Genomic DNA, 70398 nt, shown 5'->3' with positions numbered 1-70398 from the left:
TTAGATCCGGAGACGAGCAGAAAAATCTCTGAAATGTCTCCTCATCCAGTGCCAAAACTGGGCTCTCTGGGCCAAATTCACACCCGGCGTAAGTGGATGCAACTCCCGTGACATTCACAGGCTTAAGCAGGGCTGAATTTGGCCCTCTGAGAGGTGGAGGAGGCTCTTAGCGATGGCTCGGGGGTGAGTGAAAGCTTCTGTGAGACTGCGGGTGATCTAGCCCGAGCAGACCTGCCTCCCCACTCCAGTGGCAGCTCCACCTCAGACTTCAGGGGCAACACGAGTTGCGGCTTCAACACAAAGCAGGCCCAGAGTGTGTCCGCCCGAGATAGGATCCGTGCGTATCTCCCACCCTTACTGGGATGAGCTCACCCCAGCGGGCAGGTTCCCTGCAGAGCTGACACTGGAGAATCAATTGACCAGTCACAAGCTGATCTAAGTAGCAAGATGCAGTGACTCTTTGGTCTGGCATCCCAGTGCCCATGCTCTCACCGCCTGGGGTCTGAGAGCTCAGCATCTGTGATCTAACCTCAGGGTCCTCTCTCAATGGAAGGAAGGAAATCCTAACACAGGGGAAAGGCAGCTGGAGATTTACAGGTTTCCTCCAGAAGTGGGCTGAGAAGGAGAGAGGCCCACAAGGTTTTGTCTCTCCCTCTCTCTCTCACACACACACACTCTCTCTCTCTCTCCAGCTCCCACAGCACCCATGGCTTTATCCCCCAGCAAATCAAAGCGACAGTAATCAGAGAGATAACACACCACACTGCCCCAGGAAAAGATTAAAAGTACAGCCAGAGATTGGATTCAGAACTGATTTGTGGCAATATGATTTATTCTCCCTCACGTATCCCTGAACTGAGAAAGAAAAGCCCCTCTCCGTAAATCTTGTTGTTATTTCTACAGGCTAGAGATTCCCTCCTCTTCCCTTACAGCCCCAAGAGGACTGAGCAGGTAGCTTGCTCTGTACTGCAACCCAGGACATGGAAAAGACAATTTGTTAGGTCCTGTCTAGTCTGCCTTGTTTCCCATGAGTCAGAGCTGATCCTGGTTTGTTCATTAGAGGAGCCATAAAAGTCCCAGTTTTGTCCCTTGGAGAGACTGTTCCACAGCCTAAAAGATCCCATTGTCAGGATGTTTATCTGCCTTACATTTTCTCTTCTCCATTCCCTTCCACCTAGCTTGCAGCATATGCCCCCATCACAACCTCTGGGGTCATCAGCAGTCATTCTGAAAACACACCAGGCAGGGGTCAAATTTTAGTGACACCCCATTGGAGGACACTCGGCAATTCCCTTTCCTCCTGGATAGTCACGCTCTTGCAAAGCAGCTCCCAGCAAATGATCTCAAAGCATTTGTACTTGCTTTAAATTAACCCCCACAGCCCTCTATGCAGTAATGGCACAAGCCCCCTTTTCACAGGGCACTTGAGGCTCAGAGTGATTTTGAGGATGCATCCTCCAAGGTCACACAATGGATCTGGCAGAGTTGGGAATAGGCCCCACGTATCCTGGTTCCCAGGCCTGTGCCTTTTACCACGAGTTCATTTCCCCTCTTCTATTAGACTGACACACTCTTGTATTTATTACCAGGGACTACTGAGTTCATTTCCCAGACCTGAGGAAGAGCTCTGTGTAAGCTCAAAAGCTTGTCTCTCTCTCACCAACAGAAGATATTCCCGCACCCCCTTTGTCTCTGTACTATCCTGGGACCAACTCAGCTACAGCAACACCGCATAAACTCTCACCCCCATCTTCTATAGAGATGGGTAACAGACATTTCTGCCCTTCCTGTTGGAATGATGCGTATCCGGGTGTGAAATCCAGGGATGGCGTTCTGATCCTTACCCCAGGGGTCAGCAGGAAGTTCCTCGTGTGGGAATCTAACCAGGCTTCCCCGGCCGGCTCAGCCCCAAATGACTAATGACTCTGTGGGTTTAGAAACTGACAGTGCAGGCCGCATTATCTGTCTGAGGCGCAGGGGCTGTCTCCAGGGATTACCGACAGAAGCCAAGATTTAGCTCATCTTCAGGTGTCACAAGATGAATGTGCCAACAGGAGTGACCCCAGGATGTTTCAATCACTTCAGTGGAAAGAAGCTTCTTGTGACAGGCTAGCAGCTATTTGCACTCAGTCACAGGGCTGATCATCCAATCCTTGTTCAAATAAACTGGCCTGAGGAACTGAGCTTTCCTGTTTCGTCAGGGATTCTGGAAGGAGCTGCCATGGACAACCAGCATCTGACCTCTCCCAGCTGATAATACCTGTGAATTCACTGCCCTTGCGGGAAGCTGAGCTATCACTGATGGGGCACCGTGGTAGGGAAGCTCACAGCCCTGGAGATGTGAGTGCTGAAATTGACAAGACACCCAGCTGTAAGAGGGGTCATCAGGTATAGCTAGTAAGGAAACTCGCAGCTTTAGCTGGCTCTGGCAGGGCACTGCTGTGAGGAAGCTCACGCTGCCGGTATCCTAGCTAGGGGTGTGAAGAGCGCATGCCAATGAGTCCTGGCTGGCACCGGCAGAGGATGGGGTGCTGGTGTGAAGAAACTCAACGCTGGGATCCCTGCTTGTGTTAAAGGGCAGTTCAGCTGGGAGCTGGGCCCTACTGGGGCAATACTGCCAGCATGTAGCATGATCCTTCCTTTTACCCTTCAGCAAGTAGGTGCCCATCCCTCCCCTCCTCCTCCTCCAGAGCAAGTGAGACAAAAAGAGGAAAAGAACATGAGTGGAAAAGCCACCATCTTGGGAGCATTTGATGGCATGATGCAATTCTGGACGGAGAGGATTTTAAACACACATACACACTCTCCCTCCACCCTGCAGAGGGTGGAGTCTGAGGACAGTGCAAAGTCCCTGGAGCCAGGCTCCTGACACAATGCAGGGTGTGTTACGTGCAGGGAGGGGGGAAGAGCCTGGGCTTTATCCTCAAGGCTGAGTTGCCTGTTCAGGGATCCCTTGGCAGGAAATGTGTCACCACAGGCTCGGTGACTGAACTGAGGCACGATTAGCCAATTCAGAGCTTGTGATACAACCTTTCAGGGTTCCCTGCCCTTCCCTTTGCAGAAGGTGCTTAATATTAACAGTACGGCCCAGAGGGGAAGATAAGATAACAGGCCAAGTCCTGCCCTTGAGCCCCAGCGTGCGGCTCCTGTGCACTCCAGTGCCACGTGGATCTGACAGCGGGGCCCCATTTGTTTTACCCTCCCTTGACTATTATGGTGAGTGGGTTATGGGAGGCAGTATGGATTAGCAGTAAGCGCTGCGATGTCGGGCTTCTCTTTTCCTGGTTCCGCCACAGACTCATTGGATGATCTTGGGCATGTCATTTAACTGCATAGGGAAGAAATGCTCCGCCACTGGTTTATCAAGTGCTCTGAGCTGCGGAGGTGGAGGCTGCCATATCAGGCCTGGCCTGCGCTTAAGACTTTTGCTGGTGTCACAGTGTTGGCTACAGGGGTGAGATTTTACATCTTTATACTGGGAAAAGCTCTTGTATGGCTGAAGTGATATTGGCACCAAAGTCCTTATTTTCACCCTGTGGCTTTTGTGTTCAGGGCACCGGTTTAAGCGAGAGCAGCGTATGCTGGCATGAACTGCGTCTCCAAGACCTCTCTACCGGCAAAGCCTTTCTAGCGCAGGTTGGACATAAGTGCAAGCATTGTTACTGACCACCGAGCTCTGTCCACGAACACCGCTCTCCTCAGGCCTCGGGTCCGCTTACTCTGGACTGCCTCCCGGGGCCTTCTGGTTGTCAGAGGTAGGGCTGGTTCGGGGTGGAGGCTAGAGGCAGGGAATCCACTGAAACGTGCCTGAGGGGGGATCAAGTGAACGACACCAGGTTGGAGCCAGGTGTCTGATTTATCCCATGAGGGAGATGCCTATGGCTGCCTAATTAGAGAGAGAGAGAGAGCTGCTGTTCTCCAAAGATGTGAGCTGTGCTGGGAAAGGAGCAGGCTAGGGTATCACGAGCTCATCTCTCTGCTTTGTGACTCACATCCATAGTTACCTAAGGGCTGCGGGACCATGGGACTATCGCCCGTGGAACGATGCTGGCATGTAGACTTAGAGGGAGCTTGGTTTTGGCCCATGGATGCATCACCTGGTCCAATGTGGGTCAGGTCAGGTGGAGCTGGCTTCATTCTCCCTCCTCCTGGATGCTTTGACACTGGCCTTGTGGTTCACATCAGAGTGGATAGCTCCTGAGAACGAGCCAAAGGGGACCCGGAGAGGGGACCTGGCTACCCAGAGGAGACACTTCCACAGGCAAGGCTTTGCATTTTCAGTGGCAATTTGACCCTAGAGTCTATGGCCAGGTCCCAGGAGCTGGCAGCGCACAGGGAATCTGCCACAGCTGCAGGTGAATTTTGAAATCCGAGTTTGTTTACTGACTCAGGATAGGACCGACCAAGGCACCACGTCCAGCAGCCCCTATGCTGTTTAGCTGGGTGTTAAGTTTCATGTATTTTACACTGCCCCTGCCCCACCAGTTCACACCGTGCTGTAGATTGGAGTGCGGACGAGGCTTGATTGCACCACAGAAGCTGTCCTGGGGGAGGCTGGAGGTTTTGGTAGAGGGCAGTTGAGTCCCCTGGGGAGGAGCAGGAGGTGACTCGGGATAGTGGGCTTAGCACATTAGCTGGGTGTTTCTGCTACAATGACCAGCAATAAACCCCACTGAGGATAAAACAAGTCTGGTGTGGGGCCAGCTCCTGGTTCAGTTCAGCCCTGTCATTAGGAACACAGGTCCCATGGAAACCCATGGGATCACTTGTTCTGTTCATGCCCTCTGAAGCACCTGGCCTTGGCCACTGTCAGAAGAGAAGAGACTGGGCTAGATGGACCTTTGGTCTAACCCCGTCTGGCCGTTCTTAAGTTCTAAGATTCCACTGGCAGGTCTGGCAGATTCCTGGACTCCCTGGCCAATGGCTAGCTGCAGCCCTTCCTCCACCAGGGGCAGCCCCAAAAGGGGCTGATATGTTTGGGGAGGGTATTTGATCCCCTTTTTGCTTGAAGCTTGTGTCCTGGTGGATGGGCCTGGAGTGAGCACTGAGACCTGGGTGCCTCCTGCTGCCAAATGGCCTCATCTGCCCCGAGCCGGCCGCCGCCTCCATCTGCCCATGTCCCGACTCATTGAAACAAAAGAAAATTAACCGGGAGCGACAGTGACTGCTGGGATCAAGGGCTTTCCCGGGTCAGGGGATGGTAATAGCAGGGCCTGTTGAAGGGGGGCGCAGGTGTGTGTGTGGATGTGAATGTCTTGGGGGAGGCGCATGGTGATGGGAACCATGTAGGTCGGCTGGGGAGAAAAGACAGAGCAGGAATTAGTGGCTTAGCCCCCGTTTGCTTAGCTGAGACAGTTTATTGAGAGATAATGCGGAGCTGAGCTGGAGTGGAAGCCCCTGGGCTGCGCTTCACACCAGAGTGGACGTCAAAACATTCAGATTAGCCAGCACGCTCGCCGGGCAGGGCCTGCGGAAAGGCCAGTGGCAGGGGGCTGTTGTTGGCCAGGCAATCTGTCTTCTCCAGTGGAGCCGGCACAAAGCTCTGTCTGCCAAAGAACCTCGCAGCAGCTGGTTCAGGGGCTGCTTTACACTGTCTAGGGGTCGGGGGGATGGGTGACTAGAGTCTATCTGATTTCCACCTCCCTGGCAGTTTCCATTCCCTGGCGATAAATAGACTCAGGGAGGATTGTGCAAGGATGGGCAGGACTGGCCAGGGTGCAGGGTCAGCCACCATACCAGGGAAGGTGCCATCCTGGCACAGTTGCTCATTCTGGTTGCAGGTAGAAGCCCTGGGAAGGGGGAGGGAGGGACACTGAGGAGCTGGGGCTACGGGGCAGGAGGCCCGCTCTCTAGATTGGGCCACGGGGAAGGGAGAAGGCATTCAGCTCTTCAGGTTTCCAGCACTTCTGCATCGGGATGGATACCTGGATGGACAGAGCATCAAGCCTTTACTGAGAGATGCTGGGGCCTGGCGTTCCTCTTCTCCCAGGGCAGTCCGCGGGCTCGTCAGTCAACTCCGCTCATCGATCTGAGCCATGAGATTGTGCCATTAAAACTTGTCTGCCCTGCGGGACTGAAGCCTGGCTCCCACCCCGGTGGTTTGAACCTTGGAAGGGCTGAGAGAACTGTCGGTGCTCTGCAGTTTAGGGGGACCGTGGTACAGGGTTCAAGTTAGCCCCTTGCTCAGCCTGGCTCTACTGAGGAAACTGACGGGCTCCTTGAATTCAGGAACCTGTGCTGAGGGGCCACAGCCTTGCTGCCGCAGTCCTTGCTAGGTGCCACTTTCCGGCCTCCAAGAGCCAGGGCGGCTTCAGAATGACCCATGCCACACCCCTAAGGTCGAGTGCCTTCCATCCGAGGATCTCAAAGCACTTCACCACAGTGCGTCAATACCATTCTCTGAGGAACCCACGCCGACTGGATTTCCTCCTCTGGGGGCTCAGCTCCCTAGTGTGAGACTGACGGGAGCCTGGCTCTTCAAGCCCCCCACCAGCGCTTCAGTGCCCCCCTCTAGACCACTCCGCTGCCGGCGCTTTCTGCCAGGGGCCAGCAGTGGAACGGTGTCATAGCCACCCCCAGGTGGACTTCGGATCGGACGCTGTTTCTGCATCCTTGGAGTTCCCCTCTTCCCCTGGGGCGGCTCCTTGCAGCACCACTTCTCTTGATACTTTTAGCAATGGGGCCGATGTCACCTTTGGCTTGTGGACACCTCTGCAAGTGAGGGGGTGCCGGCTGCCGCGGTTCATGTGGATCAGTGACATTGGTGCGACGTGGGGCACGGGGTCACCAGCTCCCTCCATGAAGTGCGCACCGAACCCAGGTTCTGTGGATGGAGTCGTGGGGGGCCTGACCTAGGCTGGCGGGAGATCTGTGTCCTACTGAAAGGAGGTTTTCAGCATCCTCCTTTAGCAACCATTGCCTTATGATGGAAGCGTCTGAGCTGATGCTCTAACTGGTGCTAACAGGAGGGAATCTGTTTCTTGCTGCGTTCTTGCCTCCTTCCTCCTGGTACAAACCTGTTTTTGTCCTCACCTGGAGGACACCTGTTGGCACCTGTTATGGATGGTGGATCTGGGAAGTCCCTGCGATTCCCCTGCATCGTGCACAAAACTGTCTCATACGGTTCCGGTTCCTTTCCTTGGAGGACCTGTGGGTTTGTGGAGATTCCTCTGCCATTTCCCAAGCTACACGGAGCAGGAATCCAGCCAATAGGATGGGATAATTGCTCTACCAGCTCATGGGGCTGGAATCCCCCTCACCCACCCACCTCCCCTCAGAGTGGGGTGACGGGGGAACATTTCAAGCTCGGCGGCTTTCTTGGTGACCTTGTCCTGACTGTCGGTATTCTGGGGGTGTCTATGACCCTTGGAGTTTGAGGGGCTCTTTGGAGCACTGCTCAGGGCCGTGATGAGGTGGTGTGGAGGTATAGACGCTGGGGGCTGGGCTGTCCCTGGAAATCCTGGAGAGTTGGCAGGGTCCTTGCCTGTCTCATGCTAGCGGGTCCCAACCGGAGAGTAGGAACCCAGTCACTACGGGGTCTTCAGAGAAGCAGGACTCCAGGGGAGCAATTATCCCCGGGGGAAGCCAAAGCACAGACTGGTTGGGAGGCAGGGTCACCCTGAGATGAAGGGCCACCGTGAATCAGGGACCGTTGGTCAGAGACCCCAGCCCTTCTCCCCAGGCCTGTCCCTAGAGTGTGTGGTCCAATACGTTCATGGCACCTCCCCACAGAGGCCTGTGGCCGGCACACCATGCACACAGGGTGGTGTTTTTGCCCCGCACGCCTGGCCCGTTAGTTATTTCCTAGTGCTGGTGCTGACCTCTCCAAGCCGGGCAGCCTCCCCTCTGCTGTCCTGGTGCCATGCCTGGGGATTCTCCCTCCCATCTTCCAGGAGCCCTAGTGGGTCGCATCTCCCCCAGCCCATCCCTAAGGGGCAGAATGCTGAACAGTGAAGCCCCCAACTTCCCATTACAGCCCCAGATCTTTTTTCTCTCCTTTAAAGAGGGAATCATTTCATTCTCCAGGCATCGCCCCCTCCAATCTGTGTGAAATGGGAGGGGGGGGGTGAAGACAGCTGTTCCCATGGGTACGTTCCAGCCTCTCCTGTGTTTCCATGGTAGCCATTCAGGAGGTTGGAAAGTTTCCTCATCCCCCCCAATCGGGTGTCAATAGCTTGGAAATGGGGATTGAGCAGGGACAACGCCACGTCTGGGCCATTGTTCCTCACTCCACTGGGCTGAAGAAGCGGAGCAAAATTCTGGCAGAGGAATTCCATGTGGATGGAGCGGGATGAGGAGCAGGGAGGCCAGTCAAGGCCTGTGAGCTGGGTGCAGTTAACCCTAGGGTGGACCACCCCAGCTAACGCCTTATTAAGTGCTAGGTGCCCCGTCCTGTTTAGAACTGTGCTTGTTAAAGCACGTTTGCTAAATCGACTTTAAACACAACCTGTTCACGTGTCACATTCTGTTCCGAAGCGAGCCCTTTACAGCAGTGTATGGAGAGAGCGTACAGAGGGCACCGCTGTGAGGAAGCTCACAGGACTGGGGGTCCCTGCCCGCAGTGTCAGGGTGCTGCTGTGAGGATGCCTGCAGCTCGGGGAGTCCCTGGGCACCGCTGTGGGGATGGAAGATGTGGCTGGCACTGTTTTTGAGGAAGCTCACGGCAACAGCCACAGGATTTGCTTCTATGTACCCCCCTCCCTGGATATGTGATCCTACATCTCCCGCTCCTTTCGGGCAGCAACCTTCTGAGTGTCTGAATTCCAGCAGCCTGGCACCATGGCCCACCGCCTTGCCCCTGCTAAGCAGCCAGAAAGACCTAATAAACCTGAAGGAGCAGCCCATTGCAGATGTGCAGCAAACCCAGTTCTGGACAGCGCACACAGGGACGGCCTCTCCCTTGCTGCGTCATAAACCCCGGCCTGGTCGATCACTTGGAAACAGAAGGAAAAGAGAAAGCAAAGTCTGGAGGGACATTGGGCCTAGCTGACTGATCAGCTCCCTCTAACCATCGCTGGCTCCTGAGGGGAGCTGATAGGGCTGGACCCAGAGAACCACCCCCTCCAATACACAGGCTGCAGAGAGATGCCCTCAGGGCTCATCTGCCAGCCTGGCATACAATCGTAAAATGGGCCTGATCCCTTCCCCACACCTCCCACCCCTTTTCTGCCTCTGGGCCAGAGCCTGCCGTTGACTTTGTGGCCATGGATTTTCACTTGCCAGGCAGCTAAAGAGCAAAATTAACATTGGACCCCCATGCTCGGCTAATTGCAGGTCTTTTGATGCAGAGCTAGCTGCCTGGCTCAGTGCAGGGGCAAGCCGGACAGGGCTGGGGGAGGGGGCGTCTGTGTTACTCCGACACTTCTCCTGCTTCCTGAGATCAGGCTCCAGAGCATCCTTGGCTGCAGTTCAGGGGCCAGCGTTGTGTCTACCAAGGAAACGGGGGTGGGGGGAAGGAATCGCTTATTGGAGGTTGTGTCGCTGGGCTAATGTATTTGCATGTATTTGCAATGTGCAATTTGAAGCCCAGTGATGGGGAAATTCCACTCTCACTGTGTGTGTGTGTGTGTCCCCCTCCCTGTCCTTAATGGTTGACATTACAGCCCACTCATGGGGGAATTCCACTCCTCTCTGTCTGTGTGTGCCTATGCGTGTGTGTACTAGATCACACACACACAAGGGGAGCTGGAGGGGAGCAGAAGAACAGGCCTGCTTTCTCAGTTGACAGGAGACAGCCCCCTTTCGCTGGCGTGGTGCCAGGAATTCTGGTCAAACTTTAATTATAAATCCAGAGACGGGTGTCTGGGAAAGGCGGCCGAGCGCCAGAGGTGAAAGCCCTGGAAGAACTCGGCAGCGTCTTTGATCACCTGTGGTTTTCCCCCTTGTCAGGAGGGTGTCAGAGCAAGGGCTCGTGCACTGCCAAGGATGGGTGAGACTGTATAACCACCATGATCAAAAGACCATTCCAGCCGGCTGTGGCAAAGCACAGCCTGTCAGCACCTCTGTGGGCTGCATTGCCTGCTGATTAGCCGGGAAAGCCATAGATGGCCTGGGATGCTGGACTGCTCTCTGGGGACACCCTGAGCCCCAGCAACTCTATCAAACTCACCCAGTGCTGTTCATTTTCCTGCTACCGGGAACACCTGAACATCTGGTGAAGGTCAGAAGAACATCCGGTGAAGGTCAGAAGAACATCTGGTCAGCACCACTGCAGAAAGTGTTATTGAGAGAGGGTTCCACCATCACGGATGGGGGAGCTCCTCTGGCTTCGAACGCTCCGAACCACAATTGCTTTGCACCCCCATCCTGATCTGCAGCTTCCCTGGCTTTTCCTGCCCTGAGGCCCCCCTGCTTAGTGTCTCTGTTGCAATAAAGCACTCAACCTGCTTCTCCCCCGTCCTGAGCTCTTCCTGGGCAGAAGCCAGGGTGCGCTGGCCTGTGCGTGGTTTGGAGTCCTCAGTCCAACGCCAACCGGGTCACAATGGTGCAGCATCATCTCCCCATGTCACAGCGTTGGTGTTAGGGTAAAAAGACCAGCCCCATTTAAACCAGGGGGTATTAACCATGCCCCTGGGCCTGAGAGGAACTCTCCTCCCGACTCCAATCAGACTCCTGCTAGCAACGAGAGCTGAGGGACTTCCAGAGTCCAGAGGTCCATGGAGCCCATTCAGGGGCACGGGAATGGGAGGGGGGGCAGAGGACCATGGCCCTCCCACTTTTCACCATCCGTAAGGGTGGGCGATTGCTGCGGGAGAGGAGCAAGTGGGGGGTGGGGTCTTGGGGGGAGGAGGCAGTGTGGGAGCAGGGCCTTGGGGGAAGGGATGGCGTGGGGAGGTGGGGCCATGGTTTGGCCACTGGTGCCCCCCCTGCCACTTTTAGGGACCTTCTGCCACTCCTGGGTCCATTGTTGGCTGCCCTAAACAGTGGGTTCGCTCCTCATTCATGCTGTGGCATTCCTTACCCAGGCTCTTAGCTGCAGAAGGGAACAGCACCCGGGGACCAGTGCGCGGCCAGGGGCCAGCCACCAGCTACCATTTTGGCAGTGTCACAAAGGTCCAAGCCAGTCCCTTCTGGTGTTATTCACAAGAGCAAAGTGAGAACGCCCAACATGCACTAGGGAGCACTGGAGGGAGCTTGTGGGGGATTGGAAAGAGCGGAGGGGAACTGGGCTTTGAATCTGATTGAATGGAATCTGCTCTCCTGCACAGCACCCCCGTTCCTTCCAGTCCAGCTTTCTGCTCCTCCCCCTCCCCTTCCAGTCCCTTTCTCCTCCCCCTTTGTTCTTCCAAAAATCAAATCAAAACTCCCTATATTCTTGGCTCCACCAAGGACAGTCTGCTGGGACATAGCTCACGTCAAGCCAGGCCAGGGCTTCCTATTGGACTAAACAATGCTGCAGTCTTTGCATCCTTTCGTAGCCTTCCAGATAGATGGCAGGATGATGGGCTGAGAGGCGCTGTTTCGGCTGTTTCTTGCCATTCTCCTAGGGCCACACAGGGTCTTTTTCCACCGTGCTTTGTAATGGAAAGTCTCTTAGATCCTCAGAGCTATCATCTCCCTCTCCTTGCACTCTTGGACGATGGAGTAAAAAAATGCCTCTTGGTTCTGATGCTTTGTGTCACATTTGGCTGTATCTATGGTCTTTCCTCTTGAGAGTTTGATGGTCCCGTCTGGCCTTAAAGTCTGAGTTCCGCAACTGTGCTTTGCATCTCCTATTTCCAGTTGGCGATAAGGGATTCTATGTTTGACAAGGGCCTGTCTCTGTTCTGTAGACTTCACTAACACGGCTTCTGCTCTAAATCCTGTCACTGTAGCAAGGTAAAAAGAAAAGGAGGACTTGTGGCACCTTAGAGACTAACCAATTTATTTGAGCATGAGCTTTCGTGAGCTACAGCTCACTTCATGGTTGCATGTAGCAAGGTAGTTTGCAGGTCTGTAAACAGAACCTGGATCTCATGATTAGATTTTTTTTCCAGGCCGATTGTTTCACCAGGTGACTGTTTTGTCTCTGTAGGTTTCTGTCTTTGTTTGCTTGTTGGGTGGGGCTGTTTGCTTTGCTGGTCTGGAGGCTGGCACTAGGAAAGCCTAGGAGTACTGTTTTTTTATGAACAGGGAGTGCATTTGTCTAGCGTTAATTTTTGATCCTCTAGTGCTTTGTGCTACTGGGTTGGAGTTGGCATCATCAGTTTTTTTGCACTGTACATTGTTAATCCAGGGGTCTCAACCAAGTTCTCCCATGGTTTGCAGAATCCTGACGTCCATCTAGCATTTGTTTACAAGACTGCAGGTTTGTCCCGTTCAGGATAGCCTGCTCAAGAGACTTGAGATGTGCAGTGTCTGATCTTGGGTTGGATTACGTTATAAACCTTCGCCAAAGTCTGATCCCAGGTTGTTGCTGTCATAGTGCAGAAAACACACAGTGCTTTTCTCTTGGACTGTTCTCACAGCCACTCTGAAGCTGTGAAGCAGAGGGATGCAGAGTCACACTGGAGCCTAGCTCTGCTCCTGGTGAAGGGTCGTTTGATTTTTGTTTGTTTGTTTGGGGGCTTGACCGGTTGCTGTTCTTTTCCAGGTTGTTTCCTGGGGCCCATGTGCTGCAGCTCATCTCCAGCAGGAGGTGCCGTGCTCAGTGGGTAACACAATGAGGTCATCTGCATAGGGAAGACAGTCCCAGATTTGGGGCGCAGAAGGGGGTAACACAGGCCTGTCGCCGCTGGATGCATGAGAAGCGTGAGGAAGAAGCTGCAGCCCAGCTCTTCTCCGCTCTCTTGTTTGAAGACGCTGGTTTGCACAATGTCTGTTTACATCCTGCTGACAGGCAGGGACACGGATTCAGCTTTGCCCTGAAATCCACATTGCAGGACTTCAGAGGGCAGCTCGGCTGGGGGCAGCCCTACACGTTCGCCTTCACTCTGGGAAACAGATGGAGAGTTTCCTTCTCCTTTGTTTTCTGGGTGCTCCTTAATAAGTGTCTCTGGGTTGTAGATGTCCTGCCCTGCCGCCACCTCTGTCATTACTTGGGTCCACTCAGGTCCTTTCCCGGTGTAACCGCTTCCCCGAGGCGGGTCCAGAGAAGTGTCTGAATTGGACCTGCCTTGTCTTGGATTGTGCCAGCCCCTGTCCCATCCTTCCTCCAGGCTGCAGCGCTTTCTGCAGGTTCGTTGTCCCCGCCCCACCCCCCACCTTTCACCCCTCCCCCTTACACCCTAGCTTTCCCGGGTTCTCAGGGCCCCAATCCCTTTCCCCGGCTCCTGACTCCAGGGAGCCCCATCCTTGAGCTGGCGATGGGAGAGGAGCAGCTCTCTGCTGCCCACTAGTGCCAGCAGCTGGAACGCCCAGCTGGCAGGGATTTGGGTTGCAGCGCGTCCTTTCACACATATCTGCAGGGCAGCCTTTCCTCTCACACCCCAAAAGGATGGCCAGGAGCTAACCCCTTCGGGGTGGGGGGATCCTGGAAGCTAATCCTGAAAGCTCCAGGCACGCAGCATTGCAAGGATCCCCAGGATCCCCAGTGGCTGCTCTGGGGGAGTCACACAAGCCCCCGTTCCTGGAGCAGCTGCTGTGGATGTTACCCTGGCGCCTGCATCCCAAAGCCCTTCCTGTCGTCGAGCCGATCCGGCTGCCTCCGTGCCTGGTGATGGGAACATGCGGCTGGGGACGGGCCATTTATTTCCGTCTCTCAGAGCAGCCATCTGGCCTGGCTTGTGAGATGACGGGAAGCCGAGGTCCCGGCTACTTGTGGCCATGACAGATCCCATAGCGCTTTCCACACACAGAATGGGGTCTGCTCTAGCCTGAGACCCTCTGCCTCCCGCACTCTCCTCTGCTTTCCCCAATGGCTGCGGGGCCCTTTGCAGCTGCCGGGGGGGGCAGACACTGGTTCCACGCCAGGGGGGCTGATGATGCAATCTTACCTACCTCCCTGCTGGTGAGGAGCATACGTACTGGTAGTTGCTGGATGTTTCTGCCCACTGGCCCCTTTGTTTCGCCTGTGGAGCCCTGCTGGCCCCCTGCCCGTGTCTCTCGTCCTCCCTCCGGGTCTCCCCCCAGCCCCATGGCTGCGCTGACATGCTCTCCCTCAGCGGTTGCAGCCTCAAACCAGCCTTAATTCCATGCTGGCCCTCTTGGGCCCTGATTGGCAGCTGCCCTCCAGCGGGCTAGGGCACCGTCACAGAGACAGGTTGGGGGCCAGCAGGGGGGCTGGCTCCTAAGCTGCACTGAGTTGAATTCGAGGCCTGCCTGCAGGAGGGGGGCGACTCCAGGACAAGAACCCTTTGCAGCAGCCCTTGGCTTAGTGCAGCTCCCGGGCCCCTGGGGCCATTCTGGTGGGATGAGAGTTGGAAGTGTGTGGGGGGGTGCGGGTCACACCCCACCAGCTGGACGTTCCCTGACCTGCAGCCCAATGCAAATTGCAGGCAGCTCTTGAGACAAGGGGACGACAAGGTGCTGGGTGGGGGGAAGGACTGGAGAGAGCCCCCCCCTCTCAGGGTGGGACGTGGGGGACACGCTCCCTTCATTTCCCCGCCCTTTGGGCCCCCATCTGCCAGTGCCTGCTCTTGTGAGCCTGCATGGCCTGGAAGGGCTCTGGGGTGGTGCGTCTGAGGGCTGAAGGGTCTGTGGGGGAGGTGGCCCAATGCGGGGGTGGCTGGGTGGGTGGCGGGGGGGGGGCACTGCTGCTTTGCTCTAGGCATTTTTAATTACCCTGGAAATAAATCAGCGCTCAGCTGTTGCTGTGGAAACAGCCAGTGGCTTGGCTTTGCACCATCTCTCAGCCGCTCTATTTCATTCACCTCCCAGAAGCCACAGGCAGCTCGCAAGAGAGAGGAGGGCATGTGAGCGCAGCCATGGGGCAGGGGGGAGACTCCCCTATGGGGTGGGGTGCGGGGGGGCAGGCTCCATGATGAACATGGAGACTGAATCGCCAGCTGGGCCTGCCCCAGGGCTAGTGCTCGGCAGGCCGAACAAGCGGAAAGATCTGGGTGGAACCCCTGGGCGAGGGAGGGGCCAGCTCTGTTGGTCTGGGGTGTGAAGCGGGGGGACCCTGAGGGATAGAGCTGTGCTGGCAGGAGCCCCACAGGCAGATGCAGTTACACGGGTACGTTCTAGCTTGTTTCTCTGGCGGGGCGGGGCAGGTTTGCCAGCACAAGCTGTGTCCACGCTGGGACTGCTTCGCCAGGCTACTGGCAAAGTGCTCCATGCACAGGCCTGGCCAGAGCAATGAGGCCCAGGGTAGCTGTCTAGGTCAAGACCTGCTTGCACCCGTGAGGGTGAGTGCAGTGACGGCGAAGGGTCAGGGCTGGAGATGCACCCATCAGTCTCCCTGGGTTTGCAGGTGGAACCGGGGCGGGGGGAGGGCTATGAAAAGCCAGTTCCTGCCCTGCCCTGCCAGCTCCCTTCACGGAGGAATGTTCTTCTCCGTGGAATAAACACGGCTATTAAATATTTAATCTCTGGGCTAAGACCTTTCTTATTTCATTTGCAATAATCTTGCTGGCACAGATGGTGCTCGGGTGGCCTAGATTGCCAGCAGGAGCTCTCCGAGCTGCAGCAAGAGCAAAGCATGCTGGGGCCAGTGGCTGGAGAGCCTGCACCGCCCCGCCCCTCCCGGGGGTCACTGGCTGCCCAAAGCATCACCGCCCCTCCCTGTCCAGTTCCAGCAGCCAGGGAGGAATCACACTAGGCCAGTAGCTGCAGAGCCCAGCTGGACGCTGGCCTCACCTGCCCTGGGAGTTTTCTTACTGCTCAAAGCCCTGTAGGAGCACACGGAGGAACAGACATGTCCCGGGGGTACAAAGGGGCACACTGACTCCCCCACGGAGGCCTTGAATGGGACGTGCTGGAGCGCACGCCGCTGCGGACCAGACCCTCCCGGGTGGCAGAGGCTGCTTGCTTTGCTGGAAGCCCCAATTCTTCGCATGCTGCGCAGGAAGCAGGAGGCACGTGGCGGTTCAGGGCGCCCTGTGGGCCCAGACTGTGCTCAAGCCAGACTGTCCTTCCTTCCGCCTGGTTCCAGCTGGACAGTTGAGCGGTCTGGGCTCCTAGATGGTCTTCCCACCTCGTGTGCGGAGGCTAAACCCGCACTGGGTCAGGGAGCCACAGACATTGTCATGGGGGGGGGGGGGCGCGGGGGCGACAGGGACACAGCTCTCCCTGTGGCAGCGCCAACCTTTGCTGATGTGACCAAGCGCCTACAAGGAAGTAGTTAAGGGATGGGGGGTCAAGTCTCAGGGGGTAGCCGTGTTAGGGTAAAAACCCACTGGTGGGGTTTTTACCCACGGAAGCTTATGCTCAACTAAATCTGTTAGTCTGCCACCGGACGCCTTGGTTTTAACTGATGGTGTATTCAGTGTCTTTTCAGTGCACTTTAGCCACGGGAAGTGGGAGGCGAACCAGCACTGTGTGCCCAGGCTGCTCTGCACAGACCAGCGTAGGAAACTCGGCGCTCGGTATAAGGGCTGAGCCCGCCTGGCTCGCTGCACTTGTGACCCAAGGTACGTTTGATCCCAGCGCTATAGCTGTGCATGGCTCTCGGCATCCCACCGTCCCCCCCAGCTGCGTGCGTCAGACACACCGCTCTGCCCTAGGCCAGAGGGGGCCCTGGTGCCGCAGAACGAGCTTGGCAGTGCAGCCGAAGTAAAGCAAATGCATATGGGAGATGGGGAGGGTGGGGACCAGGCAGGCTCAGGGTTATTGTCTCCCCTGCATATAGAGGCTGGCAAAACAAAGTGCCCATCTGTTGCAGAGCCTGAGACTCGGGCATGGCCGGAGGGCCACCTGGTGGTCGGGTGTGTGAGCAGCACCGGCAGGTGAAAAAGCAAGGGGCTTAGAATAAACAAGTGCCCCTAGACTAAGCCACCCTGCCACGCCAGGAGCTGGGCACTTGGCGGGGGCTGCAGGGGCCAGAAAGTGCAGCATGACATGCATTTCTCGCTCAGGAGCGCGGGCTCAGGGTTGTCACGCCCCTGCTTGTTCCTGGGTATGAGGCCTGGCCCTGTAATGGGCGTCCCGCTGGCAGCTGCCATGATGCAGGATTATTGATTTGCAGTCCTGTAGCACCGAGGGAGGGCCCCAGTCAGGGTCTCTGCAGACACAGACCACAAAGACAGGCCCTGGCCCTAAGGGGCTCTTAGTCGCTCGCTCGCCCTTTCTGAGCGGGTCTCTTCGTTAACGTGGCGGCTTTGCACATGCTGAAGTGATCCAGCCATCCTACAGCCAGCGGAGCCCTGGGTTTTCCTGATTAGTGCATTTTCTGTCCCTAGTTGCTAGCGGCTTCTCCCTGCCCATTGGACACTGTGGAACCTCTCGTTCCTCTAACTACTGGCTGGATAGAGTTGAGTGATTGGCTCTAAGGCGATTGGGGTGGGGGGGGCCCTTTCAGCCAGTATATTACAGCTTCTTTCCAGCCAAGCGCCTATCGACACTTCAGCCCCTGGTCCCCCCCGCGATCCCCACCCACCTGGGCTGGGCTGGTGTTGTCTCAGCACTGAGACTGCCTGGCCTGGCTGCTGAGGTGGAGTTTCCTCCCCAGATGAGGGACAAGGCAGGGCATTAGCCTGGAAAAGCTCCGGGACAGCTGCCATGCACCCGGCCTTACGGGGCGCATGTCCATCAAATAATGATCAGGCAGGTGGAGCACTGGGAGGAACCCAGGGTCACCGTGCATTGGACATGCCACCTTCTAGTGCCACTCCCTCCCCTCCCGTCTGCCAAGGCCATGCATCCGCCTTCACGCTGGGAAGCAGGCAGTGTTTCTTCTTCTTTGCTTTTGGTTTCGGTGCGCCCATTCCTAAGTGTTGCTGGGTGCAGTTGGCAGGGGTGGGATGCAGGATGGGGGCCTGCCCTCATGACTGGGTAGGTGTCATGGCCTTCAGTTGCAGCAATCTCTGTTATTATGTGGGTCAGCAGTGGCTCCCTCCCTACACGTCGGGGTAACCGCTCCTGCTGCGGCCATTCCAGGGACATGTCTGAACGAGACCTGCCTTGTCTTGGGCTGTGCCAGCCCCTGTCCCATGCTTCCTCCAGGCTGCGGCGCCGGCGGGCTTGACTTTCTGGAGGTCTCCCCTTACACACCAGTTCCCCTAAGTTGCTTTGTTCCAGGCCATTTGCATGGCCCCAATCACTTTTCCCTGCTCCTGACTGTAGCCAGCTGCAGCCTTGAGCTGAAGAGCTGGCTGGGTTTGACAGAATGATGCCAGCCTGCCATCACCCCTCAAAGATGAAAGCCTAGGGGAGGAGCAGCTCTCTGCTGCCCACTAGTGCCAGCAGCTGGCACGCCCCCAGCAGGGATTTGGGTTGCAGAGTGCCCTTTCACACTAAACCGCCAGAATTCCAGCTTCTCCCCCACCCCGAAGGGGAACGCGGCAGGATGTGCAGCATGCATCACGTCCTCTGAAAATGGGCTCTCAGGTGTAGTGGTCCCGCTGAAGATTCACGATCACTAAGGGGTGGATTACAGATTCCCCCGGCCTGCACCATCCCGAGACAGCTGCTGTGGAGGTGGCTGGGGCACTTATATAAGTTTTGCCTGCAGGGGCTGCATACAGCTGGGGAAAAGCGTTTTGTTCTGGGGTGGGACAGGCCTCAGGCCTCCTTTTTAAAGGTAAGAGGCCAAGAATATTGTAAAGATGAGATCTGCGCCCTCGTTTTGCTTCTTGATGCTGGATCAGGAGGCCTGGATTTAAAAAAAACCGCTGCTTGCTTTTCATTTTCAAAGCAGGAAGGTCAAGGCTGGTCTTCTCATGAAGACTTCTAGCTCCCAAGGAGCCCTGTGAATCCCTTCATGGAAAGGGCAGGGTTGTCTTCCCCTCACTAAAGTACTGGCCACTGCAGCTAAACAAACAGCTGCCACCAGCAACCATCGGTCCCCTACCTTGTTACTCCAACTTTACTTTTGTGATGTCATTCGTTGCACTAGGTCTCCAACACCACAGAAGACTCCAGCCTAGGCATGACCTGAACTTCTAGTGCAGGAAAATAAAATAAATGAAGGAAGCTGGAGGGAGAGGGGGACACTTGTTTTTTTTACAAAAAAAGAAAGGACAAGGGCAATTTATTTTTCCATTGTAGGTCACTAGGAAATGACTGGAGCTGGGGGGGGGAAACAGTTTCAAAGCTTAGTTTACACCAGTTGTCACTTCCACATGGTTTGCCTTGCAAAGAATACTTTAAAGGCAGCTGTTTAGAGATTTATTTTTTAGAAATTGCCGAACAGTAGGAAAGTTGCTTGAATGACTGATTACCCCAGATCATGGGTACTTACAAAATGTCTTTAATCAATAACTTATCCTGCTGCAAAAACATAATTAGGCATTATTGAAAACAACATCCCCACCAGCTGTCCTTGCTCCAGCGCAAACATAGGAAGTTGAGAAGCGTGAATCACACACTATAAACTCACAGCAATGAGCCAGTTAGAAATACAGGTATAGCCCAGCAGGTACTGGAGCTAGATCCACCAGTTCTTTGTGTTCAAAGCCTTTGGACCTTTATAGAACCTCCCCACCGCACAAGCCACTCTCCTTTCAGAGGGCCAGGGTCAGGTCGTTTAGTATAAAACAGGATAAAAAAAAAAGACAACCCCAAATATTTCCATTTGGTAAAATACCAGAGTTTTTGGCTTAGAATGCAGTGTTTGCAACCCTCCCACTGCAGAAGCTGTGGCCCCAGAAACTCCCCGAGCACAGGGCTGCCATGTGCCTAAGACCCACAGAGTAAATCTGGCCAGGCTATTTGTATGCAGTGTAAACCCAGCCCCAGAGGGAGACAGGAAAAGTAGAGGGTTAATTCCCCATAAGGCTGTGTCTACACAAGGACTCCTTTACCAGTTCACGACAGTAGCAAAGCACTCCATGTGGCCGCAGCAATGCGAGCAAAGCTGCACTTTGTACCACAGTAGTAAAACTGCACATACCCCCAAGCAAAACAAGCCATCTATGTAACAGCAGTTTTGCCAATCTAGCTGTGTCTACACTAGGGGCTTCTGCCAGCCCAGCTCTGTGGGTCAGGGATCACTTGTCTTCTGGCGTAGCTGTGATGGTCAGGAGCGTGAAGAGGTCTGTAGGGTAAACAAAGCCTTACTCTAATCATCTCAGGGAGTGCCAGTGAGAGTGAAAGAAAGCAGGTTTTGTTGGTTTTTAAATACGATTTTTAAACCAAATGGTGTAGTCAAGGCCTAAGAGAGAAGAAATTTCACTGATCCAAATCATCTGGTTCCAAATAGATGAAGTTAAAGTGGCACGACGCCCTTTTGTGAGCATTTATTTTGATTTAAGCTAAATCACAGGAAGGCACTCAAACCACGTGTCCACACAAAGGGCCATGCCACTTTCACCGAGTCAGTACAAACTCCTCCTGCAGACAGGGCCTTTGGCTTGACTGCTCCCAACCAACAAGCAGCTCTTAAACATGACCACACTGATCTATTCATTCCTCCCCAACTCCACAGGCAGACCCCTCCCAACATCCTCTTCCCCCACAATAAACAACATTTGCACCTGTCAAGAATGGAGGTTCAGAGTCATTTGTTAATGTGGAGATGCCCTTTAAGTAAAGATAGGATGTGGAAGGCTTATTGTTTGATGCGGCTAAATAAACACACAAACAGCTGTTGGGAGTACAAAAATATTTTTTTCCTTTTAATTACATCAGTTATCAAAGAAAAAAGCAGTGGTAACAAAAATACAAAGCTCTGAGGTTGTTTGTGGTTTTTTTTTTTGTTTGTTTTTTAAGGTTTTTTTTTGTAATACAAGCTGAGCAGCAGTGCGATTTAATTGAACTTCTGCTCTGAGTCTCTGCTGGCAGAGTATGAGTAAGCTTTTCCCAGTACCAGCCGGTCACGCAGCAGCTTAAAGAAGGCGTAATAATTGCTGAAGAGGATGAGAGCCAGCGAGATGGTCTGGTGCCACTTCTCTGACGAGATCAATGAGTAGAGCTGGTAGAAGATGACAGCTCCTTCCAGCAGAATTAAAATGTTCAAGATCCTCAGCGGTTTGCTGAAAAAGAACTGGAGGATAAAGAGCCCAGGGTAAGGTGCTGCATGGGAGTCAGACGCTCCACAGGAAATACAGGACACATCAGGAATGAATGCTCCATGAGCAAATGTACTAAGATTTCACTTCTGGACACCTAGCAGCACGTTCCCTTCTTGCTCACAAATGAAAAGAACTTCGGTGCTCTGCTCCCCAGAACAAGTGCACAGAGGTCCTTCTCAGAAAGCTCCCCCATTGTTAGTGCTCAGGAGAGGCTTGGGACAGGGAGAGAGGAAGCACAGGAGTAAGACTCATACCAGGGGCTATTCCTGGCTCTATCACTGCCCTGCTGTGTGATCGTGAGGAAGTCACTTCACCACTCGGTGCCTGCTGGCCTTCCAACTTTGTGTCTCTCGTTTATTTAGACTAAGTTCTTTGGGGCAGGGACTGCCTATATGTCTGTGCAGTGCCCCAGGCAATGGGGCCCTGATCCTGTCTAGGCGCTATGGTGCTACAAATAATTCTAATAATAAAGGAGGAACAACGCCGGCTTACATGAAAGCGGAAGTGAGACACGTCGGATGGCACAGCCACATTGTAATGGCCCACAGCTTTGTACACGTTCTTGCTGTGTTTCACCAGCACCCCCTGTGGCCACATGCATTCTTCTGTCCACCTGCAAGAGAAACCAACTCCCTTAGTTCCACCTCCAGAATGACAAAATCAGTCACATGGCAGCTGGCTGCGGCTCTGAACAGAGCTTCTGCAGGGGGGTTAATGGCATTCCCCTATTAGCTGGGAGGGCTGCACCAATGCAGCCATTGACAGTCCTAATCCCTGAGTGTCACTAAGGTCTCTTCTAACTATTTGCTAAGACGTAAAGTTGCGGTTATTTGCGAGGACAGAATTTGGCTCGTCGAGCTCTACAACTAAGAGTTTCATAGCCATTGTCACTGCTCACCAACAAACCAGAGGTTTGCTTGCTGCGTTCGGTAGTGGATGGGACAGATCATGCCCATACAGCATTAGGCTGATTAGCAGCCACACGGAGCAACTCCAGTTTCATTTTCCTGTTGCTGAACCTAGAGAGAGATCTCTCCCCAAGGGTGAATAGCAGCCTGGCAGATTTTTTCCCCACCCCAGCATGACAAGAGCCAGCATACAAGAGAGAACAAACCAGTGCTAGCCAGTGGGAGAGGTCCTTACTGATGCTGTAGCACATTGGAGCATAGGGCAGGATCGACCTTCTGCCAGCAGCCCAGGTGTGCTGCAGCTTTGTGGAGGAGGTCGCAGTAGCGGGCAGGCAAGAGATGCTGCATCAGAATCACAGACGTACTGATGGATACCAGCAGGAACAGCTCACACGACCACCGTTTGTCGTAGTACTGAGTATTCTGTGGGGGGCAGGAATACAGTGTAAAAATGCATTAGGACACCCTGACCCAAGAAAACAGAGTTCGAACACGAGGCACTCAAGCGAACCGGTGCCTTTTCACAGCAGCAATTATTCCTGCTTGAGAAATCAGAGGCAGAGCAGGGCAGCAGCTGTACCAGCCCTGCATTCAGCAGTAATTGGCCAACCAAGAGAACACTTCAGATGCAAAAATCTACGACCAGCTGGGAGAAGGGGTCCTATTCGGGCAACAGTCACTCTTCTGCGTACGAGGGGGACAGTGACTGAGCATGAATTCCACAACTGACACTTATGCTGCAATACTCTGTCTCGATGCCACTGGGAGAATCACTACTGCTCATAGACCCCATACTGCTAGAAGCAAACAATGATTCTGCTTTAGCTCAAACAGTAGGGGGCCTGCACTCTTAGAGCAGGCGGCTTTGAGTTCTATTCCCATGGCTTGCAAAAGTGACAGCCACGAAGCCGGAGGCATGGCAGATTACAATAGGTCCCTGAAGTCTCTAGTCTCGTTTTATACTCATCCAAATACATTTGCTGTACAGTACAACTTACTGTGAAAATCCAATAAAATAGATGGGGGAGAGTCCCCTCTATTACAATTCACCCCCTCCCTAAAGAGAGGTAGGAAAGAAAAGAAAATCAGTCTTACTCGTGTCTTGAATATGTCCCAACTAGACATTACAGTTCATGAAAAGTTGGCTTGGCCATAACCAAAGAAGAAATTTTGTAACTCCAAGGGGGAAAAGAGTTTCACCCCAACGGATGGAACAAGCATATGACGCTTTGCCATGGATGACAGGAATATAGAAGTTTGTGTAACTCAAGGTAATCAGAGAGTTCAGTGGCTGAAACACACAGTAGGATTCTGTATTGTATTACAGAGTTAAATTTACACTTTTCTATTTCTTTCAAGCGTCTCAACATTCAGACCCCTTTTACTCCACAAAACTAACGACATCACAGGCAATTCAGAATTAAGCAAATCCATATAAGCCAGGTGTAAATTGATTTAAGTTTGTCCACACAGGAGTCTCTGAGGAATGTGTGTGTAGACCAGCCCTTAGACTTACTGTACCCACTTTCCATACATCGGGTGAGAACTAACCATATCGCGGCCGTACCGGACCAGCGTCCGATTTTGCTAGCGACTGAAACAAAACTGCCTCGCTTGTCCCATGAGTGGGAGGAATTACACGAAGCACACGCTAGAGCGGTGAGCACATAAGGGTGCATTGGCACTCACCTTCACAAACCAGACAGGCACAAAGGCCACATAATAGGCACTGAGCATGGAGCTCACCAGCACCTCTTTCATCCTCCAGTTAAAGTCCATCTTCAAATACTCCACCTCATTGCGGATCAGGTCTGGAGAGAGGCAGCACGCATGGGTGGGCATGGCCTCCATGCCATACATTTGCCTGGTATGCTGCTTCCAGGTCTCCTTTAAAACCGTTAGATAGTCTTTACCCCTGGAGTTCACGTCCCCTGTCTCTCGGGGGCCAATGTTAGCCACTTGGGAGAAGAGGGCCGTCTTCCGAAAGTCACAGTTCAGCTGGAGAAAAGGAATGTACATGCCGAACCTGGAAAAGCACATGGGCAGGAAGGCTGTAACATCATCACCCCCAGTTCCTCCCCCCAGTCTGACTGCCATTCCCATGATACTGAAGATGCTTTAGCACCCAACATCCCCTTGTGAAGGGTGTTTGATCACGAGAGCCACTTCACACACAGATTCTAGAATGGGAGAGCTAGAGGGATACAGCCACATGACATTGTCCACATAGCTAATGGAAGCTAGAGACAACACAATCAGGTCCACCTAATACGCACTGTAGGTTTTGGATGTACATGGCCGTACAAAGGTGTACAAAGGTGGCCGGCCAATATTAATACTGTTTGCTCATAATTAAGGCATGAGATGTCTCAAAGTGGACAGTCTTTTTATGAAACCCTGGGCAATTTGCAAACTGTGGTTAACTCCTTCACCGGGCAGGTCATTCAAGTAGAATGGGAAAGACATATACCCAGCTCCCAAGAGATCTAACCTAATATAGTCTTTATGATCTACCAAGAGAGTGAAAGGTTAAGTTCTGTGGCAAGGAAGTCAAGTGCTCATTTACTTTCAAGCCACATCTTGCCCCATATGGCATTGTAACAACAGACTTTGATTGGACAGGCAGCTTTAGAAATTCATCATCTAAACCCAGACGGGAGAAGAGAGGTACTTACGGGTAACACAGGAACAAGAGATTGAGGAATGAGTAGGTTCTGAAGAGGTGAATTATTGACCGGCACAGGCTCCAGCCTGTCCCAGTGAGGACTGCAAACCGAGTAATCACAAGGAAAATGGAGCGCGGTAGGGAGACTTTGCTGCTTTGTGAAGCCTGCAGAGGAGAAAGAGCAGGGCAGGAGTCAGACAACTTATCTCCTTCTGGAAAGCCAACAGGAGAAACTAGCAGCGTAACTAGTGAACGAGTTCTACTTGGTCCCACTAAGCCAGCACCACACAGTAGTGGAGGTGGAGTGACCTCCAGGTGCCATGTGACTGCAGCTGGAGGAGAGAGGCCTGACTTAGATCAGAATCTGCATCTGGACTCTCCAAGATCAAGAAGCTGAACCCTGGGCACAGATTTAATATACACTTCCTGTTCCGCTGGGGGAGCGGCGAGCTCCTGTGGTGTCTTGTCTAGTCCTGGAGGATCACCTGCCTGCAGCCTCGAAGGCTGCTCAAGCAAGAAGCAGATTACTTTCCTGAACAAAATGGGAAGAAAAAACTCCAGAATCCAATGTTCTGCAGCAAGCCTCTGAAGTGAGCCAAATGCATCCGCAAATATAAACGGTTAGGTTATTCAGCTTCCTCTCTGCAGGAAGCTGGAGTAACTAAAGGGGAAGGGAAGGTGAAAGGAGCCATACGTCATTCTTTAGGAAAGGATAAAGCAAACCCACAACAGACTGAAATGCTAGGAATTCAGTAACCATCAAATATACATAATACAGTGAAACTCATATGAGTAATGGATGGCGACATCTCTGTAAATCAGTTTGCCAGTAGGAAACCACGTCTAGGTTTTATGTTGCAGTCAGTTCAAAACCCTTCAGAACAGGGCAGGGAAAAGGCTGAAGTTTAAAAGGGACACTCAATTTTACATTCAGCTTCCAGAATGTCCAAACTTCACCCTATGTTTAAGCTGCCAGGTACTAGCTATCATCTAGTTTTTTCTTTTAAATTTATCATTCCATTCTAAGAATCTTCTATACTCAGTTCATGTCAGCATAGCCCTTTGAAAACATACAGCACTCTAAGCACTTAGAGTACCTGCAGATCTCTCTGTAGCCACTATTATGCAGGTCCTACAGAAACTGTTGCTTTACTGATGTCACTTCAGCAATAACAGCTAGTGCACACAACTAATGAGGCTGGTGTTTTGGCTTGATAAGGCTCTCTACTGAGTTGAAACTCACTTCTCGGCATTCTTTTACCTAATGCATCCACGATACAGAAAGGCAAACACAGATGCTAGTCAGAGAAGGTTGGGAAGGAGAGAATAGTTCTGAGTTTGGCCTGCAGCTTTACCTCCTTCACGATGGCACCGATCAGCCTGCGCGCTAAGACAATTGTCGTCACTGTCAGCACATTGAAGTCAATGAGATGAAAGTTCTGCAATGACAAAAAGGAAACACTTCCATTTTGCTCCAGGCAACAGAGCCACTCCTACCTCTCTTCTCCTGGACTATCAGGAGAATGCCAAGTGTGCACAGTGCCAGGATGTCCAAACTTTGCCCAAATTAAAGTCACTTGACAATTTATCTGGGGCCTCAGAGCCACATCTAGTCTGTATGAAGTGGAGCTGATTATAGCCATTTAGTCTTTCACAAAAAAGGTGAACCCTATAGAGACCAAGTCCTAGGATGCAGTGTAGCCAGGCTACTCAAATAAAGACGGAGCCGGGCCTGCTGGGACCTAGAGCTGCAATAAGCCGTGCTTTTGTATTATGGGCGAAGGCAGGCACTGGCCACAGTGCAGAATTCCCTGCGTGATGCATCTGAAGCCACGGGAGAGCTCTACACCTCAGCCCAGAACAACATCAGCCAGATGGAGCCACGGCTTGTTCCAGTCATGAAAGAGGCTTCTATTAAAACATTGGATCCCCACCTCTGCTCATCGCCTCTCCTGTATGCTGCTCGTTTTCTCCCCACTCCACCAAGGATTAAATTTAAGAGGATCAACTCTATTCCAAGAAGGGAAGTCTGCATTGGGATGGAATCCCAGATCTCATGATTCTTAACATTACAGATAAATTCAACGTAAGAGCTGGTGGTAGCCAGGGGGTTTGTATGTTCAATTTAAATACAATTTTTTCCCCTTCAATGCTTGTTATATCACTGCTCAGTGAATCAACACATACCCCTCTACTCCCTACAGTGGCAGGATGCTGGGAAGGTGGGCTATTTTGCCCAGCACTATAAAAATCCCAATGTCGCAAGAGCTGGGCTACATTGGGTGCTGGCTCTTAGACGGAAGTGCTGTCCTAAGAGAGCATCTACCCAGATGCTGTCAAAGAGCAGGAGGAACGGGGATATCTGTTGGGGAGGGAATAGGTTTTGGGTGCTCAGCAATCTGGAGAGAGCAGCCATGCACATGGGAGTGAGAGTGGAGGTACACTGGGGGCAGGGATCTAAAGGAGTACAGCAGCACATACCCAGATACCTACCAGTGATGTGTGTGACGGAGGGTGGGAGGGTGGGTACCACCACACTGTTTTGTAGATATTGATGTAGTGGACAAATAGAGCAATGAGATGGCAGAAGAAGAGCTGAAGTTCAAACAAGACACTCCTCTCCACAGGCAGCTCTGGGATCTTACAATGCCGGAGGGGAACCACTGTCTGGGTTGCCAGAGGAGGGCTGGAGAGGCCTGTACCTGAACCGCTCCTACCAAGATAAACCAAAACCCACCAGTTACTCCCCTGAGATGGGTTTTTCTTCCTCAGCCTAATGCCCACCAGCAGCCCACACACTCAGACTGCAGAGGATGGATGGATTTATGCTAAGTGAGGAGCCCAAGCTGAACGCCACACCCAGAGGCTGCAATGAACTGGTAGAGCCAATGCTTAAAAGACATCTGTTGCACGTGGATACGAGACAACGTACAGAAGTAGCACCGCATGCTCTGGATGTGCCAATACCGTTTTGCCTGATATAGGCATGGCACTTGGTTTGTACAGCAAGAACTATATTTGGGATCCCCCACGTTGAGCAAGGTCTGAGAGCAGAGCTCCTATGCACGCAGCCCAGCAGGGACACCGAGTGGCCTTTTAAACTAGTTACAAGTGTTTCTGCCTCCCACTGCTATTTCCATAAAGTGTAAAGTGTATGCACAAAAGATTTGGTGCCATAAAATCCAAGTAAATAAAATAAATTATGAGATTTCTTATTCTCCTAAAGCCTATTTAAAGCCACAGAGGAACCATGAGGTTTAATCACAGGTTTGTATTCCTGTGTACATGAGCAACTCCAGCTGCCAACCATTTACTCAAAGAGAAGGGTATAAATGCAAGTCAAGCAAGGTGCATCCAGTGAATGATTCCTAAGCAACAACACTCAGTAATTAGGTCTTGGATTTCCAAAGGGGCTTCAGAGCATTAGATGCCAAACTCCCATTAAAAATCCCAACACAGAACCATAAAAGTCACAGCTATAGTGACAGCAGAAAAGCTTCCAATCAAGTGAATGGAAAAAGAGGGCTCAATCCAAGCTGTTAAAAAATATAAGACTGTGAAGGCTGAAAGCCTTAAACAAAAGGTAAGTCTACAGTGCAATCAGAGGTGACCATGACGAAATGGGAATGTCCTTCATGTTTTCTCTGAATACTGTATGCACGCCTCGGTTTCACCTATGTATTACTCAAGTTTCTAGGTGATGGGATAAGGCTGTGTTGTTCTTGCAGAGACCCCTAGAGGGCAGGTGTGACACAGAATGGCTGACACCTGCAACTGATGGCCAGAGCCTGTCCTCTGCAAGGAGCCAGTCAAATCTGCTGGAGAACAAAGAGAGGTGGACACCAGGTGACCTCTTTGCTCAGAGAAGAGACAAAGCATGGAGGTGGGACAGCTGGGGGTGACTGAGGCTGGGCTGCTGCATGCTGGTCAATCCCCTGGTTTGGGACTGGGGGGAGCCGGGGGCCCTGTGCTCTGGATCCCCCCTACAAGGGACTTTGCCGAATGTTCCTCCTTACTGTGCTAACAAGATATGTTCTACACTGTGTTTCCGACGACTAATAAACCCTTCTATTTCACCTCGCTGGCTGAGAGTCACTGCTGACTGCGGAGGTGGGGTGCATGGCCTCTTTGGGACGGCATGTAAGGTTTCCCCAGCTGTCCCATCCAGGTGGGCTCACTGTGGGGAGCTCATGTTGTGAACAGGGGTGCTGAACACTCCAAGGTCAGACCCAGGAGGCGCTGAAGCCAAGGAGCTTTGCCCTGGTGAGAGTGTGTCCTGAGGGGAAGACGCTGCACTAGAGTCCTGTCTGACTTCACTCAGAGCATGCCAGAGCGCCAAGTCTGAGACCCCGTGACCGTGCCATACTAACTTTGATCCTGCCAGCTCAAACAATTGCAATGAAATTGCGGCAACTTGGGGGGCAGCCCAGGCTGTACTCCGCCACACTGGACCTGGGGAACGTACTCGGGGTAACTGGTTCTGCTGTGGCCTTACTGCGATTGTTACTGGAGCTAGTTAGATCAAAACTAGCTCAGGTGTGTTGACACGTGCAGCAGTCACACCTCTGATTGCAGTGCAGACGTACGCAGAGGCTCAGATGTGTCACTGAAGGGATAACTTAGCATTCGGAGATTTCAGAGCTCATGCTGCGAAGCCCCAGAACTCACAGGATTGATTAAGCCCTTCAGCCTTTGGATCTCCTGCTGGAAACAGAGCTTCTGTAATATAGATGTCCAGAAGACAGAGACCTCACAGGCTCTATGCGAACACTAAAGATCTAATGGAATTCTTTATAGCATAAGATTCTTACCCTGCCAAGCCTTTCCCCTGCTCATCACAGGGGCTTGCCCTCTATCTCCAAGGAGGCCACATGCACGTCAAGACTGCTGTATGTATATGGATGATAAGGTGCTTGGACCCCTTGGGACGAACTGCTATGTAAATGAGTAATACTAAAGAAACACCTCAGCCTACGGCCACAATCAGGGAGTATGTTAAGGGATATTCACCTGCAGTGTCAAGGATGTTCTATACAAGGTATTTATGAAGTGCTCATTACATGGGTATCCAAGTGTTGATTTCCCTCAATTTCTCACTTGGCACCACTTCCCCTCTCCTTCCCTAAACCTCTGTGCTTTCCCCACAGAAGTCAGATTGAAAGTGAAAGCATATAATCCAAGGCTGAGTTGCTACCATTCAACCAGTTTAGGATTTGGGAAAGAAAAGCAGACTGCATCTGTCTGTACTAACCAACTGCTGCCATATGCTGCTGGATAGGGTTGATCCACCAAGCAGAACTCTGGAGCCAAAACTTTGTCTATAGCACCCCACCCTGCAGAATCTAAAAGTCCTTCAGAACACTCCTCTCAGGTAACTAAGCATCACATGCACTTGGCAGTCCTGGGGTGTATCAGAACCCACATTTCCCAATCTCCACTCTTTACTTTAATGACAAAAACATACTCCAGGGAAGTTGTCATGGATCAGCGAGACTACTGCAACCCGACATCAGCATACCAACAAAAAAGTTACCGAATCACTGACAAAACGGCCAGGGTAAAGGATGGAAAAACATGAACCAGCCTCATTGTCAAACTACATGTTTCATAGAGGAAGAACTGTCACAGCACATAAGGGAATAAAGGGGATGCATATTTACCTGGTACGTGAGCGCACACCAGTGACCGATGAACTTGTGGAATGTCCAGAACCCCCAGTAGCCCCAGTTTCACAAAGAGGATTTCGGCAGTAGGACGTTCGGTTAGGGCCCCGCCTTCCCCCTGCCATAACAACAAAGGGTATGGAGACTGCCCTGAGAGGTTGACTGCTGCTCACTGTTTGACTATTTCTTCAGTCCTTAAAACTGAAAAGGAAAGATTTATAACACACATGGATTTGGAGCAGAGTAGGTAGGTAACTTTCATACTCCTCTAGCGTCTCAAAGCATCAAAGACTAACTTCACAGCACCCCTATAGCGTTATCCCTATTTTACAGATGAGGCAATGTAGGTACAGGGGCCCAGATCCTCAAAGACCTGAAGAAGAGCTCGGGGTTGCTTGAAAGGTTGTCTCTTTCACCAACAGAAGTAGGTGGTCCAATAAAAGATACTACTGGACCCACCGTGAGCCATTAAAAGGGGAGGGTGTTTTTTTGTGAGCCTTGACTGCCTAAAACTCTATTGTGTTATTGGTCTTTAATTGTCCCTTAACCTCAATCCCAATTAACAGTTAGAACTTTGTTAAGGCTTAACACCCATGCCCCTCAGTTAGAAGATAAACACGGCCATGGCGGGTCAGATCAATGGTCCATCCAGCCCAGCGTCCTGTCTTCCAACAGTGGCCAACGCCAGGTGCCCCAGAGGGAATGACCAGAACAGGGAATCATCAAGTGATCCATCCCCCGGCCCCCATTCCCAGCTTCTGGCAAACTGAGGCTAGGGACACTTCAGAGCACGGTTTTGCATCCCTGCCCATCCTGGCTAATAGCCATTGGTGGAGCTAGCCTCCAGGAACATATCTAGTTCTTTCTGAACCCTGTTATAGTCTTGGCCTTCGCAACATCCTCTGAGATCCACAGGCTGCCTGTGGGGTGTGTGAAGAAACACTTCCGATGAAGTGAGCTGCAGCACACGAAAGCTTAGGCTCAAATAAATTGGTTAGTCTCGAAGGTGCCACAAGTCCTCCGGTTCTTTTTGCGGATACAGACTAACGCGGCCGCTGCTCTGAAACTTCCCTTTTGTTTGTTTTAAGCCTGCTGCCTGTTAATGAACTAAGGTGTGAGGGCTCCCACTAACTACCCTCCAGGCTGCCCTCCAGCAAACTAGGGACGGCTACGCTGGATAGCAGACAAGACACACAGGAAACACCTCCCAGGTGAGAAAAAACAACTACTTAAAAAGAGCTTTCCCCTCCCCCCCCCCGCCTTCCTGTCCCCCCCCCGCCCCCCGGCAGCACGAAAGAGCCCAGGCCCGACGCTGCTGCAGCAGAAGGGCCCTGCTGAAGTGGGGCGCCGCCGAGGGGGGTGGGGGGTGCCGGGCCCCGGGGGTTGTACGGGGGCAGGGCGCAGCGGAGAGGAGGGTGTGTGGGGCACGCAGGCGGGGGGGGGGGGGGGCGGCCACCGGGGAGATCGATGGGGCGGCGCGTGCACGGGGGGGCGGGGGGGAGGTCGGCCAAGCGGTGATGCGCAGAAAGGGCCGCGGGGGGGGGGGGTGCAGAGCAGGAGCCCCCCCCCGGGGGGGGGCCACTGGAGGTTCAGGACAGGCCCGGGGACTCCTCGGGGGCGGGGGGGGGCGGGTCTCTGGATCTGCAGCCCGACCCCTGTGCGAACCACCCCCCCTCCCTCTCCCCCTCACACCGAGGGGCGGGTGTCGCTAGCCCAGGGCTCCGAGCCCGCGCGGCGGGGCGGCCCGGCCCGAGCCGCTCCCACCCCCTCACCCATCGCCGCTCCGGCTGCAGTAGGTCGGCCTGCGGCGGCGGGGACAATATGGCGGGCGGGGCCGCCAGGGGAGAGACGGCGGCGAGGAGCGGCCAAACTTTCTCACCGCGCGAGCGGGCCCCGCCCCTTAAAGCGGCAGAGCCCCGCCGGGGAGGGCGGAGGAGCGGGCTCCGCCCCCTGGGCCGGCGCCCGGCTGTGGAGTCGGCCACGTGTTCGAATCGCCTCGCCCCCGGGCCTCCGCGCGGAGGGGGAAACTGAGGCACGGAGTAGGGCAGCGGCTTCCTCAGCGCAAAGAAGGCGTCAGGGGCAGAGCTAGAGGGAACCTAGGCGGTCCTGGCTCTCTGTCCCCTATTCCCCCTGCTGTAGCCCCTAGACCCTACTCCCCGCCCCGGAGTCCTGGGTTCCCTGGCCCCACTCCGCCACAATGTCCAGCCACTCCTTTGCCCCTGCTCGCCCACAGAACCCAGGCGTTTCAGCTGTACCCACTAGGCCACACTGCCTCAAGTCAGTGGCGTGTACATTTTGACCCAATTTGTATGTGGACCTGAGTGGGTGAGGTGTCAGACAGGCAGAGGCTGCATCTCCTTCCCGCAGCTACAGCGTGCTGGCATCTGCTTTGTATTTATTTCTGGCTCTGACCCTAGACCCTGCCTCCATGCTGCCCTTGAGGCAGGGAATTTTTTATCTGGCCTCCTACGGCCCTCTCATTTATACTAAATAACCACATCATACATGAGGACTGAGGCTAGGAAAACGTGTTATAAAGCACCCTGTCCCTTTTTTTGTTGGATCTTTCATTTGCGAGGAAAGAGGAGGGGTACAGCACAAAATCGGGAGTGGAAAACAGCCAGGAATGGTATAAGGCAGTAGTTCTCAAACTTTTGTACCTGTGATCCCTTTCACATAGCAAGCCTCTGAGTGCAACCTCCCCCCCCCCTATACATTAAAAACTTTTTTATATATTTAACAGCATTTTTAATGCTGGATACAAAGCAGGGTTTAGGATGGAGGCTGAGGGGTCCGGACCCCATTTGAGAACCCCTACTGTAAGGTGCTCAGATAGCACCTAAAAAAACCAGCAGAGGATAGGAAAGATGAATGTAGGCATAATTTTACTGTAAATATAGTTTTTATAAAACAGGCTGCATTTTCCCTCTTCAGGGATAGGTATATATATATTTACAATCTAGTGGTTTTTTTTGTTTTTTTTAACACTTCACTGAGAAACCCAGAAGAGGGGCATACCTACCATACAGACCCTTGTTTATCTTCTACAAAGCATATATAGTAGACACATGCTAATGTATATGGCTGATCTCTAACACTGGGCTTCTGGTTCCTGGAACCCCCTAAAATTTTATTACAAATTACACCTGGGAACTCAGTCAGAGCCTTCACCAGTTGTGGTCAGGCAGAAGTCCCTACTGGGCTTGAAGAACTCCATACGATGTTGCTGCAGGCTTTATATTAAACTGTTTCACTCTTCCCAGGGGTGTACAAGCTGTATATGTAAGGTGGCTGTAAACTGATGAAACAGGGGTTGTAAAAGGTTACTGAGTGCTGCATACAGGATTTTTTTATTTTTGAGGGGGGCGCACTAGGTGGTAGCCTTGGTTGTAAAGTTACAAATAAAAACAGGCCTTTTCAGAGCTAGGGGGAACCCAATAGTCCATGTCAAAATTACACAAAAGGTGCAGTTTAATGGCCCTTTAACTCTAACATGACTGCAATTTCAATCCAGGCTGGGAAGAGTCGACTGTGGCTAGAAAGTCGTCCAATGATTAGAGAAATAATGGTTAATATTTTTTTCTAGGCAATCTGAAAACAGGACTTCTAATGGAATGCTGGCTGCAACCTTTCATCTGCAAGTGGTGGCCAAGGAGCTCCAGCCTAAAACATCATCCACATGATTGGGGAGATAAGGTACATTGAGTGCCACTTGTAACAGGTAAAACTGCACTTTAAGTGTAAATAAATGTGAAAGGAGAGAATTTTGGGACAAATCCTCAACAGAACCCTGGCAGTTACCTTACTTTCTCTTCATTACTAATCCCCAACACTCTTACGCTTAGAAATCTCTCAAAAGATCATCCTTCCAGTGGTACCACAGCAGGTTCAGCTGCCTCCCAGAAATAGCATTTTGGTCTTTCAAGCATCTGTGATCCAAAGCTGAAATCTGCCCCAGTTCCTACCCCCCTAAGCATGCACCCTTCCCTGTGCTCGAAGACTATGGGGCATAGATTAATCCCCATAGCTGAGTGCAACTCATGACACTAGCAGTGAGCTGTCTGTAATCTAGGACTCTCACCTACTGTAGAGGGAGAACAGAAAATGCTGATGTTCCGACAAACATGGTTGGGGAGACTTGAGCCTGCTCTCCTGCCCTGTGTTATTAGACTATTCTAATAACTTGAAACTCCCCAGTATACAACTTCCCTCTAACACTAATCTGTAGCTAATTAAAACAACAGCATGCTCATAAAAACCAAAAAGCTAGTCAGCTGATTAAATCCATCTAATGGACAGAAATGCAGTAAAGTTTTGACCATTTCTACTCTTATGGAACAGGAAAGAACAATGCAGATTTGACTAGCTCCTGTCCAAACTGTGCCTTAAAAGGTACATGGATTTCTGAAGAATGAGGAGCCTCTCCAGGACTATCTGTGTGAAATTCTCAACAGTCTAACGTCCGACCAGTCTAATTAAAAATTTATTAGAATGAGATTAAAACAAGACAAACTGCCTACATAACACATTCAGTCTGAATCTCTGCAAAGCTCTTCCAGATACAATGACTTAAAATCTCTATTTTTGAGGACTCTTATCCCATTCACCTCCACAGCACCCTTTTGGCCTCACATGACTCAGCTTTCTGATCTCTTAAAATGTCTCCCTGTCACGCTGCATTCCTCTATAGTCTGAGACTATTTCTGACATTCAACTTGTGATAGATTTCATTGCACCAGTAATTAAATTATAAGCATTTCAAACATGTGTCAAATGTTCAGGTGTACCACCTGGAAGGAAATGCAGTAGTTTGTTCTCTGTACCATGGCTTCTGTTCTCTACATCCCAGATCCCCATCCAACCTAGCACTGGACTGGATAGAGACTCCATGAATTATGGCTTCAGGCAAGAGTAGTAATTGCAGGAGGATAAACTTAAAATCTCACATTTGAAAGCAAGGAAATTCACAGTCAAGGCCTTTATCTACTGGGAATAACTATAAACTTATGTTAATCATATGGTTAACGTATTGCTGAATATTAGCCTGACTAGGCTTGCTAAGTAACCGAGCTCCTACCTATGCAATAATGAAACTAAGATTTGCCTTGATTCATTTTGACTTTTGTCTTACCAATAATTCCCCCCTCACTTTTTTTTTTTTTAAATTTCAGCTCCTAACTTGTGGATGTTGCCGATGCTACAGTGCAGACGATGGGATACTGCACAATCCGACAGAGGATCGGCTATGTCCTGGCTGGAGGCAACACAGTTTATACAATTAGTGAACTCATTAAACAAGACAATACCAGATGGTGAAAGGGATCTGCTTTTCCAGCCTCCAATGTTCCTTTATGATGGCTATGCACAGAAAAGGAATATTCAGACATCTGCAAGAGCACAATTCTTCACTCATTAAAAATTTCTGTTCTATATGTAATTGCAAAGATTCCCGGTCACCATTACTGACTGCACATCAAACATTGAGATTTAAGGTAGAAACCTGTGCATTTTTAGGGAAAACCTCCTACTGGGTTTGCTTCTAAAGCTAGAAATGGAACTAGCAGCTTAACTGGGAAAGAGGCATACTTTCCATTTCAGTGCTGACAGTTACCACTTCCCTTCCAGATTCTGAAGCAAGTGAGGAAGCAGACTTCAGTGTCCTCTTTACATACATACAAAGAGACCCCTTCTGAAAGACAGGCTAGGTTAGTTAATGAGATTGAATGTTCCTGTCCACATTATGAAAGAAACCAGCTCACTCATATTACTCTGTGGTTTCCCAAATCTGAGTAGTAGAACTGGCTCATTTTGCAAAATGGAGCATTTTGAGATAGGAGCAGACACTAACAAGCTGTAGTACTGGAAGGTTTCAAGGGCTTGGTCAGAATAGCAAAGTTAGCAGCAAACTTCATTACTGGTGTATGTGTCAGGAGGGAGAAAAGGGATAGTATTTATATTCAGAACTATGAGACCTTTGATTTTCGCCACCCTACAGCCACATTAAATAGATGGTCTCTGCCTTTGTAAGCCTACAGTCTAAACAACATATCAGCGAAATGTCAGAAGCTCAAGTCTTACCAAGATTTATGCCCTGAAACCAGCTCTCCCCTCAAGACAGAGTAAGGTATTAAACGACTGTCCCCCTTCTCCAAACAGCTTACAGAAGTCTTTCGTTATTAGTACTTCCTCTTCTTGCCTGCATCCCCCAACCAAGGTATTTCAATCCTTAATAGGCACTCAATGTTCAGAGGCCCAGGGAGGAAGGTGCCCCAGCTGGTGTGTCTCACCTCTCCTGATGCCACTCCCAGATTCCTGCTCAACACCTTACAGATCATCCCATGCCCATTTGTTCTTTTGAAAGGCAGGGGCGTGATTTAGCGTATTACTGTTCAAGAAGGGAAGGGGTAAGGAAGGGAAGAGTTGCCCTTATAATTATCAACTATCCTTGGCTCTGCTGTAAAACAGATGGCACACATTCTGTATTAAATAGAAACCTCATTTGCTTTCGTGGTCAAATAAGAGCCCAACCTTACTCCTAAAAACCAAGCTGGCCTCAAAACCTTGTATATATAACAGGGGATCATAATTCTATCTGAATCCAGAAAGCAATACTGAGCCACAAAAAGAAAAGGAGTACTTGTGGCACCTTAGAGACTAACAAATTTATTTGAGCATAAGCTTTCGTGAGCTACAGCTCACTTCATTGGATGCACAATTAGCTATCTAGGTAATTTACTCTTTTGTCCTACTGAACATATACTACTGAAGATTAGATCCCCTCTCATGCAGGGGCATTCACAAATATAAAAAGCTATCACAGTGAAGTTGTAAAATAAGATACTCACTTTAGTAATCCCAACCGATAGGAAAAAGACGCAGACTGGTAGTCTTTGTAAATACATGTTCTTACTACTGTTACCACTTCCTCCTCCCACCTCAGTTTCCCACATCTATTAAACATTGACAATGACCGCAAACTCTGAAGCAGGGGCTGACTTTTACTATGTCATAATGGGGTCCTGACCTTGACTGGGACCTCTAGGTGGTAGTGTAATATCAAAACTGTAATCCACTTGGTACAGTTGACTTTTGGATCTCAAGTATTCTATTACTTATAGGTAAAACACAGAGGCATGTGTTTGATCTGAACCACACCCCAATGGAAAAATGTGACTGAATAAAAGGAAAATTTACTTTTAATAGATTCAAAGGTAAAAACCATTATGATCATTTATTCTGACCTCCGGCATAACACAGGCCAGAAAATTTGACTCAGTCCCATGTGAAGCCCATAATTTCTGGCTAAACTAGAGCATCTTTCAGAAAATCATCATAATCTGGTTTTCATGTTATAATTCTACAATCAGTACATATACTAGACCAAAAAAGATCAGATTATACCAACACTATAAGATGAATAGAGGAAAATGCTTCAAGCAGCATGTTCTCAAACCAGTTTTGGCAAACACAATTATTTACAATGAGATTTACATTCCTCCATAACCCTAGCATCTTTTATATAAACACCCAACATATGCAGGAAGTGTAATGTAGAAGCAAGCTGTATACATTCCAAATGGCAGTGCCACAAGATTCACTTCTACTGGATAAAAATCTGCACCGTAATGGATGATCTTTATCACATCTTTTCCACAGGATATAAAGGTTGTGCCTAGTAGGAAAGAAATGGGAAAAGAATTGGTACAACAATGGAAATGGTTACTATGACTAATTACATTGCAAAAAAATATGTATTGAATAAATGGACTATGGAAATCACCCATACATAAATTGTTTCCCTAATCAATCTATTTACACCAATGGACTAATACTTTTAGATAGCAGACACACTTTTGAAGATCGTGACGGGTAATTAACATTTCAACACCACGGTCATTCCCAACCTTCCTTTCCTATTGCAGAGGAATATGATTAGAGATACTTGTTTGCGTCCTTACTGTTCCATGTAAGATAGATCTGCTTCTATGTACTTATATAGTCCCTACATATCAGAGTTTTTGTTCGTTTTGCAAAGCTGCAGTGGTTTACAGGCAACATAATTAATAAGGGACTATTATTTTGCAATTCTGTTCTTTAGGAAGTCTCAAGTTTCTCACTCCTGGGTCTCAAAAGATCCAGTGAGAAACTGACCAGAAGCTTGAAAACTACAAGCTTTAGAGGGCTGCCCAGTCCACTGATGCCTTCAACTGTCAATTCCTTTTGAGTGAAGGTTGGGCTGTTGTCCAATGTATCACAAGGTTTGCAAGGAGGGCAGGTGGGTGGAGACAATAAAATGCTTCCACAGGATAAGCAAATGAATGATAATCACAGTATCCACCAGAGGGAGCATGTCAGCTGTCAGTGGTGAAAGTAAATGACAGCCAAAGGAATCATGAGATTATACCTCTTAACACAACAGGCTCAAATTGTTCCGTCAGCTGATGTTGGGGGGTGTGCAGCCCTTCAAAACTCTTAGCTAAGCAAGCTGTGGTCAGGCTTGAAAACCCTGAGTGAGAAGCCTGTGCCTGTATCTTTAACAAAACGAAACAATAAAAAAAACAGCCAGTAGCTAGCTTAAACCTCAGAAACCCACCAAGGTTTGGTGGTCTGTTTACATGCAAACAACCTTCATTTCTCCTTAGTCTTCTGCACATTCCCACTCTTCGGATAGTTTGGCAAGTAGAACACTAAAGATGGGAGGGAGGGAAATGGAGCCCTAATTAAACAACTGAAAAACTGCCCTGCCAAACTGTGTCAGATCTGGCTGCCAAATTAATACAGTGTTTCATGAATGTGTGAGCTGAACTCCATGTGACAGGTCTACCTTCTACCTAATTCAATAAGGGAAGACATTACTAACATACACTATAGAAACAGCAACCATCCTAGTGGAATTGGGTACAAGAACAAAAGGAGGGGAGAGTGAAGAATTTCTATAACTCCCTTCTATACACTGTCTAAGGTCATGTCTTCACTTTCCAGGAATTGAGGCTGCTGCAATCAATGTAGCAGGGGTCGATTTAGTGGGTCTAGTGAAGACTTGCTAAATCAACCACAGAGCGCTCTCCAGTTGACTCTCCTATTCCACCAGGACGAGAAGAGTAAGGTTGACCTGAGAAGAGTAAGGTTGACCTAAACTACGTTGACTCCAGCTACATTAATTTACCTAGCTGGAGTAGCTTAGGTCGACTTACCCCAGTAGTGTAGACAAGGCCTCACTCACCTAGATACAAACTGAGCAGAAATAGATTGACCCTCAGAGTGACCAGAGTAGGAAATGATTGAGGACCTAAAACCTCATAGCGCCATTCAAATAAGAAAGCGTTCTTTTTGTATCTACAGGATCTAGGTTCTCCCTTATGTACATGAGGTTTTGGAAAGAATACTGGTAAATACATACAATTATTTATATGAAAATCTGAAATTTCTTTAGGAAGTACTTTGGGGTAAAGCCCAAGAACTACCTTGTCCTTCTAGAAAATAGCATAAGCCCACAAGAGTTTAAAATGGAGGAGACATAAGTTATGTTATAACTATGTTTACATTCCTGGAGAAACTGGATCTTATAATGGTGGCTATAAAGTTCAATAAACCCTTTAAAACAATTTAATGTGTTTGAAAACAGATTTGCCATCAATCTGCACATGGAAAGCTGCTACTGCTGCTAAATGAACTTTAACGGAGGAGATGGACAAACCCATAACATTTAGGTATAATAATCTAAAATGGGTTTTGAATAGGACTTGAAAAATGGAGCAACACTCTTAAATACCAAAGTAACAAAAAGGATCTTTGTATGTTGCCATGTCGAGTGAGTTAGTCTGAGAGTGAATATGAAAACAAGAGAACCCCTCGTACGGGATCTGGCACTAGTGTCAGCCTTTTTTTGAAACTGGTTGAGAAGAGGAGGGATTGGTCCTTCTAGCTTTTACTGGGTGACAAGTTCCTTTACTACTGGTGAAGATACATTATTTTTGTAGCCAAACTCAAAATGTTGAACACTGAGTGGATAGCTTCTTTCTAAGGTACTGAAGGCAATTTTAAAGTCAACACTATCCATACCCACTCATCTGTGGAACTGAATTGCATCTTCCAAAGGAGAGGACGCTACATTTCCATCTGGAGATGAATCACCTTCTGGTTTAATGTTCTGTGGCTGAAAATCTACTGGAGGGGATATTTCTTCTCCTTCCTCAGGAAGCATATCTTGTACCCAAGGTAGGAGAGCTTTCTCTAGCTGTTGGTTTTGAGCATCTCTGATCAGAACATCTCCGACTCAGACTTAGCTGGAAGCTGCTCTGGAACCAGAGCGTCAGACTTCTTATATGGTATGGATAAGTAGGGGTGGGCCAATAGTGCCAAAAGCCTCCATGGTGGCATGTGCCAGTCTTGCTAATTACCCCATTCTGGCACCAAATCATATGCTTCTTGCATAGACTGTCTCAGGGTGTCCACTCCAGAAGAAAGACCTATTTCAGGGAAAACTGTTGATCCTTGGATGCTGTTATCGGAACTAGCTCCTCCCAACGAAGTTGGGATCTGGAGAATGGAAAATGGTGAGTGTCTCTCTCAGAGAGCCAGCTGGAGTCTTAGGTGGTAGGGAAACTGTCTCTGGAGATCTATCCCAGTCAAGCTCCCAACTTGGTTTCTTGTTCTGGGAAAAAAGAGACATAGTCCAACTGTCCTCTCTTGTGGAACCACATGAATCTACACTGTAGTGTAGAAGTAGGAACCTTAGTAGTCAACATACTAGGTTCCACTGATCTCTTTTGGATCCACCCCTTCCCCCTGCCCAGACCTATCTGGCATTTTATCTTTAGATCTTGAAGCCACATTGAACTCAGAACGGTCCTAAGAATCGTTCAAGATATGCTTCAATTTGGCCTTCCTTTCCCTCGTAATCGAAGTGCTTGTTTCCAGTGGTCTCTCTTGAGCTTTGTGTTCCTTATCTGGAACCAGGTCTTCTGGAGGGAATATCTGTGGTGTTGGATCAGAGGATTTGCCAACCATAAGCTGAGTCAACTTGGAAGTGAAGCTCTCTGCCAAAGCCAGAGCCTTCACTATTGAAGCCTTCCTGGATCCAGAAGTACTCGGAGCTGATTCAGGTCTTTTATCCTTTCACTAGGATCCTCTAGCAGCATCTAATCTCACAGGCTTGGCTGACAAGTGCTGATGTAACAAAAGGCTAGTCTGTCTCTCTTAACAGGCCCAAGGAGTAAGTGTGGTGCGCACAGCACAACATGAAGGAGAATGCTTTTCTCCTAAGCATTTCAGGCACCGAACAGGACGGCTGGAAGCCAGGAAGACTCCTGGGTGTGACACACACCTTTAAAATCCATGCTTCTTGACATTTGGCTCCACCATGACTTGGTACCAGGTAATTATCATGCTCTTAGCTAGACTAACTTATCCTAAAACTATTAACATCAACTAATCTAACAAAATAGATATTTTACTGATTGCTATGGATCCTTGTGATCCTCATCCTTTCACTGCTGTGGTTGGAAGGAACTGAGGCTGCAGCTGGTGCTATGCCTCCTTTTGGGGCTACACCTTCAGAATGTGTTCAAACACTAGCTATGGAGAGGCATTCGAGCACTAAGAGGCACTGTTACCAGAAGGTGCCTCCATGCAAGCTGCACCAGCCAGTTCTCCCTAAGAGTGGGAATATGCAGAGGACACGTGAAGAACGTTACTAGATATAACTGCTCCATTGCTGGAAGGTGGGGTAGCACCTCCAACACTGCCTTATGTTGGCTTTGAAGTGAATCCTCTCTCCACATCACAGCCAAGAGTCAGCTCAAAAGATCGCCTTGCTCTTGCTTTGCCACACTTCCACCTCTCCCCAGATCCATCACTCAGCTTCATTCCACAGGAGGATCTGTGGGAGAGCTCTTAGCCGGTGCATATTCACCCACACAACCCCCGCCTCCCCCACTGACCACTACAAAAGCCAGTCACATAATCAGCCTTTTAGAACAATCTAATTTATCTGTGTGCATATGAAGAGCTGCTTCTGTTTAGCACCTCAGATGGCAACGCCTCCACCTCCTACACAGAAGATGTTAACAACTAGCCATGTGATGCAAAACTGAATAATAACCTACCCAGTGTGTTTGACAAAAACATCTTCACCCAGGTGATTTGCGGTGACGTTCTTGACTCCTGCAAATTGAGAAAAGATTGTGAGTTTCCTTAATGGAAAAACAGAGATTTAAAGAAAAAAGATCCTGCATGCAAATTACACAGGAAGGAAAACATGCAACTTAAGCTGAGCTCTGAACATTTGCATAGTGAATATCAATGTTGGGGTCTATAAGGGTCATCATTTTACATTTTAAATAACTGAGCAGAATTTTTTTGGCAGTAGCAGGACTATCTATATTCGGTGTCATTTTACATTTTTGAAATTTAAGCTTTCAGATTCCTTTTTTTGCCCAGGTTACATTACAGTGCATTTACAAAGTGCACGATTATTGAAATTATTGCTAATTTATGCAAAAGCATGTGGTCTTTTTTTAAAAACATCTACTTTTAAACATTTTTTTTTTCAAATTTTACATTAACATTTGAAGAATTGTTTCAATAAAGTTTATGCAAGTTGCCGTCACAGTTTATGTAAAAGAGAAATGTGCTATTAAAAGCAGACATTTAGGTTACCTTTTGTTTTTTGCGATGCATGTTAGCTTTACACATCCTTATTCTCCTGCGATAATTTTCCTTTAAAAGGGGGGTATAGGGTGATCTTTTCATCAAGCAAGACATTATGCCCTGAAAGCTGACTCCAAACCATTGTTGAAAATTGTTATTTACATTTTAATAACAATCTACAAATACAACTTTTTGTTTTAAAGTATTCCGCTCAATCATGCACTGCTACAGGCAGTTTGGTTCCTAATGTTCTAGTGCATTTTTCACCCCCGAGCAGTTTATTTCTCCCCCCTATGATGTCAGATTTATATTTTGCAGAGAAGGGCAATACAACAAACCACCTCAAGTTTCTTTAAGCAGCATTTTACTTTAACCTATTATGCTTTCCCAGAAGGATATTAAAAGCAATCACCTGCCCCCTTCTCAAAACAATTGTGGGTTTGTAACTGGCTTCCCAAATGCAGGCCACCTTAAAGCAGGTAGGCATCACCTTTAGACAAGGGTTAGTTGTGTTCAAAAACAAAATAAAGCTTCTTTTTTCCTCCTGTTGGTAGCTAGGTCTTGGATTTGTCAATCTTCATTTTGTCATTCTACTTTTAAACCAGCCATTTCAGACTCCATCTGGAGTCTGCAGAACGCTGAGGCTATCTGAAATCTGAATCAATAAACTAATTCCGTCCAGCCCATAAACACTCCTTCCACTTGCAGTTTTGCAGAAGTCAGATTTCTGCTTTAGTACTGGTTCAAACTGCTTTCAACAACTTCCAGGGGGTGAAAAAAAAAAAAAAAAGTTTTTTTCCTCCTTTTTATATTAAGCTCACTCACCAGCTTGATAGCTTTTTGTAAAGGTTACAGAAAAACACCATTTTTAAAATGTCTCCATATTTTAAAAAAGACCATTAACTTTAGCATTAATTTAAGTTTATTTGAAAGAGAAAAGCTATTTTATTGCTCAACCAAAAAAATGACAATTCATCACATTTACTTTGATTAAAAAAGGACTAAACTTTATTGACAAACTGCTGCAGACATTTTGACAAGTTTTAGCTACCTATTTAGGCAGACTTTACACACGTAGCATTTAATCTTCAAGAACAAAGTGGGAGGACAGCGTACAAATCCAATTAGGACTTTAACCTATGTACAAAGTGAAATTTCTCATTTTTTCAGCTGCAGTGTCCCTTTTTATATAAAGCTAGTGTTGAGACACACTTGAACAAGTCACCGGGATTGCTAAATATTGACACCTTTGCCAATTTTAAACTCGCACTGTATTATTTGCCCCAAATATCCTAAAACGAGAAATCTGTAGTTTTACAGAATGCAAACCTAATATCCATTTAATACTCTCTAATTTCAAACCCTGGGCAATTAGACAGAGCTGTGTAGTAGTTTAAATTTGTTCTTCTCTTAAAAGTTCTCCGCATAGAACCAAGCTAAGAACCCCTTTACACTGGAAAATCTGCTTCCCAAGCATCTCTCAACACCGCGTGTTCGGGGCTAGATTTCAAAACCCACATAAAAGTCAATTTTACAAACCTAATTTTTTTTAAATCAATTAACTTTAAAAAAAAACTATTTTATTTGTTATAAGGATCTTTGTATTAAAATTTAAACTTAAGATTCATCAGCAATCTGCTTTTAAGGAAAGTTTGACATCTGAGCTTACTTTTAAACGGTGGCAGTCACTACCGTTACATTATGATTTTAATTCTTAAAAACAGTCCTGAATTTTGAAATGTAGCCTACTTTTGGGATTCTGCAACTACAACTTTTACGGGTATCTTAAAAACCAAACTTAAAGGTTAACAAAACCTTAATTTCATAACTGTTAAGCAAGCATGTCACTTTTGAAACTAACTTTTTTTAACTCAACTTTTATTAAAAAAAGTACAGTTGTGTTTATATCTAAACAACAAAGAAAAGCAATCTACACACTTAAAAAAATTAAAGTTGGTCTTCTAAATCTATTTAACTCATTTTAAAATACTACGTACAGAAGCCAGAATGCAAGGTGAGGATGGAGTGGGAGAAAAGGGGGCCACGAAGAAAAACAGTTAGACAATTACTTGTCTGATGTGGGTAAAGCAACAGGAATCCTGGGAGATACAAGAATCAGTAACAACTGTTTGCTCATAACTGATATTTTTCCCTCATGTTTTTAATAGCGTCCGTAAGGGTGCTCTCTGTAGGCCCCCTTCACTGGCCTAGCTGGTGGGGCCTTCAGGGAGGGCCTTGTTCCATTCCAGTCATCTTGGCCTGCAAAAGAGAGAGCAATAAACGTCAAAGTGCACAGCACACTAATCATGTGAGATGCATGCATACAAGGGCAGCAGCACGACTGCACCGTGTACCAATCAGAACACCTGCCTCCAGTTTTGATATCAGGACTTTGTGAAGACCAGTGACATTAATATTCCTACAACTCTATTGGCTCACAGGCCTTTAAAAGCCACCCCTTTAAGCTTCTGTAAGACTAATGTTTATCTACAAGACCCCAGCGTCACATAGCTTCAAGTTCCACAAATGTTAAATCTCTACCAAGAACATCTCTAACTATGCAGGTTTCTGAGTAGCAGCCGTGTTAGTCTGTATTCACAAAAAGAAAAGGAGTACTTGTGGCACCTTAGGGACTAACAAATTTATTTGAGCATAAGTTTTCGACGAAAGCTTATGCTCAAATTTGTTAGTCTCTAAGGTGCCACAAGTATTCCTTTTCTAACTTTGCAAGCATTTAATAAAGGTAACTTGTATGGGAACCCCTTTGGAAGTCTTCAGATATGATACCCCCACTAGGCTCATACTTGAACAAACCTGAAACCTTTCATCTATGAACAACCACCAATTAATTTCAGTAGATCTGAAATGGACTCCAATTCCTGAAGCAGCGTTGGCAGTCAGCCTCACCTAAGGTCACAGGCATTAAAGCTCTTTCAGTCTGTAAGCAGGCAGCATTTTATAATCTAGAAACTGACTCAGTTGTGCAGGACACTGCTACACAAGAATTATTTTTAAAAAGGAGAAAAACACAAGCAAGGAAGTCTCCTTGCACAAGCCTGCCAAATGACTAAAATCACTACCACCGCTCTGGGATGGCAGTCTCATACTGAACCCAGAGATACAATAGTGTTTTCTGCCAGTTAGTAGCAGAGGGATGAGACAGTGACTACTTCGGGATTACATTCTAGAAGATGCCTCAGCACTTTCAATGCCTGCCTCCTGAGATCAGGATTTTACTACTCCCTAAACATGGTACCTGCACCAACATGTGTAACTGATTATGGTAAAAAGCTTTCAGTAGGACAGCTGAATACTCTCAAAATCCTTTTGCCATATAACTAACCATTGAAACAAGCAAAGTTCAAATCCTATTCTCCTAGAGCTAGCTCAAGTCCCAAATATCCAAGCTCAGCTTTTATTATGGCTTGTGCTTGCAATATTCTCATTTTGCACATCTGCCACTCTCTCCACACGTCACCGGTTTCAGAGGAATAAATATGCACTGAGAGGCAAGCGTAAACACTCCATTTCACCATCGTGAAATGCATTTTGATTTTCCTTAAAGTCGCCTCCACACTGGCTGCACAATTTATTTTTCTAATTTTGTTTTTATGAAAGCAGAGGCCAAAAGAAATTACTGCGGATAAACAGATTAACTGTGGCAACTTCATGCCAAGTGTACAATGAGTGTACAAGCAGTGTTTGGCCTTCAGATCTCAGACAACAGCACTGCTTTCTTACCAAGTAGAAACACAAAAGCCTCTGTGTGTTGCATGACGAACACAGGCAACAAAAGAAGGCATTTAACAGCCATTCTAAATGGAAGCATGAAAGATATCCAGCATTACTGACAGCAAGTGTCTATTCGCATTTAACGCAGACTGATAAAATCTTTGGTTAGGCAGTTGAATTGAGGCCTCCCTCTGCTTCTCTGAGCCCCGAAAAACTCTCATACCCCATGCTAGTCACCTCTCTCCCCTTAAAGGTGCTTGAGTCCCAAGCCCCAGCAGGAGTATTTAATGGGATTCTCACTGGAACTAATTCTGTACCTTCACTGACTGTAGAGGCTGCTGAAACTGCTTCCAATATATCAAGTGGCTGACTGCACTGCTTTTGCAGCACTTTCAACTTCTGCTGGTCTGAGCAGAAGACAAGAAATCTCGCTCTTTGATACATGGCAGTGCAATTCACAATTAGCATGCCAGAATTGCCTCCATTTACTCAATCCACCTAAATTCTTCATAATGCAATGCAATAATAAAAAAAAATTTTTTACTATGGCTTCTCTAAGTATTGTCTCCTATATATGGTTTAAATAACAGCATTAGTCAGATAAGACATCTTGTTCTAAATGACCAGTGCAGATTTTGGGAAATTACAAATTGAGTATTTTCATTAGCCAAACATAGGCCATATACACAGTTGCTACAGAGCTCTATCGAGTTAAAGAGAAGACTTAATGCTAGATTAAAATCCATCTTTCAAGCAAGTATTTATTGCAGAGTCAGTCTCATCTGGAAGGGTTTTGAGGATTACAAGGAAGCAGCCGGAGCTGTGCATTCATCCAACTCAACAAAATATAATCCCTGCAAACCAAACTGCTGTAAAAGCAACATTGTAGGTGGGAATTCAGACCTCCAGTTGTGGAGCATTCCATGCACAAAACTGACCGATGCTGAGAAGTACCCCACTTCTGAGAAGAAAAAAGTGGGGGGTGCACGGTGGCAAGAACTCCGACATGGCATTCTACTGCAGGACTTTAGGTAAGGTCACCTCTGCAAGAGTCAAACTAGATATGAGCCTAACAAAGCCATGATGTATGACCTTAGTCTGATTGTCATGTAGACCTGTGTTATCTCTGGAATGTAAATATTTTTCCCCATGAAGGCCCCCCGGTTACTTTTTGGAACTATACCATCAGCATTTTCTTACTTTAAGACAGAAAATTTAAAGCAAAAAAGATCTGATAAACTTCAAGCAATTCCCAACTGAATTATAGTCCCTTCTCTCCCTGTCACATAAGCAGTGTGTCCAGACATACCATAAGCTTCATAGGATTCTTGTGCCTCCCCATGTCCATAATCATAATATTCCGTGTCCCTGAAAGAGAAAGACAGGATATGTTTAAGTTAGTTGTGTAGAGGTGAAAACATTTCAATTCACAAACCCCAAGAGCTGGAGCATTCAAATTCATGAGCTCCTCAAGAATAATTCAAGACTTTGTAGTGCTTGAATTAGGACACCCAAAACCTCCCTACTACCTTGGGTATGTATGACCACTCCTTTTAAAGACAGAGCTAAAGGCTAGTTGGAACTTTCTGAAATGTACCTTCCCACACGGGCTGCTTGATTCAAACACATTAGAAGCCAACAGAACAAGGCACAACTGGTCTCAATTTTATTAAAATATTGGAAACGTTTAATTTTACCTGAAAATTCTGTAAAAAGTCATGCAGAATTCTCTCTCAGAAATGGGATTAAAGGGGACTGAAAAATGACAAACTTACCCTTGGCCCTGGCTGTAGTAGCCTTCATATCCCTCATAACTCTGCTCCGCATATGTATCGTCATAACCCTGAAATAGATAACACAAGGATGGATACATGTGGAGGGCGTCATTCATTCTGACTAAGAGGAAGAGCAAAACTGAATTTACTCGGCAGTCCTTTTCAGATTAACTTGTATATCCTAGCATGTCCCAGGGGAACCTTTGTCTTGTCAGTGAAGGTGAGAACGTTAATCATGTTCACAAGGCATGCCAGAGTCCTGTAAAGGCTGCATTATGTCCAGGTTATGTCAGAAGTCTCATAACTGGGTTCCCCAACATAGGATTTATAGGTAGACAGAACCCACTAGTTTTAACCAGAGCCAATGGAAAACTGAAGGAAGTTTTGCAGGAGATGGAAGCATTTTTTGTGGGGTGGAATAAGACAAATCCCACTCTGATGGTTCCTCAAATATTTACTCCGGTGCTCATCTAAAGCAAATCATTGTGCTGTTTCTCTCTTTAAAATTGCAAGAGCAAATATTCTTAGCTGAGCAAAGAAAACACTCAGGGGTATGTGCCTGTAGTGACAGCATTTTAACCAAGTTTATTCACATATTAAAGTAAGTTCCTATCGCAGTTACAAGGTCTGAAGACTCCAGCACTCCCTGCTTCTACAAGCAGCTTTCCACAGAAGTGTTTTGATTGGTTTTTTGCTGGGCACCAGTACTTTTGTTAAAATATAATCTTGGCCACACTTCAGTTGCATTGTAATTATTCCCCTCCAAAAAAGTGTTTCATTATGGCGCACATGGAAACTTAACAGAAAACAATGACCTCACCTCTCAGTTCAGCCATTCAGCCTAGTACTAGGGTTTGCTACTAAACAAGGGCCATTACTGCAATTGCTTTGTTAATACCCAACATTTAGGGTATGCCTACACTGCAATGAGACACCCATGGCAGGCCCGTGCCAGCCAACCCGGGCTTGCAGGAATGTTTAACTGCAGTGTAGATATTTGGACTTGGGCTCCAGCCAGAGTACCTAATTAAACAGCCCCTTAGCCTGAGCAAGCTGGCACGGGCCAGTCACAGTTTAATTTCAGTGTAGATGTGCCCCTAGGATCTGTAAGTAACTGCCTGCTGGCTACTTGGAAAGAGCATGTATTAAGGTTTCTTACATAATCTTCGTAAGTTTCTGGTGCGGGTGGAGGAGGAAGCGGTATTCTCTGAATGCCTGCTGCACGAGCTCTTGGTACAGGAGCACCCCTTACTGCTGGAGGAGGGGGTACACCACGGGCCACAGTAGCTCCTCTAGCTATGGCACCTCTCACTGGTGCTCCTCGCACCAGGGCCCCACGAGGAGGACCCACCACACCACGCCCCCTAAGAAGAAAAAGGATTAGAAATAGCCATTTTTGCACTCTGCAAAAGCCACAATGATGTTCTAAATATCTGAGACAATTTACTGACAGATCAACAGTTATTCACTACGGGTGCTATAAAATTGATAATTGGATGCATAAACAGGATTATAATGCAACTCTGGTAAGAGTTTAATGCTGCATAAAAATTACAAATATGAAACATTACCAAAGGAAAATACAGCTGAATACTCAAGTAGTCACCACTTCTAAATATCTTAAAAAGGTGTGGATCTGCAGAGGCTGATCAGGCGAGAAGGTTTGCTATGGCAGAAAGGGAACCGTGGTGCCTCACAAAGTCCAATGAGAAGATGACTAACCACCCTTGAGTACTAAACACATTTAGACACCAGCAAGGGGCTTTTCTTTTAATCCTTCATCAGGGATAAATGCTACCTATATTGGCACTGTGTAGGATAGCTTCATCACTGATTTAGTCCAATGCTTTGAGCAAAGCATCAGTGTCAGGATAGTAGCAACATCAAGCTTTCATGGGAGTTACACACAAGCTGCAGATTCTCAGTGCACTGGAGGACCCACTGACCAGGGATGATGAACCAATGAGCTATAGGTTTCAACTTTACCCTTTAAGTAGTTCTAGAAATCAGACACAATTTCAGCAAGGTGGTTTTCTAAAGCTAATACAATTCAGATTACAAAACATTCACCAACCCCCATTAAAAGTCTTATTACCCCTTTTCTAGCACATACAAGACCATAACTCCCAATTTAATAAAAGCAGCCCTGCAACACTGGAAGTTCCAATATTCTGAGTTCAGGCACAAAAAGAAAAAAAAAGATTAACCAGTTTGCTAGCCTACGAAAACAAAAAGAGTTCCCACTTCCAGCATCACTACTTTTGAAAGTTACCTAGGAACAGGTGGAGGAGGGGGAGCTGCTCCTCTTCCTCGCACAGGGACCCCTCGACCACGTGCTGGTTCTGGTACCCCATTCAGATAGGACAGCTCCAAAAACTGCTCCTGGCAGATGTCATCCATCATATCCTGAGAAAAAAAAGAGACACTAGTAGCTAGCCACCCTGTGCTCCGAGGTGTCAAAAATTAACATGTTAGAACATCAGTTGCTGAAAACTGTATGAGTCACACCTCAAGCTACAGCAGCTGCCACAAAGCATCTACAGTCCCCTTTTGAAACATGTGGGTTCACTGCCAGCCAAATGCTTTTGACAGAAAATGCCATGCTCTCCCCCAAAGGCACACTGGAAACTGATCACTGCATCCACACAAAAACAGGAGCTGGATGCAGCCTGATGAAGAGTAAATGCCCATTTGCAAATCTGAGCTGTCTTTTCACATTCCCATGAACACAGCACATCTCTGCTCCATGCCCTTTTATCTCCCCTGAGGATATAACTTAGGGAATCAGCAGAAGATCCTGGTAACTCAGAAGCAGCCATTCCAATCCACTTCCTCCCCAGACATGCACACAGATCAAGTTACCAATACTAGCCTGCCTGTCGGGATTCCAGAGCTGCCACAGCAACACTGCTTCTGTAAACTAAGCTTATTGCACACATTAGGGGCTCCTGGCATACCTCCATTCTCTTCTCCAAGCTCCCATGTGCCACTCCCTTCCATCCTCTATTTCACAGACATGTTGCAAACCCCAGCCCCTACAATGCCAGGAGCCCTGTGTGCCCATCACTCTGCCCCACCCCAGCCATACCACTCTTATTCTCTTTTCTTCTCTCTCCTTTGGGGTGGTAACATTTTAAACTCAACTGGGACAAGAGAGGAACTCAAATCAGTGGTATTGTTATGCTGGAATGTGTTACTTTCTGCCCTCAATCAATTCTTTTATCTACAGAGAATTACAGAGGTGGCTGAAGCTGTGGTTCTGCTAACCAAAAGCCATGGGCTCCATGTGTCTCCCATTTCTCCCTTTTGTTTTTTTTCTGATTTTCACCAAAATCCACATGGTTCTGCTTATTGACACCCAGAACATTCCCTGAAATTCTGGAGTTGATTAGACATGGCATTCAAAATTTATACTGTTTTACATCCAAACAAAGCAATACCATAAAGTTGAATGTAAGGGCCTTGAAAGCTCAATGAAAATCATCTCCAAATTAAAAAAATGGCATTAAGTGTTCATATAACATGCCCGGGAATCGGCTGAAATAGGCTGCTCTATGTTAAATCCATTAAAAGTGGTGAGAACACTGATTTAAGAGCTACCAGGACTTCTTCCTGCTAGGTCTCTACAAGGCAATTTCAATTGATGAATGGAACCCATTCAAGAAATCTTTATTACCCTACAGGGCACTGTTAAGATTGCTCTAGACAGAAGAGCTGCTATACAAACTCAGACCAGTTTCATCCACCGAGTCCAATATCCTGTCATATCAGCCAGTAACAGACGTTTCCAAGTTGGTACAGGAAACCCCAAAGTGGCAATTATGAAGTACCGTGCCTCTAGAAGAAACTTCTTCCTAAGCTTGACAAGGTGAGCGAGGTAACATCTTCTACTGGACCAGCTTCTGCTGGTGAAAGAGACAACCTTTCAAGCTTATACAGAGCTCCAGCATCAGAGCTAAATTACAAGACGGAACAGATTGTTTAGTGTAAGTATCTAACACATTATCAGAGGCCATTCAAAGTGAAGCGGCCAGTTAACTAATACGTTAACTATGTATGCTAATCCATTTGTTCCACCTTGTATTTAGCTGTGACATCAAGTACCCAGACCTGAAAAAAAGAGTTCCGTGAAAGCTCGAAAGCATGTTGATCCAATAAAAGGTATTACGTCACCCACCTTGTCCCTCTAATATCCTGTGACCAATACGGCTACACCACCACTTCCTAAACTCGGTCAGTTAGTGGTTTAAAATCTCTTCCTTCGGGACACAAGTTAACTACTGTATGTTCCCCAGGGAAGGGCACCAAAACCAAGGCTCTATTCTAAAAAGCATCAAGAAACAAGTTTGCATACCGGAACAAGGAACTTCTTGACTTCTTCCATGGCATGAGCCATGAGAGCATAGGCCTCGCAAGGTGGTCCAAAGACTTCAATGAAGACATGCAGATCCATATTTAAATGAGCATATTTGGGATCTCCTCCTTTGCGCAGTTCTTCCTCCTGAAATAAAGCATGATTCAACTTCATAAAGCCAAACAAGGTGCAAATAAATCATTTTCTTCCTTAATCATGTTTCTAAGCATTGATTAGCGGGACAAGGCTGTCTACCCTAAAATTTTCAGCCATGTTTAACCATGGATGTCAAACAGTAACCCCCTTGAGACTTCAAAACAGGTTTCTGGCATAAGTATATGCTTGTCTTGTGAATGGGGCTATAGAAAAATTAAGTTGTGCCACAGGAAGGAAGCACACTCTGCAGTACCAGAAAAGAGTAAATGGAAAGAAAAAAGGAAATAGGTGACAGTACTGTAAGGTAAGAATATGAGGCAGACTTCTTTAAACAAAAGCAGGCCAATTTTCCACCAGAAAATATCCATAATTTAGTAAGGATGGTGTGACAGTCTCTACCCCTATGTTCACTGCTTTCAGAATTATGTTAAGTTTTGTACAGAGTATGCCTTGTGAAGTAAAATTTGTGAACTCATAATTTGCTGATCATTATTATCCTGGTGAAATATGTGCGGCAACATTGTATGTAAAGATGTACGGTTCTATTGTGTGATATTACTAAGACAGGTTCCAAGTTTGGGGGTGGGGTGGCGAGGGGGGGCTCCAAGGACAAACCAGTTCCCCACAGACAAAAGTTAGGTGTCAACCAAGTCAAATGGGCCACTATGTAGTTAAATGGCCATTCTTTGGCAGGAAAGAGAGTGTGGGCAAAAATCTACAGCTTGACAAAAACAGCTGAGAGTTCCTTCCTCCCCTCCCCAGACATTTTGTCTCCTAAATCCCAGCTGGAGGCGATTCTTACCAGCTGAGAAGACTCTTGCACAAGAGAGGGCTTTAAGAAGAGAAAGCAGTCAGTACAAATCATCTCTCTCTTCTCTCTACCAATGGCATCAACAACACAGATGAAGAAAGGAATCTGCACTGGACTGAGGCCTTGTCTATACTAAAGGGAAAAGTCAATCTAAGCTACACAGTTTGAGTTACGTGAATAGCGTAACTCAAATCGATGTAGCTTAGATCTACTTACAGTGGGGCAGTCGATGGGAGAGTGATCAGCAGTTGATTTAGCAGGTCTTCACTAGACCTGCTAAATTGACTGCCGATGCATTGATTGCCACAGCATCAATCCTCCAGTGAGTGTAGACAAGCCCTGGTGGAGATCCTTACTGAAAGATTCAGGCAGTAAAAATGATGGAACTTATGGTGAGAGTCCTTTGCTTTGAATTCACTTAGCTTGTTAAGTTAAGTATTAGTTGTGTTTTACCTTTTGTTTCTTTGCAACTGATTCTGATTTTTGTGCCTCATTAGTTGTAATAATGTAAAATCCATCTTTCTGTAGTTAATAAATTTGTTTTACTATTTTATCTAAACCAGTGTGTTTGGATTGAAGTATTTGGGACAACAAGATTGTGCATATACTTTTCTATTAATAAATTATGTACTTTATTTGTATGAGCTTGTATTGTCCAGGAAAGTGATGGGCAGTACAAGATGCACATTTCTGGGGACAAGTCTGGGACTGGGAATTTGCTGGTGTCCCTCTGCAATATAATTCAGGAGTCACTGGCTAGAACAGTGGTCACCAACTGGTCGATCATGATCGACTTGTTGATTCTGGAGACTCTCCCAGCTGATCACAACCTCCAGCCGCTGTAAGTCCAGTGGTGCAGTGGGGCTACTGCTAAGGCAGGCTCCCTGCCTGCCCTGGCCCCACGTCACTCCCGGAAGGGGCCAGCATGCCCCCACGGTGAGAAGGGGTCTCCGTACACTGCTCCTGCCTGCAAGCACTGCCCCCGCAGCTCCCATTGGCCAGGAACAGGGAATTGTGGCAAAAGGTAGCTGCGGGGCCGGTGCCTGCAAAGAAGGGCAGCAAGGAGAGCCATGTGCCCCCACCAGCGTGTTGGCCCCTTCTGGGAGCAGCATGGGGCCGGGGCAGGGAGGGAGCCTGCCTTAGCCCCACTATGCCACTGAATGGGAGCCGCCTGCGGTAAGTGCCGCCTGGTGGGAGCCTGTGCCCCAACCCCCAGCCCCCTCCCGGAGCCAGCACCTCATATCTCCCTCCTGCACCCTGAACCCCCGCCTGCACCCCAACACTTTGCCCCAGCCTGGAGCCCCCTCCTACACCCAAACTCCCTCCCAGAGCTTGCGCCCTCCACCCCCTCCTGCACCCCAACCCCCTGCCCCAGGCTCAGCCTGGAGCCCCCTCCCACACTCCAAACCCCTCAGCCCCAGCCCAGAGCCCGCACCCCTGCCCAAACCCCAACCTCCTACCCCAGCCTGGTGAAAGTGAGTGAGGGCGGGGGAGAGCAAGTGACTGAGAGAAGGGGGGGTGGAGTGAGTGGGGCGGGGTCTCAGGGAAGGGGTGGGGTAGATCCTCAGTTGCACTAAAATTCAAAAAGTGATCTTCTGTGTAAAAAGGTTGGAGACCACTGGGCTAGAGCATTCATAATACAACTAGGAGTAATTTGCATGCTGGAAGCTACATGAGAGCAGATCAGGAATGATTGCTCACATCCAAGCAGTGTAAAAGGAGCATTCAAGGAACACAGCAGTCCAGATTGTACCTTGAGGAATGTCAGAGATGGACACAAAAGAAGTGGTTTCCAAAGACAGTAATGGACTGATTGCTGAACACCTGCAGCTCCCATTAAGTTCAGTGGAAATTGTGAGTGTTCAACACCTCTGAAAAGTCAGACCATAAAGTTTTAAGAGGCTATTAATGATTTCACTGTGATTTGGCCTGGGTGAACTTTACTGCAGCTTTCGGTAGTATATACTTTGTGGTGCTTGGTATACAAGTCAGTGGTACTAAACTGGTTTGCATTAACAGCTAGTCATATTTCTTCTGCCTACATGCTTTTTATCACTTCCCTTGCAACTGCCTCCTGCTCTCAGATGCACAGCTGGACTCAAGTCACATGTCAGCAGCAACATTCTTATCCAATGATTTACCAAGAGCAGTTAGTCTTTTCCCCTACAGCTTCCACCTTTTTAGATCAGTGTGAAAGAGGTGTTGGTACTTGTATTAATGCACTGTTGTAACTCATTCTTCCAGAAGATTTTTGGCAGATACAAGTAACATGATTCCCTTTCAACAGCACACTCCTTCCCTCCAGGCACTGCTTTGCAATGAAAAATTGTGGTAACACCTTAGACAGTGCCAGTTAAGCTTTAATGTTAAGTGTTTAAATTAATTCAACAGATTCTTACTAAATGGGGAAAAAAAAAACACTAAAAACGTAAAGGTGACTTGCAAAGTTAAAGTAAAACCAGAGTGAAATCCTAGCTCTGCATTGACTACCCCAAGCTTTAGGGGCAAGGAGGAGGGGCGCATTCAGCACAGAAATCAATAACTGTAGTTTTCCATTCAGAAATCCTCCTGGCACTTTGCTATTCTCTGAAGACAGACTGACACATTCTAGGTTGACACGGTCAGTGAACCAGTAGGTGTCTAGAGGATTTCACATAGGGGAAAGAATTTATTCCTTTGCTGAATGCCCTCCCATAGCCTGGTTAAGGAGGGCACTAAGGCCATGTCTACACTACAAAACTATGCCGACCTAACTAATGTCAGCATGCGGCCACCAGAGTTATTTGAATCGTTTGTGTGCACACACTTCGCTCCTTGTGTCCACGTGCGCATCCTCATCAGGAGTGCTTGTTTGGATTGTATGGTCAGTGTGGGGCACTGTGGGATGGCTCCAGAAGGCCAGTAACAGTTGAAGTAAGCAATGCAGCATTGACAATGACACTGTGTTGTCCAAATTACATCTGCACTGCTCAGAGAGGTGGTGTTACTAAATCAGTGTCGAGAAGCACTTATGTCGCAGGAGCCAAATGGAAGTGAAGACACTTCCACAGCTCGGTCGATGCAAAGCAGCTTATGTCAACCTAACCACGTAACGTAGACTAGGCCTGAGTAAAAAAAGCTGGAATTGCACTCAATTCTTTAATTTTGCAGTTAAGCTTTCAAAAGAAAAAAATAGTTAGCCTTTACATTCAAAGGCACAGAATGTTTAAAAGAGGACTAGTTACTGTAGGCCATATTTTCTGCAAAGAGTTTAGCTCAACCATAATAATTTTTACACAAGGTAACATACATGGAGGTTGATATTGTCAGAGCAAAAGAGAAGTCAGCACCCCTGAGTTCTAGTGATTTTCACCTTTGTAAAATGCTTTGAGATCCTCAAGTAAAAGGCAATCTGCATATATGGATTTTCAAGCTCTTACCTTTGCTTTGTCTCTCATTGAACCTTTTCCAAGCACAGAGATCTTGGCCCCAGTTTCTTCCTGCAGTCTTTTGATGGTGTTGCCTTGGGGTCCCAAAATCTTCCCAACAAAATTAAACTGATAAAGTAGATAAACAGATTTAGTCCCAAAGCTGAATGAAGTTAATAACGACTGCTGTTAAAACTGCACTGGCAGACAAGGTAACACTGGAAGTTTAACCAAAGTCATCAACAGCCCCACCTCACAGAAAGTCTCATGGAGAAAGTTTAAGTAATATTCGTAGAAAAAATTAGCAACTGGTAGGCGTGCTCTTTTTAGATGTTTTATTTTGCCAGCAATTCATTCTAAATTAATTCACTTAGTCTATTTAATTCTAATACTAGACTCCAACCATTTTATGGACAGCAATTCTTAAGAGTTAGAGGGAGTCTTAATTTTTAAGCATGAAGAGAGCTAAAGAAGAAACTCTACCCTGGTAATGAAAAAGCAGAATTACTCATTGACACTTACATTTTTATCCTGACATTCTAGAAATCCAAAACTTAGATACTGCAAATTTGCATAGGAGAAATTCCACAGAAATTAGAGCACCACTCTAGCATAACTCATGACATTCTGAGAAAGACACCGTTCACTAAGCATAGCATAAAAGATTTTATTATGTTTACAGGTAGATCAGAGAGACTTGGTCAGTTATTTTCTGGCCCTCACCTTGGGATACTGTTTGACAGGTATCAGAACACGTTCCTTCAGTTTCATGTTCTTGTGGGAAAACAAATCCAAGTAGTTCTCTTCCTCATCCTTCTTTGTCTCACCCTTCTGAATTTTTTCAATTTCTAGACAAGATAAAAATAGTATAATTTTTGTTCCTCAAACTGAAATGACACTTTATATTCAGTTGCATCATGACAGGCTATAGTGCCCTAAATTCTCTATAAATATATGTACATTTATAACTATGTGGCAACAAAATTTGGATGTATTAAAAAAAAGAAAAGGGCAGCCCATCTAGTCTTGCCTGTTTGTGACTCTACCCAAAATCTAGGGCTTTAGAAGAATGAAGGACGTTGTTGGTTCGTAATAAGGAAACGGAATGGTGGATTATGACACAAGTCACCTCAATTGACAGTGAGCATGAATGCTTAAAATACAATATGCCATGTGTGATGTGTCCCTTCCTTTCTTTCAAACCTCATAAATTAAATATGGCAAAGAACTTTGTCAGTGAAGTGTTAAGGTTGCCTGGTCATAGTTTGTACCCTTCCAGAATGCTGAGTTTCACAAAAGAAACCTCTGAAAACCAGGAAATACAGAGTAAAGGCAAACGCCCACACAACCTTAACTCTACCCCCCATGGAGCTAGCAATAGCCACTGGGAATTATTTGCATGGATTCCAGCAGCTTTCACTGTGTTACGTGTAGCTGTATTAAATGGTGCAGGACTAAACTGGAGTAGTTTAAAAGAGCTCTGACTGTCATGAAGAAATTAGGGTCTGAGTTCCCAGGTGCATATGTACCTTGAAGTTCCAGTCTGCATCATTTCAATACTGAATTGCGTAAGTTATGTCAGTAGCAGAGCACTGGAGTCTTCTTGCCATGGGTACTGTCAGTAGTCAGGTGGGATATGAAAGCAGTTCGTGGATTTAATGAAGGGTAGGGGAAAATATAGGTTTAAATGGTACCCTTTGTGCAAGCATGAAGGGGCTGTAAAAGGGAATGAAGTGGTTGTTAAATTTTACAAGTGTGGTATTCTGTCTGGGGAGTAGGCTTAGTGGTTTGAGCAGAGGGCAAGTGCAGGTAAGTGGAATGGGTCAGACCCTCATAGATGGGCAAGCCCCCACCCAACCTGGTACATACAAACATATACACTTGAAGGCAAGAAGTGGGGTGGGGGGCTGGAACCCCTGAACCCAGCTCACATAAGGTGGGGTAGGCAGAGGAGCTCAGACGACCCCATTCCCTAAAATACCCGTCCCCTGCCAGTAAATATTTGCATCCTTTAAAAAATTTTTTTTTATTATCTTCTCTCAAAGTAAAAACAAAAAAACAACCTGACATATGACCAATATGCCTTCCAACCTCTTCCAATTTTCTGGTGGGACTTCAACTGACACTGGCTGCGTGAGTCAGATTCAAAGGACAACTGCTTATACCCATGAGCTAACAAGCTGGTGTGAAACTTCAAAGGTTAACAATCCTGTAACTCCTCTGTAACATGCATGCTCAGTGTAATGCCTTTTAGCTTGTCATTTAGCACAAGAGGCTTGTGCCATGCTAAACTAGCGAAGCAAAATCTTTTCCAAATAAAGTTATCTCATGAACACTTTGGTCAAATAGCCCTAAGTTTGGACCCCTAACAGAACTCCTGCACCCTCATGAAGCACACCACATCAAGGCAATCTGAGCAATCGTAAACTTTAGAAGACTAAAGGCGGAGTCTACAATGAAAAGTTAGGTTGACCGAGCTACATCAGGCAGGAGTGTGAAAAATCAACACCCCTTAGCAATACAGTTAAGCCAACCCCAGTGTAGAAAGCACCAGGTCAATGGAAGAATTCTTCCATCTATCTAGCTCAGGGGTGGGCAAACTTTTTGGCCCAAGGGCCACATCGGGGTTGCGAAACAGTATGGAGGCTATGCCTCTGCAAACAGCCTGGCCCCTTGCCCCCATCCACCCCCTCCCACTTCCTGCCCCCCTCAGAATCTCCAACCCATCCTGCTCCTTATCCCCTGACCGCCCCTAACTACCCCCCGGGACTCCACCCCCATCCAACTTCCCTGCTCCCTGTCCCCCATCTGCCCTGCCCTCTATCCACACTCCCGCCCCGACAGACCCCCTGACCCATCCAACCCCCACTCCTTGTCTCCTAACTGCCCCCCCAACCCCCAATCCAACCCCCCCCGCACCTCCCAAACCCCCACCCCATCCAACCCCCCTGCTCCCTATCCAACGCCCCCCAACTCCCTGTCTCCTGACTGCGACCCCCCTCCCCAAACCTCTGCCCCATCCAACCACATCCCCCGTCCCCTGACTGCCCCTCCAGGACCTCCTACCCCTTATCCAACACCCCCCTTTCCCTTACCAGGCTGCTCAGAGAGGCAGGACAGGCTTATTGGAAAGCCTGGGAAGTGGGCAGGCGTAGCTGCGGGGAGGGGGGACACAGGTGGAGGGGCCAGGGACTTGGCCAGGAGCTCAGGGGCCAGGCAGGACGGTCCCGCAGGCCGGATGTGGCCTGCAGGCCGTAGTTTGTCCACCTCTGATCTAGCTACTGCCTTTCGGGGAGGTTGATTAACCACGGCAATGGGAAAAAAACCCTGTTGCTGTAATGAGTGTCTACACAAGTGCTACAGAGGTGCATCTGTATCTGGGCTGTTGTAGTGTTTTAAGTTTAGACACGGTCTTAGACGAGCAGAGATTTAAACAGAAACCTCATCTTAATCTTAACCATGGCAGGGCTGTTGCTCTGCCATAATACAAACTTCATCTCTGAGTCAAACAAAGCACCCACCTGAAAGCTCCTACTGCCCCAGAGGAACCAGTCCCAAAACGTATTAGTTCTTCAAACACTCCCATTTCAAGGAGGCAACCACTGGGAATTAGGTCAAGTCTTGTCTGCACACGAAAGTTGCACCAAAGCTGCACCATTTTACATAAGGGTAAGACTTTAATTGAATTTAGCTAAACTTATTTTGGTTTAACAGTTGCTTATTTCAGTCTATCCTAAACTAATCCCTAATAAATTTAAAATAAACCAAAATTAATGTGTTCACAAAGGAGTTTGTGCCGGTTTAATTAAATTGGTTTCCAATTACATCTTTAATTAAACCGGTGCAACTTTCAGAAGCCCTAAATATGTGGCTTTCAATTTTGTATTAGCTCAAACAAGTTGTCCTAACAGGACTGAAAAGCCAATTTAACACTTGTTAAAATGAAGACCATCACATTTGGAGGCACATTAATTGACTGTGTTGCACCCTGGGGGAAGCCTGAGCTACAACATGGCTATCTAACAATCTTCAAACATGTTTCAGAGTAACAGCCGTGTTAGTCTGTATTCGCAAAAAGAAAAGGAGTCCTTGTGGCACCTTAGAGACTAACCAATTTATTTGAGCATGAGCTTTCGTAAGCTACAGCTCACTTCATCAGATGCATACCGTGGAAACTGCAGCAGACTTTATATATACACAGAGAATATGAAACAATACCTCCTCCCACCCCACTGCTATTACCAGCAGGACAGTGGGGTGGGAGGAGGTATTGTTTCATATTCTCTGTGTATATATAAAGTCTGCTGCAGTTTCCACGGTATGCATCTGATGAAGTGAGCTGTAGCTCACGAAAGCTCATGCTCAATGCAAGGTAGCCTATTTCCTCTTGTTTTTTCCTACCACCCCCCCCCCCCCCGATGTTCTGGTTTAACTTGGTTTTAAACTTGGAGAGTGGTCAGTTTGGATGAGCTATTACCAGCAGGAGAGTGAGTCTGTGTGTGTATGGGGGTGGGTTTTTGGAGGGGGGTGAGGGAGTGAGAGAACCTGGATTTGTGCAGGAAATGGCCTAACTTCATTATCATGCACATTGTGTAAAGAGTTGTCACTTTGGATGGGCTATCACCAGCAGGAGAGTGAATTTGTGTGGGGGGGTGGAGGGTGAGAAAACCTGGATTTGTGCTGGAAATGGCCTAACCTGTTGCTCACTTTAGATAAGCTATTACCAGCAGGACAGTGGGGTGGGAGGAGGTATTGTTTCATATTCTCTGTGTATATATAAAGTCTGCTGCAGTTTCCACGGTATGCATCTGATGAAGTGAGCTGTAGCTCACGAAAGCTCATGCTCAAATAAATTGGTTAGTCTCTAAGGTGCCACAAGGACTCCTTTTCTTTTTGCGAATCTTCAAACATGTTAACCTGCCCCTCAAGAGTCAACAGGGCTTTTCAATCCTGTCAAGTCATCACAGCTGGAAAAACTTTTTTGGCTTTAAACACATGACCCTAGCTTTTAGTCTTAATCTGTAGATTTTATAGCTAGCCAATTATAGTGTGGTGGGGAAAGAAAGGTAGTGCAACAGACAGAGATGAAATCATGGTACAGTCTTGGTCAGAAATGTGGCTAGAAGCCGAAGCACCTTTGTGAAATACTGTATACAGTAAGTCAATCATCAGGGTCTAAAACAGGGATCTCAAACTCAAATCACCATGAGGGCCACATGAGGACTAGTACACTGGCCTGAGGGCAGCATCACTGACAACTTTTCATTCAAAGATACAAAAGCCCCTCCCTTCCCTGCCCCCACTCCACCCTTTCCATGAGGCCCTGGCCCTGCCCCTTCCCGCCCCATCCCAAAGTCCCTGTCCCAACTCCACCCCCTCCCTGCCCCTATTCCAACCCTTTCCCCAAATCCCTGCCCAGCCTCTTCCCCTCCTGGAATGTTTGGCAGCAGCAAGCGCTGGGAGGTAGGCTCAAGGGTGTGGGGAGCTATGGCGGGCCACAGAAAATAACTCTTTGGGCCACATGCGGCCCGTGTGTTTGAGACCCCTGGTCTACAACCCTGACATCGTCCTAGCTGTGGACAGAGATGACACTGAGTGAGAGAGCGAGCGCGAGAGAGCGCGCCAGCTCAATGAAGGGGGAATCACATGCAACAGGACACTAAACAAAAGATTAACATCTCATTCTGGAAGGCCCTCATACCACCGGGATGGGCCCAGTACAAGAATTTAACAAAACAGAACTCAAAGGTTCAATGGGTCTTTCCATAAGCTTTGGAAACACCAAATTAAAGTCCAGAGGATCAGCAGATTTTCAAATGGGAGGATACAAATCTGTACCCTTTAAAGAAACATTTCATCAGGTGATTGTGAAACACCATAATTCTTTTCAAAATGGACACCGTCAGCAGAAATAGCAACTCAAAAGGTTTCCTTAGGGGCACACCACTATGTCGTGCACTAACCGGCCTATTGTGTGCCAGCAGGGTCTGCACAGCCCAGTCAGCATGCAATATGGTGTCCATCAGAATTCATGCTGACATGCACTACCGCACCATGTAGACAAGCCCTTAGCTGCTAGGTATAGCTTTGATGACAGCGACAAGAAAACGGCCAAGGCTTCTACCATGAACACACCTTTTTAAACCTGTTTCCATCTGACAACAGCGACAGCCATTCTGCCCATCAAATCGTGAAAGGTCCTTACATCACTTGGAGGGAGGACACAACATCAACATAGCATCAGCTGGGGATGAGACATAAAAGCACTGTGCTACCAGCTCCTGAGAGAGAGACTGACTCCTCATCAGGCAGTACTACTGATTCTCAGCTACTTGGATAGAAGCGACAGGTATCTCCAGAGAAATCTGCTTTTCTTTGAAGACATGTAGGATGGAAAGGAAGCAGCAGTCACGGTCTCTTGTCAAAGTTCACAGGACCCATATCGAGTAAATGCTGCATAAGACATAAGAGCTGTGGAGTTGGGCATATTAAAGACCCCAAACACAGTGTCTGAACCAGGCTCCTCGAGGTGAAGTTACAGTGCAATAGTACCCACTTATCTGGAAGCTGAGAAGAACATGGCACTGGACATAGGTTCTGAGGAACTGTGGGCCCTATGGGACCAAGTCGCTCACCCACAGTGCTGAAGGATCAGGAGAAATGGAGGAACTGATCCAACCGATTATTTGGTGGTTATTTGGGATCTGCACCTGATGTTCCATGTTCTGAACTCTTCAATTGACTTGTCAACTGACTGCATATTATTTGACCACAATCAAATATTGTTAAATATTTTAGCAAGAATGCCCTGATGTAGGTGGCAGATTAACTTTTTGATTGCATCATGGTGCCAGAGAACTTCAGTTCATTGTTCCACGTTTTTCTGAGTTAAAATAACTCAGTTAAGTAACTTTTTTTTGTAGCAAGGCATAAGCATGTAAGGTTAAGCTAACTGGAGACCATAAAGTCTTACTCTTCTTCTGTTACTGTTCTAAAAAATTAGTGCTTTAAAATTTGATCATTTTTGACAATATTTGACCGATCAAATGTCCAACACTACGTAGTCACTTTGCCAAAAGGGGTAATATCTACCTCAGTGGAGATGACTGATCTAAATGGCCCAAATCTAAGATGTTTTATCCTTTGTAGGACTCCTAGGAACCAAGGAAGATAAAAGACACTGGAGTCCAAGCAGGATCTCGGTCAAAGCCATCTTACACAGCCTCTGGAAGTGTAAAATATGCTTTCCCTGACCCATATGAAGAATTCAGATCCTTTGGCATCACAAATCATCAAGAGTAAGTTACTGGAGGACTTTATAAGAGAATGAGTCCTTAGATGTTACAGTGGCTGAAGAAATTGTACAAGCACAACTCAGACTATAAATATCCTTTCACAACGTAAAAAACTGCTCTGAACACAAGCTCTCTTTTTTCAAGTCCCTTGGCAACAGCATGACAACTGTATATATTCAGGACTGGGGTGATCTTGTGAAAGTTGCAAGATAGCACTGAAATTGAAGACCTTTGTTTATTCACTAACTAGGTTTCAAGAACCCAGCTGCAGTATTTAAATTTTGCCAGTGACTTCAGACTATATTAGAAGAGAGACAGTTCAGGATGAGATTTAATTTAGTTTCTATACTCAGAGCTTTGACTGACTAGAATGTCAGACCCTTTATACATTATCCTATCTAGTAATCTGCTCATGTAATCCAAACCAAACTATGAATGATGATAGGACACCTAAATTTTAGTTATGATTGTGTAGATATCCTTAGAGTAATTGAACAGACTTTTAGAGTACAAACTGCAAATTCTGTACAGTAAATATTGCTGAGAAAGTCACTCAAACAAAGCCAAACTGGGCACCACTCAAAGAGGGTAGCGTTAAGGGTGTGTCACAGACGTAGTGTGTACCTTAACTCTTCACTTCCTGGCTTTCAGAAATTTAGCCACTCTCCACATTCTGGAAGAGGACAAGTCACACACGGCAACCTTAACTCAGCAGAGCCCCTTGGCTCAATTGACCTCAAATTTGGACCACTCATACTACCCTGCAGCCATGAGGCCCAGCAAATGTCAAGATAATCTCAGGTTTCAGAGTAGCAGCCGTGTTAGTCTGTAGCCGCAAAAAAGAAAAGGAGTACTTGTGGCACCTTGGAGTACTTGTGGCACCTTGGAGACTAACAAATTTATTTGAGCATAAGCTTTATGCTTTATTTATGCTCAAATAAATTTGTTAGTCTCTAAGGTGCCACAAGTACTCCTTTTCTTTTTGAAGATAATCTGAGTGAAACATGAGGATTTTAGAGCACTTAGAGTAGTTAAGCTTTAAACAGAAAGAAAAGTTCAATCCATAGCAGAGCTGGCACTTTGCTGTAATACATGGAAAGATACTCGTAAATGTAATGAAATATTTAGTATAAATCCTCAGTACACCCACTCAGCAATTAAAGAGTTACCTGTGGCGAGAACACCATTCTCTGTGCAAGAATTAGCAAATCTGTACTGCACCCAGAAGGTTTCACTTCATTAATACAACTCTGAGAGATATTTCCTCTGCTGTTTGAGAACACCAGTTGGTTGAAGGGCACGTTACTGGAAGTATTGTTATAGACTAAGATATTATAAGACTCATCTATAAACATTGTTTTCAGGAAAACATGACAGTTTTAAAAAAGACCACTTAATTACCTTGGGAATACTACACATCTAATTTATCAAAACCAAGAGGTATACCAGTGGCACCAAGACACAAATTCAGAACTGAGCCACATCAAATCACTTGTACAACGAAGATGACAGATTTAAATCAGTTTCCCAGTTTTACATGAGGAGTTGAAAGGAGTGATGTATCTACTGTATTAATATTGGCAATGCCATATTAGAACTGCTTTCTAATAATGCAGTTCATAAAGAATTGCATTAGTATCAAACATACTTTTAAATCAAACAGACGTAACAAGAGGCTAAATTCTACTCTTCTTGTCTAAAATAAATATAACATCCTTTGTGTGTTAGTTTACACGGCCTCTCCACCTTGTTACGCAGAGGAAGACGTTAGCGTTTTAACTTGTTCTAATTTTTAAAACAACAACTGTGTTTCAACACAGCCGTGTCTACTTGATACAGATACTGAATGTGACTACAGCACAGCTGCGCTGTGGTGATACGGAGAAATCCGAGCCACCAGGCGATTGGACAGTGATGATCAGGGGAAAGAAAGAGAGTGCTAGCCTAGTCACAGAACAAAGACTGCCATGCCATTTCCATTTAGTTTCATCAGAGGCATAAAACAAGCTCTAACACAGATTTTCATAGCGGTGAATAAAAAAACCACACAATCCCACGTTTCAAAGGAATCGGAAATAGAGACTACATAAAAAAAATAGTTTACTACCATTCTCTTTAGTCTCCTCTCCCCCAAGGATGAAAAGGGCCAAGATAAATCACACTTTCTTAAAGAAGAAAGTTCTAGGTTTGTGTTTAATCCCCGAATTAACCATTGGGGCTGGATGCCATTTAAACAATCATAGATGTGTGTATCTTAAAACTACCAATCCGTCCAAAGTACATCATGGCAGGAGCAAGCTGAACGATTAAACTACCCCCCCGCCGTGGCGATTTAACTTCCCCATTCACTGCTTAAACCCTGCAGACGAGACAGTTTACGCAGCGAACTGTAACATGCCCAGGGCAAAAGGCGACCGTCCCCCTCCCCAGCTAAGCCTCTCCCCAAAACCTCCCCAGACCCTGGCCTCTGCCCCACCTCCCGGCACGGAGACCAATCGGTTGCGAGGAGGAGAAGGGCCCGAAGGGAGGGAAGCGTCTGGCAGGACAGCCTCATGGCAGCCAGTCCCCGGGCTCCCCTGCTCCACGGGGACCCGACCCCCCCACCCCGGGCGGGCCCCTTCCCAGGAGCGGGGCACTCGGGCACCTTCCCCGCTCGGGGCGCAGCCGGGAGAGCCGCTCTGAGCGTCGAACAAAGAGCGGGGCCGGCCGGGACGGAGACGCCCCGGCCCTCGTCCTGCCGCCGCCGATCGCGGCCGCGGGGAAGGGCGGGTCTCCTCGCCCGCTCCCAGCCCCGTTGCCCCATGTCAGCGGAGTTGGGGGGGGAGAGGGCCGGGCGCCCCAGCCGGTGCCTGGCGCCCAGGAGCAGCGCCGCCTGGGTGACCGACGGGTGCTCCCCCCCGGCCGGCCCCCCCTCGTCCCAGCCGGCCCCCCCATCTGGACCGGCCCCCCCTCGTCCCAGCCGGCCCCCCCATCTGGACCGGCCCCCCCCCCCCCGATCTCGTCCTAGCCGACTCCCGATCTCTCCTGCCCGCCCCCCTCCCCGGGCCTGCTTCCCCCTCCCCGGCGCTACCTGCCGTCAGCAGCTGCATGGCGTGGGTGAAGGACGGGTCCAGGCTGTCCTTCTCGGCCATGAGCTCAGGCAGGTACTTGTTCTCGGGCTCCATCTTGACGGTGGCCCCGGGCAGGAGCGGGGTGGGCGCGGCGGCGGGGGTCTGGGAGGCGGCGGCGGTCGCGGCGGGCGGGAGGAGCGGCGGCGGTTGGGCCCCGGCCCCTCGGGCTCCCCCGCGGGGCGGCCGGCGGGGCCCCGGCGCCCCTGGCCGGGCGGCGGGGCCCGGGGCTCTGCCCAGCCGGGCGGCGGGGTCCTCGCGGCGCTGCATCCGCGGAAAGAGGGGGCGGGGGGGCGGCCGAACGAGCGGGGGGACCGAGAGGGCGAACAGGGTTGCCGCGCACCGACCGCCGGGGCTCCCAAGACAGGAAGTGAAGAGCCGGAAACACCGCCTCCCCCGCCGCCGCCGCCGCCAACAGCCCCTGGCCCACTGCGCCTGCGCTCCCGCCGCCCGCTCCCGTGCGGCGTGGACGTTCGCACACCGCCCCCGTCACAGACGGCTCAAGCCCCAAGCATGCGCTGCCGCCTCCGTCGAGAACAAAGCGCCGACGGGCACCGGTGCGCATGCCCAACCGTCGCCCGCGGCTGGCCGTGCGCACGCGCAACCTTCAGCCCGCGAAGACCCGCGCGCGAGACTCTCGTTGCGCACGCGTCGCGCTGAGCGGCGCCTTATTAAGTCACAAGCGCCGCCGAAAACAAAGTGCCTCGGGAACTCAGTGCGCCTGCGCAGCACGCTGACGCTTAGGCGAGGTACATTGCGCATGAGCCACCAACGCCTTGAGTCGAGAACAAAGCGTCGGCTGCATCTACGGAGCGCATGCGTATTGTCGTCTCTCTCCGTCTCCTCGGTCGAAAACTCAGGGTGTAGCGAAGTGGCCTCAATGCGCATGTGCGCTTGCCTTTGCCTTCCCCCGGCCCCGTGGCGTGTGCTCGCGAGTTGCTGCGGGGCTTCCGAAAGTGCTGCAGTGCGCATGTGCCGCGTCCTGGGGCTGGTGGCTGCACGTGGTTGGGAGCGGGGGAGCCCGGGCGGGGCGGGGCGGGGCGGGGCGGGGGTGGGGACGCCGTCCCGGAGGCACTGCTGGAGCGCCGGGGCCTCGGATGGGGAGGAGGGGAGTGGCCTGGACCCGGGGCACAGGGGTTGCGGCTACTGGGGTTGGAACACAGGGATTGCTGCTATGGGGATACTGGGGTTGTGGGGATGGGGGCGTTGTGGGGATACTGGGGTTAGGGATGTTGGGGCACAGGGATTGCTGGTATGGGGATACTGGGGTTGCAGGTATGGGGGGGTTGTGGGGATACTGGGGTTGGGGGTGTTGGGGCACAGGGATTGCCGCTATGGGGATACTGGGCTTGCGGGTATGGGGGGATTGTGGGGATACTGGGCTTGGGGATGTTGGGGCACAGGGATTGCTGGTATGGGGATACTGGGGTTGCAGGTATGGGGGGGTTGTGGGGATACTGGGGTTGGGGGTGTTGGGGCACAGGGATTGCCGGTATGGGGGTGTTATGGGGACATGGGTTGCAGATATGGAGCGGTGTTCTGTGGAGTTTGGGATTGTGGGAGGTGTTATGGGGACACAGGGAGCAGAGTGTAGGATGGGACAGGAGTGTGAAGGTTAGACCAAACACACACAGGCTATGACATTTACTGCAAACCAACCAAAGAAAATAAAACCACAGCTGGAGGGCTGGTGATCTAGTCCTGAACTCGTGCTATCCTGCCTAAGCACTAGCAACATGTGTTGAGCCAGATGTTGCCTTCTAGGGGCACTATGGTAGGTACAAATGTGACCCCTTGACACTCTTGCTGGAAGGAACTGCAGTGCCTTGTGTTCTCACAGATTCCAGGTGGTGGAGTAATGTAGTTTTGGAAGCAGATCTAAGATCCCTGGAAGGGAGGACATTAGAGGTTGATCCAGTTCCAATAGGGTCCAGCTACAAAGGCTTTGCAGAGCACCACAGTGAGCTGTTGGAGATGAGCTGATTTTGAATGCAAGGGAGGAAGAAGAGATACTACAGGAAGCAGCTGAATCTGTTGGGAGTTTATAAATCCCACACATAAGGTAGTGGTGACAGGAGGCCCGAGGCTGAACTAATGCGGAAGGAACTCTCTCCCTGCAGATTCTCATGAAATCCAGTAACGTTGCTGACTTTGACAGCTTGAGTCTGGAGTGACTCAGGAACATCAGTACCAACCTCAGGGGACGAAGCAGGGCACGCACCCCATATTGCTTATGCTTAGAAATCTTTGCCCCTCAGAGTCCAAGCAGCATAGCTAGGTACAGTTCCTTCTTCCCCCACCCGAGTTCAAGCCGATGGGATGAGTCCACCTTCACATCTCCTCTTCCTGGGTGTGGGAGGAGCAATCAGCAAAGTTTTTTGTCCTCTGGTGTTCCACAGTGGCTTGTCTGGTGCACATGGGTCTTCTCTTGGGCAGGAGATGACACCTCTTGTGGAAAACTATTATTTCACATTTGGTAATGCTTCTCTCCTGACTGGGAGTTTACAGTTTCAGAGCAAACATGTAAATACTAACTTATAACACAGGCTATAGAGTGAGATTAATGCACGCAGCAACTCACAAGCATTTCATAAAGACCAAACACATTTCTATAAATCTGATACCTATTTTAACAATACTAACATGCAGGTGAACCAGACTGGTTTCCAGCGATGCATTTGTCAGTGTTCAGTTGAGACCTCAGGGCCTTGGCATGAGCTGGCACCTGGTCTACCAGCATCACAGTTGCACCGAGCGATTTTTCAGAAAGAAAACTTTGAGGGTCACTGGTTGTAGGGATCTCTGTCAGTGCTGCTGGTGAAGGCAGCGTTCCTTTACTGGTTGA

General features: G+C 48.4%; 2 protein-coding genes and 1 long non-coding RNA gene across 6 annotated transcripts; 1 reads left to right on the top strand and 2 right to left on the bottom strand.

The window, feature by feature from the left end:
- Window positions 1-20605: 20605 nt before the first annotated feature.
- On the bottom strand, window positions 20606-32139 carry TMEM39B (transmembrane protein 39B). 3 transcript variants are annotated; one of them, XM_077837885.1, is made up of 9 exons: window positions 32038-32139; window positions 30263-30466; window positions 27096-27315; window positions 25958-26041; window positions 24613-24767; window positions 23627-23963; window positions 22173-22360; window positions 21522-21642; window positions 20606-21001 (listed from the first exon to the last, which is right to left on the bottom strand). In XM_077837885.1, the coding sequence occupies exons 2-9, from the start codon at window positions 30388-30390 to the stop codon at window positions 20765-20767; spliced, it is 1470 nt and encodes a 489-aa protein (XP_077694011.1). In that variant the 5' UTR covers window positions 30391-30466; window positions 32038-32139; the 3' UTR covers window positions 20606-20764. The 3 variants fall into 3 exon arrangements, with proteins under 3 accessions (XP_077694011.1, XP_077694012.1, XP_077694010.1); XM_077837886.1 differs by having other exon boundaries at window positions 30263-30383; window positions 32038-32056; XM_077837884.1 differs by lacking the exon at window positions 32038-32139 and having other exon boundaries at window positions 30263-31524.
- Window positions 31387-35509, top strand: LOC144277220 (uncharacterized). Its single transcript, XR_013348420.1, has 3 exons — window positions 31387-31476; window positions 33852-33986; window positions 35437-35509. It is a non-coding gene; the product is annotated as an uncharacterized LOC144277220 (long non-coding RNA).
- Window positions 35510-37443: 1934 nt separating this feature from the next.
- Window positions 37444-68175, bottom strand: KHDRBS1 (KH RNA binding domain containing, signal transduction associated 1). Of its 2 annotated transcripts, XR_013348419.1 has the most exons (11): window positions 67517-68175; window positions 57875-57999; window positions 57164-57280; window positions 52778-52924; window positions 50696-50829; window positions 49583-49787; window positions 48424-48491; window positions 47958-48016; window positions 44986-45175; window positions 42373-42430; window positions 37444-37937 (listed from the first exon to the last, which is right to left on the bottom strand). XR_013348419.1 is itself a non-coding variant. In XM_077837887.1 (9 exons), the coding sequence occupies exons 1-9, from the start codon at window positions 67821-67823 to the stop codon at window positions 45078-45080; spliced, it is 1260 nt and encodes a 419-aa protein (XP_077694013.1). In that variant the 5' UTR covers window positions 67824-68175; the 3' UTR covers window positions 43897-45077. The 2 variants fall into 2 exon arrangements, 1 of the variants encoding a protein (XP_077694013.1); XM_077837887.1 differs by lacking the exons at window positions 37444-37937; window positions 42373-42430 and having other exon boundaries at window positions 43897-45175.
- Window positions 68176-70398: the final 2223 nt, after the last annotated feature.

The sequence above is a fragment of the Eretmochelys imbricata genome, chromosome 19 (genome assembly GCF_965152235.1).
Source record: "Eretmochelys imbricata isolate rEreImb1 chromosome 19, rEreImb1.hap1, whole genome shotgun sequence".
In the NCBI taxonomy this organism is placed as follows: domain Eukaryota; kingdom Metazoa; phylum Chordata; order Testudines; family Cheloniidae; genus Eretmochelys; species Eretmochelys imbricata.
The sequence above is the reverse complement of the archived record's forward strand: the minus strand, read 5'-3'. Positions and strand labels throughout refer to the sequence as shown.

Bases quoted from the DNA above. Each gene is read 5' to 3' on its own strand.
- KHDRBS1 (XM_077837887.1), bottom strand. From the start codon at position 67,823: ATGCAGCGCCGCGAGGACCCCGCCGCCCGGCTGGGCAGAGCCCCGGGC. The intron at 52,925-57,163 runs GTAAGAGCTTGA...GCTTTATTTCAG, and splicing joins CAATGAGAGACAAAGCAAAG to GAGGAAGAACTGCGCAAAGG. The intron at 50,830-52,777 runs GTATGCAAACTT...TTTTTTTCTCAG, and splicing joins TCAAGAAGTTCCTTGTTCCG to GATATGATGGATGACATCTG.
- TMEM39B (XM_077837885.1), bottom strand. From the start codon at position 30,390: ATGGCAGGGGGAAGGCGGGGCCCTAACCGAACGTCCTACTGCCGAAAT. The intron at 26,042-27,095 runs GTAGGTATCTGG...TTGTCATTGCAG, and splicing joins CTCCGTCACACACATCACTG to AACTTTCATCTCATTGACTT. The intron at 21,002-21,521 runs GTAAGCCGGCGT...TTTATCCTCCAG, and splicing joins TGTCTCACTTCCGCTTTCAT to TTCTTTTTCAGCAAACCGCT.